The following is a 60,948-nucleotide window of genomic DNA, read 5'->3' on the forward strand; positions in this document are numbered from 1 at the left end:
TTGCTGGGGCCATAAGCCTAGTGCAGAAAAAGAAGTAATACTGTATGATTCGGCTCAGTCCAAGACTGTTAAAAGGGCTGTTGTAAGTTGTAACAATGGTTGACTCTATTCTACCCTGCTGCGGGAAGCATGTAAACGCTGTCGGGTTGGGTCGGGGCACGGCGGCAGAGAACAGTAGGGAAAACGCTAGAGATGTGCGGGGAAAAAACGAAATTGGGTGTCATCTGCTAGTTCTTCGCCTCGACGCCGGGTGTCGCCGTATTCTCCGCTCGTTCAGAGCTGGTTCAGCGCTCGTCTGGTCGGGTTCATGTAAACCCAGCAGGATCGAGTCCACTCAGCTCAACTCCTCAACTCTGCCCTCCCATTTCGCGTTAATGTGAAAAGGTTAAACGCTGTTGAGTCGAGTCGGGAATAGTGGGAGAGGAGAACAGCATGAAAAACGAGAGGGTCGCCTTGAGAATAAAAACTGGAATCTGATGCCATCTGCTAATTCGTCCTGACACGAAACACTGCCGTAATTGCCGCTGGCTAAAGTCGCTGAATAAACGTTACTGAGTGCATTTATGCTCGTCGGGTCGGGTTCATGTAAACCCAGTAGGCTTGAGTCCACTCAACTCCTCGACTTGAACCCCGTAGTCGAGTCCATTTAAACTGTGCTAGGGGGAGTGCCGCAACTCAGGGTCCAAATGCGGAAGCCCACTGTCGTTGCCAGCAGTGCTGTCCGAAGACAACTATAAGGAAAGCTCATCATTCCTATCCTTGGCTTTAAGCCTATTCTTTCTATATTTATTTGCCATATGGCAGGATCTCTTCTGTGGCCTTTTGGGTAAGCCTTCTGTTTGCCTCTGCATTCCCATTAACGGTTAACGAACATATACTCTAACATATACGTATAACGTAGTGAACGTATTGCGAAGTTCGGTGAACTTTCGTGCCATTCGGTTTCCCGCACAGAGCGTACGAACGAGGTAGATACATTGAGATGTGCACCTGTCCTCTGTCACGGCGACTACCAATGTGGTGGAACCACGGACGCACGACGGAGGCCCGATGGTAGCTATATTGTTGCCGGCGTCACCTGCCGCTGCAGAACACTCATTCCCATCTCGTCTTGCCTTCCTACCATAGCTGTCACTCCAGCGCGCAACTTTGTGCAGTGTTCGGCATTGAATGCCATATCGGAGACCAGTGGACATCTTCTTTTGTATGCATTCTCGTATTGCTACGTGCGCGTCTTTCCCTCTGCTCATGTGCATACAGCCTTTGTAGTGTGGCAGGTGTGTGTTGGCTGACCTGTGCGCGATGAAGCGCAATGGGCCATTGAGCTGCAGGTGATCAAAAGAAGGGCTTGGTCAAGTTGGAGTTTCCACATAGCGTTGGAGCCCTCAGTGACAGCTTTTTGCTTTTTTATAACTTCTTTATAACTTTTATAACGTCAGCTATTGTTCACGCGGCATAAGTTGGTCCTGCATGCTCGTGTGCGAAAATGAAAACAAGGGAAAGCAGAGGTTCGGAATGCAGTGCCGTCCTTCGTATGTTTGCTTGGGACCTCTCCTCTTCCAAGTGTTTGTTTAGTTAATATCCTTTCCCCGGTCATTGATTGGAGAGAAAAGTTGTCTTATTGTTTATTGGTTGCTGTCCCCGCCAAGGGCGGAGACAGATGGCTTAAAAGTAAGCGCTGTGGGTTAAACCGGGGCTGATTTCGTCCGACCAACGGGTCTATCATGTATACAGTGTCTCCTTGCTTGTGTCTTCTTGTTTTTTTATGTGTAAATAAATAGTTAATCTTTCTGTCGTGCCTTCAAGTAACGTGACTGTTGCGAGTCTGAATCCTTAATTTATCAAGAACATCGATATCTTCAAGTGTTTCCTCACCTGGCCACCTGAAGAGGAAACTCCACTGGCGCAATCGACAGGATCGCAACATCTTTCTACTCGAGGCATTGGATGGAAGGTGAGAAGAACAAATCGGTGGGCAAGCTACAGAGTAGTTCGTCCTAAAGGAAAAACGTGAAGCTGCGCCAAGAAATTGACGTCGAGAAGCTTCGTGATCACTGGTCGAGTTCGAGAGGACGTCAGAGGCTCAAGTCAGCGAGGAGCTGAAGGAGCCGGGCGACAAGCCATCGAGGGTTCAAGACAGCAAGCTGCTGAAAGGAACCAGGCGCCCACATCGAAGGGTTCAAAGCAAGAACCAGGCGACCAAATCGAGCAAGCACCAGAGCGGTGAGCTGCTGAGGAACCAGGAGTAGCTCGTTGGCATCTACCTTCCCGGGAGCCCGCTGTCATAACGCCGAGTGCGACAGCAGTGCGTTTGACGGAGCATCGAAAGAGGGAGGACACTTTTTGCTTTCTCCGAATTTGACATGTCTGTGTACTGGTTGTACGCTATAGGTAAATGCAATGTCTGATACAGAGATGGATGCCTCAGGGAATGGTCTACAGCCCAACGGGCAATCTGCGTTAGCAAAGCCAGTACCAGTGATAGAGCAGGAACTATGAAATGTGGCTCAGGTGTTGCTGGTAGAGAATTAGCATAAGGTTCAATTTTGTGAAATTGAGAAGTTAAAGCTCCGAATTGAGCTAGAAAAAATAAAACTGACTGAAATGCAACTTCAACCACTGGTGGATGCGCAACATGGACAGAGGTCAGGTTCAAAGCTGGGTGATTATGCAAAAGAATTGAAAGCGGTGCTGACGCCTATGCCAGAAAAGGATCCAATGGTGCCCGCATGGTTCAAAAGTACTGACTCAATGATGGAAACCCTGAAACGTCCGGAAGAAATTCGTGGGGCTATTTTACTGCCGTTCCTCACTGAGAAAATGAGGGCTTTTGTAGTCAGGGAGTCTGATGGAAGGGTGATGCCGTACAAGGAGGCCTAAGGAGAGAGTTTTAAAAGAGCTCAGAATGACTCCGAATGAGTACAAGCGGTTGTTAATGGCGGTACGCAAAGAGCAAGGTGACTCATGGCAGCAGGTTGCGACCAGGCTCGAGACAATGTTCACGTACTATGTGAATAGCAGAGACATCGAAAGCCTGGAAGGTTTGAGAGATTTGATGATAGCAGATCGTTTCAAACAAGTTTTGCCAGGCGAAGTCAGGACCTATGCCATGCAAAATGAGAACCAGAGCTGGCTCACGGCCGATGAGATGGCCGGATTAGCGGAAACGTTCGAGGAAAGTCGACAGGTAGGCAAACCGCGAGAGCGTTTTGAAGGTTCTAAACAACAACAGCAAGGTGGAAAGAAACGGGAAAAGCAACCAATAACTCAAAACCCTAATGCTGGTGGGGAAAATAGAAATGCAGGTGTGAAGTGCTTTTGCTGCAAGAAATATGGACACATACCGATCCACTGCACAAATGAACAGCAAAGACAAGACGCAACAGATTCCAAATAGGAAACAAGCAGGCTAGAAGCCCGAGCTGGTATGCTTGTCCTCGATAAACTTGGCTCTGAACGGGAGAGAAAGGAAAACCGAATCAAGTAGTTGAATCTGACTCTCACTTGGGTAAAGCTGCAAATCAGAGCTAGCCAGACAGAAGCTTGTATGGACTCAGGAGCAGAGATTACAGTATTGAGGGCAGCGATGGTACCTGCTTCGTGTCGAGATGACTGCTCTGGAAAAATAAAACTAAGGGGTGCTTTTTTGTACAGATAGTGGACACAGACTTAATGTATGTGCCTATGTCCTTAGTACCAAAAGGATAAACTGTTAATCAGCAGATGCCAATACTATGCGCTGTAACCGCAGAGCTAGCTGAAGGTGTAGGTGCGTTGCTCACACCCGAAACCACGGTGTAAGAAGTAGCTACTTCTTACACCGTAACAAGTGTAAGAAGTGTAAGAAGTGTAAGTACACCGTAAGTTTAAGAAGAAGCTACTTCTTACACCGTGCCCGAAGCTCATTCACTGCTTCAGAGTCGAGAAGCAGCAGGTGGCAGAGGCTGAAGATAGGGCCGTCCTTGAACAAGAGGTAAGCTCTACGCACGGGTTGGACAAGGACAAAACAGAGGCTACACTCAAGTTCGAGGAAGGTGATAATGCGAGCCGATAGTTCTCTTAGCTTTTGCTGTAGGCCAAGAACGAGCAGCGTCTGAAAATAGATTAAGGGCTCAAGATTTTAAGGTGGAGCAGCGAGACGATGTATCGTTATGAGAAGCGTGGAGACAGGCAGGAGAGGGTAGCCACGGGATGGTTGTGCATTGGGAGCTAATTTTGCTTGAATAAATGATTACTGCAAGTGTATACAAACAACTAGTGCTCCCAGAATCTCGAAGGCGTGAAGTGCTGGAACTGGCGCATAACAGACCAAGCGGTGGGCATTTCTCGGAAAAAAACCAAGCAAAGGATTAGAAGTGCATTCTTTTGGCCAACAGTGGTGACGGACGAGAAGAACCACTGCCACAGCTGTCACAGGTTCCAGATTTTTTCACGTGCAGCGGTTAGAGACCAGGTGCCGATAACACCGCTTACTAGTCCAGGGACACCTTTTCAGGTAATGTTCCTGGATTGCATAGGACCACTTGAGCCCGGGTCGGCAAGGGGACACAGCTATGCGCTAAGCATTGTTGATTTTTGAACGAGATGGGCAGAAGTTATACCGCTCAAAAATCTGACAGCCAAAGCTACGTGTCAAGCGTTGATAGAGGTTTTCACTAGATTTTGGACTCCTGAACTAATTTGCTGTGACAAGGGAACAAACTTTGTATCCAGATTAACTCAAGAATTTATGTAGAGGCTGGGAGTTCAGATGCGATTTTCTACTCCAGAACATCCTCAGAGTAACGGGATCGTGGAGAGATGGAACGGGACATTTAGGGCTATGCTTCGACATGTTGTACACGATCATCCGCGAGAATGGGACCGTCACATTCAATGCATGCTTTAGGCATACAGGGAGGTACCTCATGACATGACGGGCAGGTCACCATTTCAACTAATGTTTGTTCGCGCCCCACATGGACCACTCATTATCCTCCAGAAAACGTGGACTGGTGAGTGGACACAGCCGATGGAACTGAACGACCGGCCGCTCAGTACTTGCCTGAGTTTAGGCAACATATGAATGACGCCGCGGAAAAGGTTGACGGAAGGGCAGAAGCCATACAGAGGTCGTATACAGCCCAATACAACCTTAGGGCTAGACCAAACGAGTTCAGGGGAGTAAATTCCTCCTACTTGAAAGCGGTCAAGTCGGTAAGTTACAGCCGAAGTGGCGAGGACCAGCTGTTATAAAGGAGAGGAAGCGAAATAATAGCTATAATATTGAAACTGAAGAAGGAAGCAGATGGGTGCGTGCCAACAGGCTGCGGCCCTATGTAGCACGAACCCAGAATGTGGAGGTTGTTTTTAACTCAGACGGCGAGTTTTGTAAGTTGTATGAGACCCCACAGTGTCAAATGAAGAACCAATCTATACAGTTTGAGATCTCAGACGGATCGTTGACGCAGCGACAGAGACGTGAGTTATCCGACGTCATAACTGGTGCATCCGGAGTATTTTCCGAGCGCCCAGGTCTATGTAAAGTTGGCTGCCACAAAATAACACTGCTTCCAAACACCAAACAAGAAAATTGGCACCTTTGTAAGGTGCCTTTTGCTTTCAGAAAGGAAATACAGCCTCAGGTAGAGCAACTAAAGGAGTGGGATTTTGTCTATCCAGTTGACAGCGCATACGCGCATCCAGTAGTATGCGTAGCCAAAAAGGATGGGTCGGTGAGAATGTGCATTGATTTTCGGAAATTGAATGCCGTTACAGAACCAGACAGCTTCCCTATGGCTAATATGACCGAGATGCTCTATGATGTGTCAGGTTCAAGATACATATCGGTATTAAATATGACACGGGGATATTGGCAGATCGCTTTAGATGAACGGTCACAGCGCCTTACCGCGTTTGCCACACCTAAGAGCTTGTATGCACGGAAGGTAATGCCGTACGGGTTGCGAAATTAAGCAGCAACGTTTCAAAGGATTATGAATGAAATCCTAAAAGAGCATACTCCTTATTCAATGCCATACATTGACGATATAGCCATTTTCTCGTCAACAATGGGAGGAGCACATCAAACATCTGCAAGTGGTACTGGAGACTGAAAAGGGCAGGCTTAAGGGCGAACGCTGCTAAATGGAAGTTTGCACAAGAGAAAGTGAAGTACTTAGGCCATGTGGTAGGGTCTGGCAAGCATGCCCCCAACCCAGAGAGAGTAAGTGTAATCACTAAATTGAGAGCTCCCAAAACAAAGGAGTTGCGTAGTATATTGGGCCTGTTTCACTATTACCGTGATTGTGTACCGGAGTATTCAAAGGTAGTGCGCCCATTGACGGGCCTGACTAAAAGGCGAGTTCCCAACATCATTCCATAGAATCAAAAGGCAGAAGAGGCGTTTTGTGAAGTAAAAAGGGTATTGGGTGTTGTTGCCGGAGCTGGTCGCACCTGATCACAACCAGGAGTTTCTTTTGACAACTGACGCTTCGTTAGTTGCGATAGGAGCTTGCCTATCGCAGGCAGTTGAAGGGAAACAGAGGCGAATTGCATTTTTGAGCAAGACGTTTACGCTTGCTCAAACCAAATGGTGTGCAATTGGAAGGGAAGCCTTTGCGATCGTGTGGGTAGTGGGGAAACTGTATACTTGGTTGTTTGGGGTTAAAATGAAGGTCGCAACAGACCACAATCCGCTTACTTACCTGACCCGTTCAGCGCCCACTAGTGCGCGGTTGATGGGTTGGTCGATTGCACTGCAGAAGTATGACCTGGAAGTAGTGTATATCAATGGATCACTGAACAAGCACGTTGATGCACTCTCGCACCTAGAATGCAAAGAACAGTAGCATTAAAATATTTTTTTTTGTTTGCGTGTTTGTTCCTTTAGCAGCCACAAACGATAGATCTAAAATGGTAGATCTTTGTGTATTATTATGTACATTCATTGTGTGGTAGTGCCTGACTGGCTCCCTGCGGCAGTCACTGTGGGAAGTGAGGGGCATACGAGCTAGCCTGGCAGTTGGCATGCATGGAATGGACATGGCAGGTTATAGAATGTGCTGACTGGTGTCCTAACCTTGTGTGCTCTCAGGGATGCTAGAAAATGTGTGGCTGAACTGAAACCTCACACTGACAGCAAGTGGTGGTGGTTGCTTTATTATTTTTTTAAATAATCAAAAAGAAGAAAAAGAGTGTTGCCGGCCGCGGCAACTGCTATCTAAAAAACTGAAGCACTTGAACTGCGGCCGGCGGGAAGGAAAAGGGAATAGGGAGAGGATAGCAAGGGGAAGTAGAGAGGGGAGCGATAGGAAGAAAGGACAGGGGAGCTTTGTACATTATTTACAAAGTAAAGACAGTCAACGAGTTCGCATCGCTCGCGCGCAAGTGGCCGAGCACTGTCCACGAATGCCAGCGCGCGAGCGGCCCCTGCAATTGTTTAGAAAATATATACACATAGTCGCGCGCACGTAGCGTCCTGTCGCAGACAGATCGCGCGCGCGACGCAAAGCACCAGCTGCCGGGGTGGGGCGCCCGGCAGCATACGTCCAAGGTAGCACACACGGAGCGTTCAGGTCACGCACGCACTACCTGGCGAAGAGCAAGCGAGGCTTCAAGCCCGCCCGCTCGATGAACGCACAGAGGCTCACCATTGCCCTGTCACGGGTGCGCGCACTGCCTCGCGGCCACAGGAGCGTCTCGATGCTGTCCGGGATGATTCCGAGCGCCCTATAAGCCGCGAGCATCTCGCGACGTGGCTCTGCGGATGCGGTACAGCGAAGCAGCTTGTGCTCTAATGTCTCCACTGCACCGCAATCACCACACACGTCGCTCGACGATAGTCCGTGGCGCACCCGTCTTACCCCGGGCCACACGCAGCCGACGCGCACTCGGATGAGCATTGCACGCTGTAGGCGCGACAATGAGCGCGCGCCGACAGCAGGGATGCGCTCTCCTCGCGCGATGCGTGGGTCCGGGTGTTGCTGACGGAGGTGGTCATAGATTACCGCGCGCACGTCCTCCAGAGCGAGAAGTTCGTCGCTGGGAGGGAGTTGATGTGCGGCGGTGGCGAGTTCATCGGCTTGCTCATTGCCGTGTATGCCGCAATGGCCGGGCACCCACTGCGCGCGAATGCTGCACTTTCGTTCTGCGAGGTGCTCGAGGCGCTCGCGTATCGCGCACAGCAGCGGTGTGCCACGGCCGGGAGTCTGCAGGCGGCTGAGGGCGGCGCGGGAGTCACACAGCAGTGCACACCTGGGAGGTGGCGGAGCCATGGTGAGCAATAGGTCAAGGCCCAGGCGAAGGCCCAGTAGTTCCGCCGTGGTCGAAGAGCCCAGGTGTGTCACTCTTTGCTGGCGGTGCAACTGCAGGGCAGGGATGGTGGCCGCTGCGGCGAGCGAGCAGCTTTCTCTCGCCACGGAGCCGTCAGTGAAAACAAGCAGGTGGTCGCTTAGTTGCTCGTGTATGACGGCTCTGGCTAGCTGTTGCACCGCACAGAGTGGTGTGCTGCGTTTCCCCGCGATGCCGATGATCTCGCGCTGTACCTCCGTCGTGAGGGGCCAGGGGGAGCAGAGGCCGTAGGGGGGCGTGGCACGCGTCAGCTGGTCATACTCCTGCAGCGCCGCACCCATTCTAGAGCGTGGGAAATTCCGAAGGCGCTGCAGGAGTTCGCCGCCGTCTGGTGCGCGGTGAAGGCGGTCGATGTGGTGCAGCGCTCGCTGTGTGGCCTGTAGCTGCAGTGGCCACGCGCCTGCCTCGGCGAGTGTCGCTTCGCATTGAGAGTTACTCGGCAGGCCAAGGCAGGTTCGCAGCGCTTTGCGATGCTGCACCTCCAGTGCTCTCCACGATGGTTTGCGCACCGTCACGAGTGGCAGTGCGTAGAGAATCGCCCCCACGGCTGCTGCGTTGTAGAGGCGCAGCGCAGCCTTCTGGGAAATCCCCTGGCCCCGGGCGGTGAGCTTGTGCACGGCGGCGGTGGTCCTCTTCATCTGCTGGCATGCCCTGGTCGCCGCGGGACGGAAGGAAAGGCGCTGGTCGATATCTAGGCCCAGGTACCGCACGGAGCTTTTCCACGGCAGCGGCATCCCAGCCAACGTTAGCGGTGAAAGGCGGGAACCCCTGCGAGCGCCGCAGGCCATGGCCGCGGACTTGCCCGGGCAGAGCGCCAGACCGAGATCACGCAACCGGGCGTCTATCGCGCAAAGGGCCCCCTGAAGGCACTCTCTGACGCGGGGAGCCTAGCCCGGCGGCCCCAGGCACCACAGTGCGATGTCCGCGTACATGGAGATGTACACACGGTGCCGGTTGACTGCGGGCAGACAGCCCGGCACCGCCGACATCGCCACATTGAATAGAAACGGCGACAACACCGATCCTTGCGGAACGCCTAGATCCACCGGACGGGGTCGCGAGAGAGCCCCTCCTACACGCACGCGAATAGTGCGCGCGTTGAGGAAGCCCTGCACATAGCGCAACAAGCGCCCGTTCACGCCTGCCTCTTCCAGCCTCGCGAGGATCACCGCACGGCGGACGTTGTCAAACGCACTCGACACGTCGAGCAGCAACAGCAGTGCGACCTGCCGCGCCGCTACGGCGCGCTCGAGCGCAGAAACCACGTCTGCGATTGAGTCCGCCGTGCAGCGCATCCCTCGAAAGCCTGTCTGACACTCATCGAACAAGTCCGCCTCCGCGGCCCGCGTGTGTAACCGCTGGAGCGCCATATGCTCCATCACCTTACAGGCCGCCGACGTCAGCGCCACAGGGCGATATCCGCTGAGCTCCGTGGGTGAGCGACCTGGCTTCGGTAGCGGGCAGACGACCGCTGTGCGCCACTCCTCCGGTAGCTCCCCGCGTTCCCACACCAGGTTCAGTTGCCGCAGAAGGACTTGACGTTGCTCCGCGTCCAGGTTGCGTAGCATCTGGTAGGTCACCCCGTTGGGCCCGGGCGCTGAGCGGCGGGTGCAGCGGCGCAGGGCGTTATTCAGTTCCACCGCTGTGAAGAGCGCGTTGCACGGGCCGTCGTCCGGGGCGGAGGAAAGGACATTGGCATCGGGGCTCGGGCTCGGTGTAGTCGCTGCGATGGCAGCGGTGCTCGCGGGGCATTGCGGCGCAAACCGGTCAGCGAACTGCTCAGCTAGTTGTTGGGTTGTTTGGCCGCTTGAGATGGCGAGAGCGGCGAGGGGCTGAGGGTTCGCCTGAGGTGTAGTGATGCGCCGCAGGGTGGTGAAGAGCCGCCGGGAGCTGCGATCCTTCTCCATCGTATTGCACAGAGAAGCCCACTGCCGGCGGTAGAGCTTGTTAGCGTGCCGCCTTGCTGCCGCGTCCAGCCGATTGTAAACCGTCCAGTCTTCCGGTCTGTCCGTCTGTAGCGCCCTGCGTTCTGCGATGTCTTTCTTGTCACGCAGATCGAGCAGCTTCTTGTCGGGTGTTGGCTGACCAGCTCGCACTTCTGCGTGACGCGTGGCTGCGAGAGCGCTCCGGACGAGACTGGTGAAGAAATCGGCACCGGATGCAGCGGCGGCGTCTACCTCGCGGCGAAAGTGGCCCCAATCTACTATTGAGTAGGTACGCATGGGGCGCGCTTCTTTAGCAGTGGGCTCTATGGTGATGGAGAAGTGGTCCGAGCCCCAGAGAGATGGTGCACGATGCCAGGTCGCCTCGATGTCGCTGGACGCGAACGCTATGTCGATGCAGGAGCCGGACGAACCGCGTCGTCGGAAGGTGGGCTGGCCAGTGTTGAGGGCGGCGAGTCCCAGCTGTGTTGCCGTGCTGTGCAAGTCGTCACCGCGCCGATCATTGCGCGCACTTCCCCACGCACAATGATGAGCATTGAAGTCCCCAACGATTAGTTGGCGTGGGGCACAACACGTCGACAGTGCACGGAAACACAACACATTCCAGGCCACAGCTGGGCGCACATAAACACTTGCCACTGATGTGTCAACACCTCCGACGCGCACTGTCACTGCCACGCACTCCTGGGCGTTGCTCGTCGCCGCCGCCGTGTCGACCAGAGCGTGCTGAACGTCGCGCCGCACATACATAGAGGCCCGAGATTTCCCAGGTCGGTGGTTCGGGTCGCCGGTGGGGATTGCCGTACATGACACCTCCTCACAATTTGTTGGTGAATGGTAGCCAACGTATCCGGGCAGCCGCATTTGGGGCTCCCCTTCCCAGAGGCGGACGTACGTCTCCTGTAGCGCGATTACCTCTGGTTGCTCTGATGTTATGCGCGAGCGGAGCTCGGGATATCGCGCCGCGAGGGAACGCACGTTCCACTGCAGGACTGAGGGAATGCGTGGGGCTGCCCGGCGACTAGCCATGGTGTTGGCTGTTTAGTGTAGGAGGGCCTGTCGCTTCCTCGCAGATGCGGCGACCCTCAGAGCCCTCCGGTAGCAACACGCTGAGTGCGCGCAGCGCGGCCTGTAGGCGCGCAATTAGGGCATCACGCGCATCCGGAGGGCCGCCAACGGAGGTGGTGGAAACGGGCCTTGCGTGGGTAAGGGGCTGCTGCTGTTGCTGCTGCTGCGGCTGCTGCTGCGGCTGCCGGGACTGTCGCCTCTGGGACTGCAGCTGCTGGGACTGCTGCTGGGGCCGCCGTCGCTGCTGCTGCTGCAGCTGCCGCGGTTGCGGCTGTTTGCTGAGGCTCGCAACATGCGCGTAGCTGCGCTTGCTTCCTTGTTGTTGCAGGGCTGGCGAGACCGTTTCTTCCAGAACAACAGCGCGCACGGCCCGCCGCGAGAGAGGCACTTCTGACGTAGCCAATATAGTAGCGACATGCCTCTCTCGCTGCCAGTGAGGACATGCCGGGTCTGTGGCCGCATGCCGGCCGCCGCAGTTTGAGCAGCGTGGTTTCCTACTAGTGCACTCGTCGATGTCGTGTGGTCCACCGCAGCGGGTACAGCGCGCGGCAGCTCTGCAGGCCTCGGTGGCATGTCCCAGGCTGGAGCAGCGGCAACACTGCAGTGGCCGCGGGCGGCAGGGCCGGACGGGGAGACGCCGCCTGTATATCGATACATGTGACGGCGGCGTCGGCGCCGCAAACCGGAGAAGCAGCGTGCTTCCCGACAGCGACGTCGATGTCACAGCCACTGTCGTCTCTATAGCAGCAAGCAGCTGATCTGCCGAGCGACGCGCGTCAACGCCGAATACGAGTCCGGTGGACTGATTGCGAGGGGCTGGTTCCTTAGCGCGCACTGCCAGGCCCCGGATCACAGTTGTGGCAAGCAGCGAGCCAAAGGTGATCTCACATCCAACGTCCACCGCTACCACATTCCGGCGTGTGTTAACGCGAACCGCCAGCACACCCGGGCGTGGGCTCAGCTCCTCAGCAATCTCCCATCCCTGTTCCTTTGTGATGGCAGCGCCGCGGTCCTCCGGCCGGAACAGAACTGTCCAGTGCAGCCCCTCGTGAGATGGCACAGCAGCAGCAGCTTTCTGGAGGGCAGCCCTGCGTCTCCGTTGGGCTCGGGTTGAGACCTGGCTCCAGGGAATCAGGCCGGTGGCTTCCTGTGAGCACGCGGGTGCCATGGGGGGGGTGGCTCTCTTCGCTGTCAAGCGGGCGTACGAACGGACGGCCGTTCGTCTGGTCCCGCGTCGGGCTCAGGCTGGCTGCAGCATGCTCACGGGCGGTGTCCGTTGGCGCCTGCTGCTCATCCTCAGCCTGCGTCCTCGCCATCAGCTGATCATTCGTAGTGCTGGTTTCCCTTCCTTCGAGAGCGGAGGGAAGACGGCCGGCAGGTGTGAGAGGGGAGGCAGAAGGGGTGACGCATAGCGCTTCACGCTTAGCAGCAGATTCCTCCCCACTGCTGCCATTGTCCTCCTCTATCTCCCCTGAGTTGGTGGAACGACGCCTCTTGCGTCGTCTCATCCATGGCATTGTCCGCATTGTTGAGGGCCTCCTGAACAATAGCTGCCCCGGCTGCAGGAATGTGGTCCCCGCCGGCTGGTGGCTGCAGGCGCTGCGCCGAGCTGGCAATGGCGGCTTCCTCGTGCTCACCCGCTTGCGCCGCCATCCCTGCAACACGTGGTGGAAGGGCCATGGTTCGCAGAGTCTCCTTCGCCGTCTCTGGGGTTAGGGCAGCGCGCTGAGCTGCACGCTGCACGCATTCAATCCATCTCCCCAAAAGCGGGGACGCATCGAAAGACCTGTCTCGGCGGGCGCTGTGCGAGCGAAATCCACCTTGGTGTATTTTCGCCTGCTTTCGCGGCCCGCGGCGGCGGGTTTCTTGGGAGGGCTCCATGGCCGGGGCCCCCGGGAGGTGATTATCCCAGGTCCAGGCCAGGGGCGTGCGAGACGATCGGGCGCTAGGTGGAGGCCCAACACGAGGTGCCGAAGCGCGCGGCCAGTCCAGTCCGAAGTCGAGGGAGCATGAAAAAACACGTCCTGCTCCGTCGGAGGTCGGCGAGCTGACAGCAAGTGTCCATGTGAGATTATTGGTTTGGAGGTGTGAAGTTTGGTGAACTTTCGCGCCATTCGGTTTCCCATACAGAGCGTACGAACCGAGGTAGATACATTGGGATGTGCACCAATCACTGGTCACTGCGACTACCAATTTGGTGGAACCGCGGACGCACGACGGAGGCGCGATGGCAGCTATATTGTTACCGGCGTCACCTGCCGCTGCAGAGCACTGATTCCCTTCTCGTCTTGCCTTCCTACCATAGCTGTCACTCCAGCGCGCAACTTTGTGCAGGGTTCGGTGTTGAATGTCATATCGAGGACCAGTGGACGTTTTCTTTTGTATGCATTCTCGTATTGCTAAGTGCGCGTCTTTCCCTCTGCTCATGTGGTAGCAGGTGTGCGGTGGCTCACCAGTGCGCGATGAAGCGCAATGGGTCGTTGAGCTGCAGGTGCTCAAAAGAAGGGCTTGGTCAAGTTGGAGTTTCCACGTAGCGTTCGAGCCCTCAGCGACAGCTTTCTGCTTTTTTATAAAGAACTTCAGCTGTTGTTCACGCGGCATACGTTGGTCCTGCATGCTCGTGTGCGAAAAAGAAAGCAACAGAAAGCAGAGATTCGGAATATAGTGCCGTCAGTGCTGTTTGTTTGCTTGGGACCTCTCCTTTCCCCAGTGTTTGTTTAGTTAATACCCTTTCCCCCGTCTTTAGTTGCCGAGAAAAGTTGCCTTATTGCTTATTTGTTGCTGTCCCCGCAAAGGGCGGAGACAGATGTCTTAAAAGTAAGCGCTCTGGGTTAAACAAGGACTGATTTCGTTCGACCAACGGGTCAGTCATGTAAATAGTTTCTCCTTGCTTGTGTCTTCTTGTTTTATTTACGAGTAAATAAATAGTTAATCTTTCTGTCGTGCCATCAAGTAACGTGTTTGTTGCGAGTATGAATCTTTTTTTATGACGAACATCGATATCTTCAAGTGTTTCCTCACCTGGCAATTCGAAGGGGATAACTCAACTCGTATACTCGTTGCTCTCTGTCCCGCAGTCCTTCTACGGCTTTCCTTGTCTCTTCGGTTACTTTCTTCCCGTTCTCAGAACCCGCGCAACAGCGCCCGTGTAGCTGTCATTAGCATGTTATCTCCGCATTCGAGCGTGTCAATATTCTGGTTCACTGTAAGCGTGTCGTTCAGATTGCCGCCCGCCTCCTCTGCGGCATTCAACAGTATGGATGGATGGATGAAATACAGGAGCGTCCCCTTTGAAACGGGGTGGCAGCAATAGCTATCATGCTCCTTTTTTCCCCTATATCCTAATTATTGTTTTAGATTGGTTAACTATGCCATCATTCTATTTATTCAATTTTTGTTTCTACATTACTAACATTATGTCACTTTTCTGCATTTAAGCCACCAATCTTCCAGTCGTTTTTTGCTACTTTCCACCGCCGGTTTATTCACCTGGCCACTGGTACCTCTAAACCCTAGAGCTTCAGGAAGAGTGACTGCGCCTGCGTCGACTTGCGGATGGATACCATTATATTCGACTACAATATGGTCAATTGTTTCACTGGAGTTACAACATACAGCACATGCGTCATCTTCATTGTTAACTCTCTTTTTGTAGCTGAGTGTTCTAAGGCACCCTGATCTAGCTGCTAAAAGTAGGGCACTGCCTCTTGAGTTATCAAAGAAAGCTTCCTTCCTGATCTGCCTTTTCCACTTTCGGTATAGTTCCACACTGTGTTTCTTTTCCATCGAATTTATCCAATTTTTACCTTCTTTGTTTTTCACCTGTTGCTTAATGCTCTTTATTTCTTCGTCCTTGTGACCAGCATACTTACTGGTTAGTTTCCTAGTTCTTTTCCTCCATTTTGAGTCAACGCTTTTTAGGCATAGGTATTTTGAATACTTTAGCTGCCCATCTGTTACTGTCCAATTTCCTCAGGCGTTCCTCGCAAATTTTTTACTCTGAGCTTCCCGTGCTTCGAAAGGTGTCCAGCCCATATCTCTCTGTACCGCCTCATTTGTGGTTTTGTCATGGGTACCTAGTGCTAATCGTCTGACGGCTCGTTGATTTATTTCTTTAGCCGAGCGCCATCCCGTGCTTCTGCGGGCTTTTTCTTGCTTGTGTTGTTAAGAAACAGCGTGAAAGAGGCGCGAACCGTAGCTTAACAGGATATGCACCGCGCGCGGAAGCACGTGACGGCGCTCGGCCAAAGGAAAGCGCCGGAAAGGAGGCGGACGGTATTCTTCGTATGTTGGTGTTACTTTTAGTTTAATTGAGGGGTTGTATCCCCAGCATGTTGAGGTTAAAGTTTAAACCCCGATGCAGGTCTTTTGGCGTATTACTCAGAAAAGCGACTATTCCATAATCTAGCTTCTGTATGTCATTATAAAAACTCTGCTAAGACATACAAACAAAATTGTATCAGTTTGCAATTTTCTACCAAGCAATGCGCTCAGAAATGTTCTGTCTGCATTGGTCACATTATGTTCCATGCAGCGCGCATGGCTGTTATCAGCAGCAGTAACACAGAAATACCCCTGTGTTTGATTATAGGGAGGACATGAGTCGAAAGTCCTCTTAACTAGAATGTTCGGCAGGACAGGTGTGGCGCTCGACTACTGTTCCTAACGATGCGGGATCGAATCCCTGCCTCGGCGGCCGCTTTTCGATGGCGCCGAATATCAAAGGGGCCCGCGTGCTCTGCGGTGTCAGGGCACGTTAAAGAACCCCAAGTGGTCGAAATTTTCGGAGTCCTCCACTACGGCGTCTCTCATAACATCAGTCGCTTTGGGACGTTAAGCTTCACAAACCAATAAAAATTAGTGCCACACTTATGCTTTTGGTCGGAACACGGCACCGCTTTGACTGCCACGCTCGCGCGACGTTCCTCCCCAGGTGCAAAACAACGCGCGTGCGGCGCATATCGTCGTGTGTTTTGCTACGGCTCGCGCCTCTTTCGCACTGTTTTATTTATCTTATTTAAGTTGCTTGGTTCCAAACGCCATGTTGCTGCGCTTTCGGGTGCAGCCACGTGGACATGATGGCAAGCGGTTGTTACAATACCGTCCGCGAATCGAGATTCGGCGCGGAGGAAGGTTTCACGGCACCGAATCGGCCGGGCGGACTTCAACAGAACGCTATAGTCACGGCTCTGTGAGTTAAGTGAGCAATTGCTCATGTCTAACCCAATATGCCGCCACACGCTATGTGCAGATTTGCTCATTTTTTCGCCCTGCCAAGTGCTACATGCCGGCGCGTTATATATCTTTTTTACAGTTTTCTCGTTAGACATCGGTTCAGTATAAAGTCCTTGGTTTTAGCTACTCAGCCATGCTTTCTGAAGCGTCATCTTTATCGTGAATGTAAGCTAACTGCGGATTTTAAGTGTGTCGCTGCATTTAACGAAGTAGTGACGGCTCTTAGGCGGCCGGATAAAGCCATATATTTCATGCTTTGCTTTCGTTTGGTGTTCTAGTTCCCGAATTCGCACTCCACGCATGCAAGCGCCGATAGATCTGCAGCTGAAGTTGAAAACATATGGAAGACAACTGCTGCCAGGCTTCTCAAGTTTACAGGCAGCTCACAAGCCAGAAAAAGCAGCAAAGAAACCTTACGCTGAGTTCTGCTAAATTGTTCTCTTCTGCCGCCTAGTTCGAACTTTTTTTAAAGCATTCCGCGCGGTTTGGTTAAGAATGAGGGACGCACGGAGATGATGGCGAGTTGAACGTATGATGTAGTACACTGTCAGCTGTAACTATTTTAGCGAAAAATTCCTTTCGGCATTCTGTATTTATGCTTCAGCAGCGAGTAATATTTTAGCGCGAGCACATTGCGACAAAATCCAAGCTGAAATTCTTTGGTGAGACCCGGCGCCTCGCGTTTTGGTCAGGGATTATATATCAATTCTACTTTTTTACGTATAAGGGCTGAAAGGTATTCGCCGTCGGCATGGTGTACAAAGTTGGCTTCGCGTTTCGAGAAGAGAGAGAGGGGAAAATACAATAGAAAGGCAGGGAGGTTAACCAGGCGATGCCCAGTAGGCTACACTACATGTGGGGAGGTGAACAAAGAGAGAAAAAGAAAAGAAAGAGTCTCAGGGAAGGTGACTATAACATGTCTGGAGATATATAGTGAAAGCCTGGAACTCAACCCCGAGTCCCTAAAAAACATAAGTAGCGCCTTCATTGATTTCCTTTGTGATGAAGGAGTCACCCAGGGTCCCAGAATCTTTTCTTCAGTAAGAGCGCGAGAGTCCATGGAGGCGGAGTGTAGCAGCCAGGACAGCACGTTCACGCTCAAACTGAGGGCAGTCACAAAGTATGTGCGCAATCGTTTGAGCACATCCGAACTACTCACACGTTGGAGAGTCTCCCATGCCGATGCGATTGGAATAGGTGTTTGTAAACGCCACTCCTAGCCAGAGGCGACACAGCATTGTAGCATCCCGGCTAGGGAGGCCGAATGGTACCTGCAGTTGAAGTAACTGGTCAAAGTGGTGCGAGCTGGACGTGCACCCTCCAGGCGTAGACCATGATTGCCTAGTCACGTTTCAGACGATCAGTCGAAAGTGTCTTGCTGCATCTGCTCTTGTCAATGGTATCTCGACAATGTCGGTTGTATATATCGTGAGCCGATCGAGCAGCATCGTCAGCTAAGTTGTTGCAAACAATTCCACTATGGCCTAGTATTCACTGATATATTACTTCGTGACCCTATTTTAAAGCCTGGTGGTGCAAATAATGAACCTCCGCTACAAGTTGCTCATGGTAGCCATGGCTGAAGACTAATTGAAGACATTTTACTGCTGGTTTGGAATCACAGAACACAGCACATTATTGAGGAGCTTGTTCAGAGATATACTTGACAGCAGCACGAATTGCGGTCAGTTCTGCTCCAGGAGAGGTAATCTTATGCAAAATTAGTTGGTAAATGTTTGCTTGTCTCGCAGAAACTACGACGGCACATGCAGACCTGGTAGGGGTTACTGATCTCTGTATAGACGTGAATGCGGTCCGTTTTGCTCAGCGGCCGGTCTCGCTAGAGAGACAGAGAGAAAACTTTATATAATGCAAAAAAATAAAAGTAATAATGTAGAGCCCCCATAGTTGGTTCCTCATTCCAGGACTCCCGCGGCCTTTGCTGCCCGGCTGGCTCGTTCAATCAGCCAAAGCTGTCTTTCGACTCCGAACTGGATAGCGCAGCCTCCCTCTGCTCCGGCGGGACGTTGTGAATTATAGGCACTGCCTCTATTTTCTGGCAGGCCCATGTAATATGATAAACTGGCGGTTTCTCTCCAGGGACATGTGCCCCTGTATACGTTCGGATGTATCTTACTGTATAAAGGCAGGCATGGATAAGAATTTGTTTGTAGCTGCCGTCAAGACACCGACTGCTCCCTGTTTAGCAACTTGTGGGGTGTAGGATACCGCCTTCTGGTCCCCCGGTAGTGCACCAAAATGTCTGCGTAAGTACGAGTCACTGCCTCGGTCTCTTCGACCTCTGACCTCCCTCGGTTTGCATAACCTCGAGCTTTGAAATTGGCCTGGGTGTTCCCGGCAATGCCGACGTGCTACGAAGCCCAAAGTACGAGTTGTTTTGCGTCGCTTGTCCCACCGGCCTTCAAGATAGCGGCCGCTTTTTGCCAATCCTGCCGTTGGTGAATCCTCGGCAAGCGGCTTGCGAATCGGTCATAACTACCAGCGAACGCCCGGACCTATTGCCCTCAGCGACCGCTAGAGCAACAGTGGCCTCCTCGGCGTCAGACACGGTGCAGTTCCATAGCGAAGCGCTCATTTTCTCCTTTAGCTAGAAATCTACCACCGTCATCACCGCATATCTTTCGTTTGAGTGCATCGCCGCATATACGACGGTGTTCTTGTTCTGATAGGTCTTGGCTAAGGCTTCCGCACTGGCCCTACGCCTGCCCTGATGAACGATAGGATGCATATTCTTTTGAATTGGCGCTACTACAAACGTCGACCGGATCGCGTCCGGTATGTCTATCGTCCGGTCAATCTCCGGTATGAGGTCATGATAGCCCAGTCTTCGGAGGAGAGCTCGTTCCGCGGTAGTATGTTGTAGCCTCATCGCCTCATCTTTTGAGAGACAAGCTGCGCTTCCCGGTGCTCTTCGTATGTGTTTGTTAAGCCAAGGACCATTAAATTCGCGTTTACTGTTCTTATTTGCAGCCCCAGCGCTGTCTTGTACGCCTTCCTGAGGACCGCTTCCACTTGCTCTTTCTCCGATCTCGCGAAGACTCGGCCACCAATAGCCGGCAGACTGGCTTTGTCGGTGTCCTGGGCCTCAAAACCTGTCACACTGGGAAGACATCTGGTTTTCAGTCGTGTTGGTGTCGTCGTCGGCCTAGTGTGACAGCTTGGTCGGTCGCAGACACGGTGGGCCGATGAGTTGGCAGACGGTCGGTGTCGTTGTCCTGTCTGCGTCCGCGTTATGTCGTGCTATAGTGTAACGGCCCTTTACTGGACAGAAAGCTGTCAAGCTAACGTACTATATGTGGCAATGCCAACGACACACATTTCCATGTTATTCCACCCGCCCGTCATAATTGCAGGATACTTGCATGCATATGCATCAAATTAAGAACCGTCGACCATTAAGGAGGACGATCTTGTGTAGTATGCACCCTTGCACGAATGCGCGCGATTCTCTAGTTGAAGAAAATGTCCTGTGGGACGACCCGTCATGCGATCTTGTCACAAGCTAAAAAGTGAAATCAGCACTAACACGAATAACATATCAACATATTAACATATCAGATGAAATCCCAGATTCTTTCGGCGGAAGCGCGCCATCGAAATACATTCGTCCTACGTGGCTTAGGAAGGCCTTGTGTGCCTGGTGGTAAATAAAAACGAAATATGTCAATGCACTATGGGACTAGGAAATGATATGCAATGAGCATTCCAGGCGGCCCTTAATGTAGCAGAGACATCATATTCTAGTTTTTGTTGTGGGTTCTGTCTTCAAAACAATGTAGTACAAAACAAAACAAGACAGGCACGAGGATTGCCCGCAAAAGCGGTAAATGATTCAAAATCGAATTTCTCTTATGAATTTTCGGATACTATTTTGGAGCACCTAACGACGGCTCTGGCACGTGAGGGAAGTAAAAAATGGTCGCTTATTGGTTCATTTTAAATACCACCATCTCTTAGGCGACCCTGCGCCAAAAAGCTGGAATAAAAATGATTAAGCAGCTACCATATCGGAGATTGTAATATATATTTATTTTCAATAGCTTCGGCGCTACTGCGTAGAGATTTTAGAACTTGCATTTATTACAGAATAATTTCTTGAATAAAACACTTGAAATGGTCATGATTTCGGATCATGGCAGCAGCAGGGAGGTTATTCTACACTTCTTGTGTGTTTGTAATGGAAACTGAAGGCTTGCGAACGGGCTGAAGGTGGGTGCATGGTCTGTTCCTAGCTGAAGCGGCAGGATTGGCGATGTGCTGATGAAATAACAGAATTTTGAGGGGGTAGAATTTATGGAAGAGGGAGTGGCGAGCGACATGCAAGGTTGAGAAGGTTAGCTTTGTGCTTCGAGGTTGCTAACACGTACTAGATAGATATGTAGAATTTATGGAAGAGGGAGTGGCGAGCAATATACAAGGTTGAGAAGGTTAGCTTTCTGCTTCGAGGTTGCTAACACGTACTAGATAGATATCAGTAATCAGGAAAACAAAATGAATTGTGCAGCACGGTTGTGGACAGATTTTACAAGGTTAATGTGGTCAGCATCCCAGGGGTCCATGATAGCGCCATGCGTATTCCAGTTTAAGTTCAGCAGGGCTGCAGTACGCTAGTAATTTTACAGAAGCAGGTTGCAAACGAGGGTTAGAAAGTAGATAACCGCGAATGCGATTAGATCCGGTGACCTGATTCGTTGTGTCATCGGGGCATGAAATATTCGCAGATAATTAGGTTAACTCCCAAGTGTTTGTACGTAGTCATAGCGCTGATGTTAGAAACAAAGGGTGTATTTTCGGATCAGAAGGAATTGTCTGCAAGGGAAAGTAAGAAGAGCTGTGCTGTTTTTTTTTTTTTTTTTGCATTTAACGAGATGTACCATTTACCGCACCAAGTTTAGATGTTATCAATATTGGAATAGAGCGCACTAACATTAGTTATGTTGCTGATAAGGACACAGATGACGCAGCCGTCAGCGAATAAGCGCATATCTGAGATGTTAGTAGTCTGATCATTAATACAAATTAAGAATAGAGGAGGATAGCGAGAAGTATCTAGTGGTACGCCAGAAGTAACGAGAGACAAAGGGGAAGAACAGTTGTTAGCGTTGTGGTTTTTACGTGGGCATAGGCCAACAAATACTGCGGGTTCAAGCTTCGCCTGAGCCGAGGCCCCGATCAACTGTCACCACGCGCACACTCCAATACCGCAGCGCTCACTCGGCCTCCGCAGGGAGGAGAGCGCTTTGCTGCAATGACCTAGGCCTCCAAGTTCACAGAGGAGACGTTTACCGAAACGCCATCCTCCAGCGGTACGAGTCCCTAGAATACAGAAGCACTCACCAGTCACCGCGTTCCGGAAGCGCGCGAGAACCAAGGCTCCGCTGCGCTCACGAAGTGGCGAAAAATGCGCGCCGCAAGCACGCAGTGGCGTGCTCCAGTGTCTCTCGCGGTGACCAAAGGACTTCTTTAAGAGAGAGTGGGCAACTAGCGCAAGGTACTCCTGTCGAGAATTGTTAGATCCCGATCGTGAGGCTCGAGCAGCGCTCTCAGGTACGATCCGGAGCGGGCGATCTCCAATAGACACTACGCGGACAAGAACAGTAGCGTATACGCACCTTGGGAAGTCTCCGAGGGATCTCCCTCTAGCCCCGCTCCGACCATCGCGCGAGCGTGACAGTCAAAGCGGTGACATGTTCCCGCCGAAAGCTTAAGTGTGCCACTAATTTTTATTATGCTGCTGAACATTTCAGTCAATGCGATCTTCGATTCGTGTCCTCCACAAAATAAGACACATTTTTATCTTTTCGTTACTGACACTGATAATAACAGCTACGCGCGCAGCATTGAACATAATTTGACTGATGCAGCTAAGACCTCGAAGCGCACTGCTTGATCGAAAATTGCGAGATGAAACAATTTTGTTAGTCTGCCTTTGCAGGTTTTTTATAGTGACATCCAGAAGCTAGACTACGGAATAGCGCAGTTATATAAGAAGTTTTACAGTCCATTGATTCACTTAACCTTTGACTTCATATGTAGGGGTACAAACCAGTGTCCACAACGATATCACCCGTTTTGCGGAGGCAATGTGGCATATTCTTTTTATTTCCTTCTCCGGAAGCTGGAGAAAAGGAGCAATTGACTACTGTGCCGGAGTACCCGGGTTCGAACCCGACCTCGGCGGCTGCGTTTCGATGGAGGCGAAACGAAGAGGCGTCCGTGTGCTGTGCGATGTCAGCGCACGTTAAAGATCCCCAGGTGTTCGAAATTACTCCGTAGCCTTCCACTACGGCTCCTCTTTCTCTCTTTCCACTTTCACTCCCACCTTCCTCCCTTCCCTTACGGCGCAGTTGCGGTGTCCACAGAAAACAAGTGAAACAGTTACCGCGCCTTTCCCTTCCTATAAATCAATCAATCAGAGCTATCTGAGAGGTAAGATGCGACTGGGGTGGTGGTAAGTAAAATGTTGTTGTTGTTTTCCTCTAATTTGATGGCACATACCCACAGGGGCTCCAAGATTACCCCGGAAGGAGACTGCAGCCATGAAATTAGGAGACGCCTGCTTCTGGGAAAGGGAGCCATGGCTAGCCTTGACCGCCTAGTAAAGAGCACAGACATTATACTGCCAAGATCCATATAACTCGTGCTATGGTCTTTCCAGTTGTGATGTATGGATGCGAGAGTTGGACTCTGAAGAAGGCTGACCGCCGAAGAATTGACGCGTTTGAATTGTGGTGCTGGCGGAGACTATTGAGAGTTCCTTGGACTGCCAGAAGATCAAATCAGTCGATATTGTCGACCATAAACCCTGACTGCTCATTGGACGGTCAAATTCTAAGGTTAATACTCAGCTACTTTGGTCATCTGATGAGAAGAGAGGAGTCGCTGGAGAAATATTTGATGTTAGGAGAGGTTGAGGGTCGTCGGAGAAGGGGTAGGCAGCGAACGCGATGGTTAGATGGCATCCTCGAGGCACTGCAGATGAAGTTATGTGATGTTAGGAAGATAGTGAGAGACCGGAAAGCGTGGCGTATTATGGTCCATAGGGTCACGAAGAGTCGGACACGCCTGAACGACTGAACTGAATTGAACTGAACTGACCCACACAGGGGTTCGGCCAAGAATTGGGGTGCACAGATATTTTGAGATGTATAACTACATCGCAAAAAAAAAAAAAAAAAATAGAAATTATTGCTAGGGAATAGAGAAGGAAATATAAATATGAAAAACCAAAATAAAAAATGCTAAATGCTAACGCACGCTGTAGGAGAATACTATTTATATGTACAGATTAAAAATTCAAAGCATATTAGCAAGGTAGACGTTTTGTTTCTATTAAGAAGTTTTTGAATGGCGTTAAAAACAGACCTGTGGCTGTACCCAAGCATGGTGGCATCGAACGATAATAAAATTTGGCTGCTCAAATTAAGACCCAGCTGTTGTAACGGTTTCTCCGAATACCGTTTTCTCAACATGGTAAAACGGCGGCAATATAGCAAGAAATGATCTATCGTTTCCGGTTCCCCGCAGAATGCGAAGACGGGAGAAAGCGCCAAACCAGACATGTGCATATAGAAATTTAGGAGCAATTAAATTTACGAAAAAGTTCTTTCTCTTCTTTTCTTCAAATTTCACTCCTCCTGGACCTTTCACTATAATTTCTTCCTGTATCAGAGTGCGGCCACTCGTCACGACACCCGAAACCAGTCTTTCGCTTCGGCTCTCTTCAAAATTGCTCTCTCCCTCGATGTCCTCGCGTGATCCTCCCTTCCACTTTTGATCCCCCGCGGCTGTTTCTGGCTGGAGCAGGTGTCTTCACCACCCGGGATGGATGGATGGAATATAGGAGCGTCCCCTTTGAAACGGGGTGGTAGCAGTAGCTATCATGCTCATTTTTCTCCATTTATCTTAATTATTGATTTAGAATGGTTAACTAAACCATCATTCTATTTATGAAATTTTGCTCCTACATTACTAACATTATGTCACTTCTCTGCTTTTAAGCCACCAATCTTCCAGCCGTTTTTTGCTAGTTTCCACCGCCGGTTTATTCACCCGGCCACTGTTTTCTCTAAACCCCAGAGCTTCAGGAACAGTGATTGCGCCTGCATCAACTTCCGGATGGATACCATTGCATTCGAGTATAATATGGTCAACTGTTTCACTGGAGTTTCCACATACAGCACATGCATCATCTCCATTGTTAAACTTCTTTTTGTAGCTGCGTGTTCTAAGGCACCCTGATCTAGCTTCAAAAAGTAGGGCACTGCCTCTTGAGTCATCAAAGAAATCTTCCTTCCTGATCTGCATTTTCCACTTTCGGTATAATTCCACACTCTGTTTTTTTTTTTTTTTTTCCATCGAATTTATCCAATTTTTACCTTCTGTGTTTTTCACCTGTTGCTTAATGCTCTTTATTTCTCCGTCCTTGTGACTAATACTTACTAGTTAGTTTCCTAGTTCTTTTTCTTCATTCTGAGTCAACGCTTTTTAAGTACAGGTATTTAAATACTTTAGCTGCCCATCTGTTACTGTCCAATTTCCTCAGGCGTTCCTCATATAATATTTTACTCTGAGCTTCCCGTACTTCGAAAGATGCCCAGCCCATATCTCCCTGTACCGCCTCATTTGTAGTTTTGCCGTGGGCACCTAGTGCTAATCGTCCAACGGATCTCTAATTTGTTTCTAATGTCGACTGTACCTCTGATTTTAGGCACAAAACCGCATTTCCGAAAGTAATTCCGGGCACCATAATTCCTTTCCAAATACCCCTCAATACCTCATACCTATTGTATCCCCACAATGCCTTATGCTTCATTATCCCTGCATTCCTTCGCCCTTTGGCCTTAAGTGATTGCTCATGCGCTCTCCAATGTATGCCAATCCTTCGTTTACCCATACCCCCAAGTATTTATATTCTGCTACTCTAGGTATTTCAAGGCCTTGTATTTTAAGACCGTGATCAGTTGAGCCGTTGAAAATCATCAGACCCGACTTAACTGCGCTGAAACTGAAGCCTAGAGCGTCCCCTTCGTCTCCGCAATACTTAACTAGAGTTTGCAATTCTTCCAGACTCTCAGCTAGCAGCACAATATCGTCTGCATACATCAAACCGGGGAGGCGCTGCTCTACCGCCTTTCCACCTAATCTATATGACAGGTTAAAACCTAGGTTACTGTCTTGTATCCTCCGTTCCAGGTTTATCATATAAAGCATGAACAGCACCGGTGATAGAGGACAGCCTTGTTTTAATCCTTTGCATACTTTGACATCCTCCGTACTTCTTATCCCTTCCCACGTAATTTCTACTTTGTTATCCCGGTATATTTCCTGTAGGAACTCTATTATCTCATAACCGATACCTTCTTCTTTTAATATGTTCCACAGGAGTTCCCTGCTTACGTTGTCGTACGCCCCGTTTATGTCCAGGAAGGCCAAATACAAAGGTGTATTTTCCACTCTAGATACTTCGATGCATTGGGTAAGCCCGAACAGGCTATCATCTAAGCGCCTACCATTTCTAAAGCCGTTCTGAAGTTCTCCGAATATCTTGTTACTTTCAACCCATGCTTGCACCTTTAATTTCACCGCCTGCATGGCTAACCTGTACATTACAGATGTTATGGTAATCGGCCTGTAGGATTTTATGTGCATCCTTTCTCCTTTCCCTTTATAAATCAAATTCATTTTACTCTGCCGCCAGCTGTCCGGAATTTGCTTATTCGGTCAACCCAGTTGTTGACCGCCAGCGCCCGTCAAATTCTCAGAAATCGAATCGTTGGCCCGGCCGGGATGGCTGCGGGAGGATCGGATGTCTCCCCCTCCTTCGGAACGGTTCCGAAGGAGCGGGAGTGTGCTATGGCCGCTCCGTTTGCACGTACACACACAAACCCAAATGAAACTCTTTTCCTTCTTTTTGATTATTTAAAAAAAATAATAAATCAACCACTACCACCACACACGCACACATGTAGCCGTCTTTTCGACGGTTCGTTCTGCCCGCGGCCACCGTCCCTTTTAAATTGCTTAGACGTTAGCTCCCCACTCTCTCTCCCGACAGCACTAAAGGGTTTAACAGCACAAACAAAAACAAAACCTTTCATCAGCCCGTAAGAAAACTCAAATCGCCTCGTAAAAATAGCGGCGGAAGGAAGGGGGGGGGGGGGGGGGGGAGGTGTAGCGGGGAATTCATTTTTGCAGGGCACTGCACAATTGGTGAGGTTATATAAATGAATTTACATCAAGCTACATCTCCGTTCTAGTTCGTTCGGTTCTTATGCATATCGCTCAAATTGTCATTATATGTGGTTCCACATATTAAGCACGTTAAGGCGCCCCACCCCGGGCCGGCAGCTTGTGCAGTATACGTCGCGCGCGTGATTAGTCTGCGACAATTAGGACGCCACGTGCGCAGAACAATATATACATAAAGCCTGTTTTTACTAACTGCTGTGGCCGCTCGCAAGCAGTCTATTCTTTTTTCTTTTTTTTTTTTTCTTTTTAGAGTGACTGGACACTCGCGAAAGTGACGCGGTCTCGTCTACCTTTCGTATTTTTGCAAAGTGTACAAAACACTCCCAGTTCATTATTTGTATTTCATTTCGTCTACCTCCCTGTCCGTGCATGGGGGCACAAGAAGTGGGCGAATTTATCAATACTCCAATGTAACACTGGTGCATTACTATAGTTATGCAGTGGTGTAGCCTATTTAACTGCTATGCTTTCTGAAGAGGAAGGTTGTGTGAAGCGCAGGAATGCGTACGTTAGACCCATGTCGACGCGCATCAGTAGAACTGAGATTGAGGTACTACGCATGTTATTATATAAATTTTGCCGTCAGCTAGTTGTTCTAAACAAATGAGTAACATGATTTTATGTAAGTGTGTCTCAAAGCCTTTGGTGCGCTTTTTGCCATACACGCATGCGTCCAGCAGAAAACATTTGCAAAGCGAACAGCGGCAGCCTGAATACAGTTGTTGCCTGTAATCGCAAAACTGCAGTCAAAACTTACACCTAAACCACCTAAGCGCTCCTATCATTTTCTGTTGAAATCACTTCTGTGAAAGGCATTCACCGGAAAACGTATCTGACTTTGAAGTTATTGTAATCGCTGTGAACTGAAGCTTTCTCCGTAACGCCGCTCTAAAAAGAACACGTTTATTGATTTAGCACGCGCCTTAAGACCAATACAAAAAAAAAAAAAAAATCTAACACAACAATCGCCTGATGGCAATCCTCTTGAACACTGCACCGGCAGAGCTACTTCCATTCTCACTAACCACCAATGATCAAATTCCGCGTCGTACGGACACACGTTTCGCCATCAACAACAACTTCTTGCTGCCTAAACCAAACACTAATTATGGGAAACAATCATTCCGATTCTCTGCTACCACTCTTTGGAATTCATTGCCTTCAACTATCAAACAATCATTAACTATTTTTGCCTTTAAATCCGCTCTTCATCACACTTATCACACTCACATCATCACACTTATCGTAATTTTCAAGGTAATCTGTTCCAGTGTTATCCTTTATATCTTTTTATGAATTGTTTCCTATGTTTTCTTTATGTGATTAGGTGTTTATTCTTTGTTATTTCATCAATAGTGCCTGTACTAATTCATGTTTCATTCGCCCCAACCCACTGATGCGAAATATTGTATAATTTCTGCAACTGCTCAATATGTATTTCTTTTCAATAATCATTATAGGAGGTCCCGTTCCGCAGTCCTTGACTTTGGGACCTCCTTCTGTATTCATGTTTTGTTAACTTTTGAAATACAATAAACTTCAAACTTCAAACCTTCCTGCCCCCCCTCCCCCCCCCCCCCCTCCATTTTTTTTTTTTTTTTTTGTTCTTACCTTGTACATTTCCACCTCCGTTATTGCCTTGAATTCTGCGTCAGTGGAATATAAGAATTATTTTCATAATCATTCTGTCGCATTGTTATGATCCGCAGCTTCGACCGACTCATATATGGTTGTCTGGTGGTGCCTCAATCAATGATAAAATTGTATCAGATCCTGGCCCCTATTAGGTAGGGCTTTTGCCATTATATCAGTACATTAGGCTCATGCAAGCTCCCCCTCCTTTTCTCGCTATCGTCCCTTCTGTGACAACCTGGGACGCAACCGTCTTCTGCCAGAGAGGTACTTGTCCCTTACAGACAACGAACCATGCAGGATGATAGTAGCTTATTAAAATAATCGAAAAGAAATGAAAATTATGCTGCTGGCCGCCGCAGTAGCTGCTGGCGGGAAGAAAAGGAAAGGGAAAAATAGCAAGGCTCGAGACAAGCAGAGCTGGGAGAGAGAGCAAGAACACGTGTCGCTCGCGCACAAGTATGCAAGCACTCCTGTGCGAAAAAAAAAGAAAAAAAAAAAAAAAAACAACTGTGCGCGAGCGGCCACTCCGAACTGATCGGTCTCTGACCTCACCAAATATTTGACAAGCTAGTCGGCGCTGGTTCATCACCCACCATGACCGTGTTAATTTTCTATTCCTCCTTGACCCGTGCACAGTAGGAGGCCAGATAACTTTTCTGGTTGACCACTGACCTCCTGCCTGAATTAAAAAAAAAAAAAAATAAAAAAAAAAAACTGAATTCCTTGGTGCACGTGCATGCAAGCTCAAGACTTCCAACAATTGGCCAAATCCAAATAGCGGCCAAATCGGATCGCACAAAAGTTCCTTCCCAGTCCTCTTCAGCCCACAAGTGGGCATCGTGGTCGTTCACCTCTCCTTCTTCCCCACCTGTACTGCTGCGTGCACCCTCTTCCTTTAGGACAGGTTCTCCCTAAGCTCCCAGCGAGACGAGTACAAAGGGCTCTTCTGGCCACGTGCGAGGGATACGACCTCGCTGCTTTTCTGCGGAGGCGATTAGCCAGCGCAGCCTACACTGGTGTCATGTAGGTCACGGGCGCGATGCCAACCGAGTGGGGCGGCGGGCAACGAAAGGAAGGGTTCCCGTGCACTGCGCGGCTGTGTGCGGCGCCAACCAAGGCTACCGCATTTCTCTGCGCAAGAGCAGCACTGACACTGGCCCCAAGGACGCGCAATAGTGGCAACGGATCTCTTCAAATAAAAAAAAATAAAATAAAAAATGCGGCGGATATCAATACCCGAAGCGGCCACATCCAGTGGAATAAATGTCCATGATAATGAATTATATGTGCAGTTGCTTTCTTCTTATACCTCTGTCACGCGAACACTTCCCACCCTCGTTGTTTTCAACAAAGATTGAATCATCCGGTGCTACACGTCCGTTTCGAATGACCATTGAGAAGTTTCATTCGTGCGAATTACGTGACGTCGAGGGTGGCGACTCCGGAATGTGACCGCGTTCGACGTGCGTATAGCCATGAGCCTGTATATCGACGTCCGCTGTATCTTTACGAGAATCGAATGGATACGTCGGACGTACCTTTAGACACTTCGTAACCTGAATGCAGATCAAGTTCAATGAGGATCGATAGAGGTATTACTCGTGATAGAGGTATTACTGTCTGTATGTGCATTTGAGCTATATGCATGATCATATATGTATTTACCAAAATGCTTGCCCGAATTAAATTAGCCTACAATATTCCTCTCTTGCTTCAATCGAAAGAGCGCTGCTTAAATTGACGCGCTAAAAATTGGTTAATTTAATTGATCAGTCACTGTATATCCAGAACACAGAATCAACCGATCATCTCTGGTTGTTGATTAAAGCATTTCTACTGATAATGAGGCTATATATACGCTGTTAAGCCCAGCGGCCGGGTGTTCATAACATACACGTTTCGCGGGAACAAAAAGCGGAACCAGTTGCAGCCGTGCAGACGTCATGCATATATCGTATTTGCTAGGTGCGCAGAGAACATCTGTAAAGACGGTCATTATCGATGTTTAGCGAAACCTTTGCGATGCTATTTTCATTGTAGATTAATTGTCACCCGATTGTGCTTCACGTGCCGTTCAGAATATGTTTATCTTGGGACAATAACGAATTCCCTTTAGGGCAGCTGGCTTCATTTTACGTACGCTACCTTTGCACGACACGTGGCCGCTCACGTTCAGTGCTGGAAAATGATATGGCAAAAAAAAAAAAAAATGATATCGCCAGGTTGTAATTTATTTTGAATGAGGGTGCAGGAGTCGAGATAGGTTAAGCGGAAAATTGAATCGCACAAAGTTGCAGCTAGCTGCACATGCGACTTTCTTTCATTTGAACCTGCTTTCACTTTTCAAAAAAAGCTTCCTTGATTCTTCTTCAACACTAAACCTTTAGAGCTTTACTAGAACGACTACGAATTTGAGTGCCTAACAATGCGGAATTATTTGAGGCAATAACAATACTCCAAAAATACTCGTTTAAATTCCAATACGGCGGTTTTTTTTAACAAAAGCTGCTGCCATCTGTAGGCGAAAAATAAAGGCAAAAATATGTTTCTTTCTCACTTCGTGAGACGCCGCTGTAGTCGCAAAGAATGACGCTAGATCTGAAGAGGAACGTCATAGTTCCGCCAGCCAATGAGCAACTGCGTAGCAGACTGGCATTTAGCGGCGTAGCCATTAGCCGTCGGCCATACAACTCAGCTGACGGGAGCTGCTTGTGGTGTTGCTGCTTCACAGCGCGCACCTTTGTTGTGGTGGTGACAATGTTTGCGCGTCTATGCAAAACTTAGCGTCGAACCTCAACAACATTGGCAAGGGAGTCAAGCACGGCATCGGCGGACTCATGAATCTAGCGGCGGAAGGGGGCGAACACCGCCCGTACATTGTGTATGTGAATTTCAACCAGGACGGCACGTAAGTTTTGCGGAGTCTCTTTTTATCGCACGATTGCGCTGGGGGTGTCGAAGCGTTTTTCGGACTTGTGCAACAGCGCTAAAGACTGGCTGAAACGTGTTTATTTTTTTTTTTCTCTCTTCGCAAACGCCATCCCTCCTCGTTTGTTGCAGTTTAGGCGCTGGCAAGCTGTCGCTCGCTGGCACTCTGTCCTCCCTATTTGGAGTCCCCTCCCGACCGTAGTGATGGTGCTCGTCCGCTCGATGAAAGATGCTTTCTTGCTGTCTTCGCGGTGCTTCGTTCCTGGCGTTCGGTGTACCAAAACAAACACGGCCACACTCAAGGATCGATCTTTCACTGCAGGCGTTATCAGCCTAGTCTCCCCTCCTCTCTGGTTGCACAGCGCCAGTATGCAGCGCATTTTCCATAGCCGCACACTCTCGCTATTGTGAATCGTTCAGGGCGCGTTTGGCTTGTCGCCCGCTCCCCTGCCCTCGCTCGCATGGGCCCAGCTGAGTTCGCGGGCGAAGGGCAAGCCCAGCCTGAGGCAGTGCTCAAGGTAAGTAGGACAGAACGCCAAGAGCGAGAGCGGTCTTGTTTTTTTAATATCACTTCGCGTCCAAGTCCCGCTGGTCGTCTTGGTTGCACCTGCTCGCTCCAAGGTCCCGACTACCATTCGTGCTCGGTTGAGGCTGACGACGGAGCCCTTAGCCTTGAATGGGCAGTGCGCTGGTTGCCCGCGGCCGCCAGTTATTAATCTGTCATATGTCAGCGCCCCTGCGATTTGCGGGGTGATGTAAGAGGCGTCGTTATTTTACGTTTTGTTTTGTCTTGCTTCCCGCTGTATCGTCGTCGCGTCGTTCGTGGGGGAGCGCTTACGGTGTGTCGTTTCCCGTTCCGATGCGTCAGCGCGGAGCGGTCAGCTGTTATCGCGCTCCCCCTCTCGCCAGCCGTTGTGCACGACGTGTCTGTGCGTGTGCACGCGCGCGCACACTTGTTCGAAGAAAACCTGTAGTCGGGAATATCGCGTGACTTAACGCGTCGCTTTCGTAAACCCCCGCGCGCTAGAGCCGCTTGCGTTAGCGCCTAGCTCCTGTGGGGGCCATGGCTGCATGCAGGCACGTCCGAGCCGACCCTGAAGGCGGTCATAGAGTATATCCTGTAGCTAAGGCCTTTCGGGACGAAAGCGTCGTGCTTTCGAAACGTCGTCTCTCGGCGAGTCCTTGGCTCAAGCGAGCGCGGGAAGCCCTGTCACTGAGGAGCGGGCACACACACGCGGTTTCACGCAAACGCGGCCGCTTCGGGTTTTCTTTTGTCCTTGCGGAACCGTATACCCATTGTCTGTAAATGCCACGCCCCCTCAACCCCCACCCTCCCCGCCAACCTAAACGAACACACAACAAAAAAAAAAAAAAATCGCAGCTTGTCAAGTACGAGTTGTGCTGTCTGACATTGATTCGCGGGAATGGGAGATTCGTGCACGTGCTTTCTAACGTGCCAATAAATTTTTAGATTAAAATACGGGAATACTAATATGACAAAGAAAATTTCGATGTAAGCAGTACAACGTAGTCTAACCCTGCGCGCACGAGAATGCAGCCTTTTACTGGCATGTTAAGGAATGTGGAACAGCTAATGCAAGTGCTACATCTGGGCGAAGTAAAAGTAGAGAAATACACTAATGTATACAAATGAAATATTTCCTGAGCTAATAAACTTTTTCCTGGTTGTTTCATTCTATGCTCAGCCAGTTGCTTTCCACCAGCTTTTCACAAGATCTTATGACAGGTTTGAAAAGTGCTTATGTCATGGATGTGTGGTAAGGCCAGAGGTTCCGTCACCCACCTTAAATTTCCTTTATTAAGGCACAAGGAATGTCGCGTAAATGTTTTATATCCAACAAGTCTTTCAGATTATCATTCAGGAAACTGGAAGAGAATGACATTTTGCATGCACACATGTGTGGCAGCAAACTTTATCCATGTGGCTTACAATATAACCATTACTGGCAAAGTTTCTCATACTGAACAACTTACCTTCTATTTACTGATAAGCATCTTTCAGGTGCAATGCTGGGACTAGGCATTTCTATAAAACATATGCTCTTGCTACACTTCACATGTATTCACTACTCAAGTACCAGAGTGTAAATATGATCCCTGAATAGCCAAAAAGCTGCCAAATATTTATTCTGCATGGATAGTGAAGTGACATGTGCTTGGTATCAGTTGCTGTTTTGCCTCTGACTGCATGGTGAAGGTAATGCCCAGAAACTGGTTGAATATTGTTTAGTCGTGAATTCATTCCTAGGCTCAATGTGTGGATTGGTAAATAAAAATCAATTGGAAGTGGATTACTTTCTTTTTGCTAGTTTGCTAGAAGGGACTGGGGTGGTAGCTGCAGGTCAGTTGGCTGGACAGGCATGGTCAGTCTTAATTATTCTGAAAACTGCATTTGTCACATCGAAACCACTGCAGTCATGTTCTGTCCAAGTGAAATTGATTAACTGTTTGTTTATAATTGACAGCTATTTCAATGCATGCTGTCTTGCATGAGCTGCAGTGATTTTCATGCATGAACATAGGTATAATGAGCTCATTTAATTGTGAATGACATTACAGTGAATCTGATAAAATTTGTTCACATGCCATTGTGTGAGTGCTATTAAGACATCTGGAATTGAATGACCTTTTGTGCACATGCGGTATGGCTGTGAAGAGCAGGTTAAAGTTCAATGTCTGGAGGCAGTGTCTTAAAAACGTCGTTTGAATTGCAAAATGTGCCACTCCAAAAGCAGTGGAAGAATATACGTGCCACATTTGCCAAAGGAGGCAATGCGGTTCAATTTTGTGCCCAATGCAGGCATATTTAGGGTTGCTTGTCTCGCAAAATGAAGCACATTTTGCATTATGTGAAATAGTTGCTGCTTTTGAAATTCTTTTGTTCTGTGCGAGGCGAGGCAGTAGCAAAAGATGGTTCTCACTAATCTTGCTGTCATCACACGATGCATCAAATTCTTTAGGTTGATAGCATTTATCTTCTTTGCGTGTTTATGAAATGATACATAATTTCATATACTTATGCTGGTTGTGCGGTCTTTTTTCAAAACTTTTGATTTGGAGGTCCTAGTGTGCGCATACGATTAGTATCATTGGAGCAATTTAGAGTGCACGCATGCTCAGCAGCAAGATTTGCCATTAGTCATCTCTGCTTAGGAGGTAGTATTGAAGAAAAAAATGCAGAAATTACGGCTGATTTGCATACTTAATCAAATGCGAAGTAGATGTGTAGCACTGCTTAGGCGCGGAGGTAAGCACAGGCTGCTTCACAACGCGGCTAGCGACTTGGAGCCAAGGTCCAGGGAGCACTGCACATGCTCATCTGCTGTCCGTGAAAGCTTGTGCATTGCTGCCCAGTGACGGTCGCCACATGCGAAACTGATACGTTCCTCTCTCACTGAGTGAATCTGTGTGGCCGCTCTTAAATCGCGTGATGCGGGCGTCGCCACCTTCTTCCTCCTCTTCAAGTTCACGCAGAGAGCGGCTTCGGACAGATATCGGCGAAATCCATGATTGCTGCTAGTAGTGCTACGCACTAAAAGTTCCTGCAGTTGTAATGAAAATGGTTATTCACATTCTGCTGTCATAACTTTCGTGAGCTTTGCCGTGTGGCGTAGGCTTTCTTCAGCCTGAACATGTGGCCCCAATGAATGAGACACTGTTGCTTATTTCCAGGTCACTCTCAATTGGGACACAAACTGGGTACAAGTTCTTTGCCCTAGGAAACCTGGACAAGCTTGAACAAATATATGAAAATGGTGAGTGCTGGGCATTGTCTACTTGCTTCTTTTGTGTACGCAGTCACTTGGAGTCATGCTAGGTGAAAGGGCCTGAAGGTGATTTGTAGCAGCTGTCTGTTGCATTCCCGCTTGTGGTGTACATATTAGAAACTTTAAAATTAGCTTACACGGAGGCCAGCTCGACTGCTGAAAAAACGTTTGGTGTCCATTTTCTTTCGTGGTAGTGCAAATTCTCCGCCTTCTCTCTCTCCCTGCAGAGGGTGAGGGCACGTGCCTGGTGGAGCGGCTGTTCCTCTCGAGCCTGGTGTCCATCGTCAGCATCTCGTCGCAGCGCAAGCTTAAGGTGTGCCACTTCAAGAAGGCCTCAGAGATCTGCAACTACTCCTACTCCAACAGCATCCTGGCCGTGCGGCTCAACCGGGCGCGACTGGTTGTCTGCCTGGAGGAGAGCCTCTACATCCACAACATCCGTGACATGAAGGTGAGCGCGCGTTTGCTTCTGCATGTCAGCCTGTTTCGTGGCAGTGGTAATAAGATATCGATATCTCGCACTACCCGGGGTTTTTCTTTGTTTTATTTATATTTTGCTACCTGAAATACCCCATGCTAGTACCTGAGGGACATAATTGCCAGGGCAAGCTCCGGGATCTGGAAAGAATGGATGTAACATATTTGCAAACATTTCTTGTAATCGGCGAGAACTGAACATTGATGTCAGTATTGAATTCGGTATTTGCTGAGAGTAGTCTGTTCAGGATGCAAGACAATTATCAGATTTTGGTTTTTGGCTTGACTTTGCAAGGGCTTGAGGTTCATTTTTAAGTGTTTGAGAGTATTAGCTGTAATATCAATTTGGTGGGGAGCAACCACAAATATGCTTGTTGCTAGCATCCAGCAAGTGTGTAGTGCCATGTAAGAAGTTGGTGCTTCGCTATGATGGAGGGTGTAGAAAAGCTTCCACTGGTAGTGCATGTGTATCTTAAAGGCACAGAACACTAGAATTTAGGTCTCGAATTTTTTTCGGCTCAGTTGGAAAGATTGTCTAAAATGCTCGATTCCGTAACGGTTCTGGTAGGAAATGCTGTAGAAAGTTTTTAGGCAATTTTTCTATCAGTGCATGCATCCATTTTTATGTACAGTCAAAACTCGATTTAACGAAAATATCCCGATTCCCCCCTCAGCTGCCCACATAGTCCAATGCATTGAATAACTCGAAATAACGAAACTAATTTTGCTATACATCCCGATTTAACAAACTTTTTCCTGAAAATGATGATGAAAATGCCTATTTTTAGTCTAATTTGTAGTCAAGAATGTATTGACTGCGAGCCAACGGTGCCATCGCGCAGCAACTACATCCCGCTTTTGCCAAACTGTGCGGTGTGAAACGAAAGTTATATCGATTTTAATTCAGGAGGTTTCGCCAGTGGTAAAATGCCGGCACGTCGACCAGCTGTCGGCAGCGGTGCCACAATTATTGTTGCCCTTAATCTGCTGCAACAGTTTGCCGGAACACGTGAGGGAAGAGTGCACGAAAAATCTGGGCAGATGTTGCTTACTAGCTGCAATCGAGGAAAGATCAGCAACATCTTTGCTGAGAAACAACTTTAGTCCCCTGAGGCCCTTCTTGCCGAGGTAAAATTTTTATTGCTTCTTTTCATAGGCACTATCGGTGTGGGGGTGGTTGTGCGAGCCACAATTTCATTGCAGCAACGTAGCATATTGGACAAGTTGGCATTGTTTAAAGGTGACATAACAGTAGATTCCCTGGTCCTTCATTAATGTTGTGCTGTTACGTCCTTTCAAAGCAGATTTCATTTTCAGCCCATTTACGCTTCCCAAATATAACTCAGTAGTACTTCTTGAAGCTGTGACACTATATAATAGACTATCGTATTAAGGGAACGACAAATGCCTCCCTCGATTTAACAAAATATTTTGCGGCTCTCCTCAACTTCGTTAAATCGAGTTTTCTGTAGTCCGATGCTGAAAACCATGAGCAGCAACCGCGATGTTGACTGGTGGTCTACAAAAGAGATGTACCGAAAACAAATATAAATTTCACTCGCCAGACAGTAATCGTACATTTGGTTGTTTAGAGTAACGTCCTTTTCAGTTTCACATTTAATGCTTTTACAGCACAATAACGCACGCCTTGTCGATGCAATTTTAGTGAGCACTATCATAGTTTCATTCATAGAATTTCACACTGTGGCGCCATTTAGTGGCAAAACCTGAAAGCATGCCTCTCAGTGCGAAAGGAGGGGCAGCCTTTATTTAAGGACGCACTAGAGAGAGCGTAAAATATAATACATTATGACAGGCACTCCTAGAAAAAAAGAACAGTGTGCACTTACGAAAATCTACTATTTTGCTGGCATGTAGTCACGTGGTGTACTACATTGAAAGTAATAGGGTTTCTCCGCTAGATAGCGCCTCAGTTGTTTTTGTGAGATTTTCAGTGGCAAATTAAAATTGTAAAGCTTCTTTTCCTTGATATTGTAATGCTCGATGTATACTACATGTAGAGAGATCTTTTCATCTTCACCATGATCTCATGACATATTTGAACCAGTGGTCTGTCTCTTTAACAAGAATGTGCCACTCTGTTGCTTGCATGTGTAGCATTACCTTTTCGTCAATATCTGTGTGGGGAGGTGCTGGGAAGTAGTTCCTCACTGAAAATTTATTTGCTGTCTGAGGGTTTTTTGGCACATTTTATGGTGTTTTAAAAGTGGTATGGGCAGTGCACCTTTATATATATATATATATTTGTTTAATGAAAGGAAAGGTGCAGTATTGTTCATGCTTGTTGTGTGGACACCTGAACCTTGCTGTGAGGGAAGGGAGGAAGGTGGGAGTGAAAGCGGAAAAGTGAGAAAGTGGTTTTGCCCAAGTGTGGCATCTAGTGCTACTTGTAGATGGTGCACTCTTATTGTGGTTACTCCTGCTCCCAGCATGGTCCGTAATTTTGTTTCATTACTGCTTTGCCTCTGCTCTGTAACTGACTAACAGTGTTTACAGAAGGCTCTTTCCCATTGAATGCTTGCTTATTGCAGTGCACTGGGGTGGTAGTTTATGCATGGGGACTGCACTTGCGTTTTCGTTTGGTAGTTGGATCATTGTCGACAAACGAAAACTTTACGAAAACTTTGCTCTTGTCCTTTGCAAAGCTTCACCGTTTTTCCCTTCAAATATGTACTGGCTACCTCAACAGTAAATGTCTCTGCTTTATTCTTGATTCTGCTGCACAACTGTGGATTGTGCTAGAGATAAAGCGACAATTTACGTACTCTCAGCTTTATAACTTCCATTGAAAATGTTCCTTCAATCTGCCCCCAAAAGCTGTCTGTGGGAAGGAGCTTTTGATGGAACCTGACACTTTCACAAGTTGTTTGTGGCCAGTCACGCCAGGCACCTTGGCTGACTGACACACCTGGGCCGCAGCAAGCAGACTCAGTCCGTCTCACTCACACGGCTTGCTGCTGACCCGCTGCAAACGGAGGTTTGACCTCCAGCCGCGAAGGCCCGGTTGTCAAGAACTAACTCCCCCTAACCTAACTGTCCCTTGTGCTGAGAACTGTGCCATTCATGGCAGCGGGGGGCCTCTCTCCTGCAAACCTGGACAAGAATTGGATGCAGGTGCTGCACACGATCCGGGAGACCCCGCCCAACCAGAAGGGACTGTGCGCTCTGTCGCCTTCCAGCGACAACTGCTACCTCGCCTACCCGGGCTCGGACAAGATAGGGGAGGTGCAGATTTTCGATGCCCTCAACCTGGTGAGTGTTGGAGCTTGCATTTTTCACTGTTGGGTTTGAACCACTGGGCAGTTTCACTTTCACCTGCTGTTAACTATTACCACTTAGTCTATGAAATTGGCCTCAAAATATGGTGAGAAATTGCGGACGCCTTTTGCTCAGTCTGTGGTCAGACGTGCAACTACATTGGAGCATGATCCACATTTTTGTGAGCACTTCACTGCGGTGGCTCAGTGGTTGGGGCACTCGACTATTGAACCCAGGGCCGTGGGATTAAATTTGTGCCACAGCAACCATTTTTCGATGGAGGCAAAAAGCAACTGTTTTATGTACTTTGGGATTGCAGTGTATGTTAAAAATCCCCTAATGGTCGAAATATCCAGAGTCATTCGCTAAGGCGTCTCTCGTAGCCAGAGTTTCTTTGGCATGCCAAACACTACAAACCATGCGAGCTCTTCTCGTGCATGTCTTTGACGTAGTTTGTTTCTTTATATGTCATTAGGGGATTCGTACTAGGCCAAAATAAACGTCCCTTGTTCAAAAAGCGGCAGAGCTCAGACAGATCATGCAGTTGAGGACAGCCTCTTGACATTTATATACTCATTGTGCCTTAATTTTTCTGCTGCAGCTTGTGTGTTAGTGTTGCTCTGTCTGCTGTAATGCGGTTTTGTGATTTTTGAGCTGTGTGGTGAGAGCAGGTATAACTGCATGAAACTTGTTCTTAACGGGGGAGCTTTGTGTTTAGCATGGCGTGCTTTGGTGAGCGATTTTGAAAACACACTACTTCATCTGCACCTCTAGATAGCCTGTATAATGTGAAGTTTGTTTGCAGTACTATATGCGTAGCAAGAAAGTGTGATCAGCAAAAAAATAGCAGTCTCATTGTTTCAACTGATGAGACTTCAGCCTCCAATTTGTTTTTTTCAGCAAGCCAAGGTGATGATCCCGGCTCATGACAGCCCCTTGGCTGCCTTAGCGTTCAATGCCTCGGGAACATTGATTGCGACAGCTTCGGAGAAGGTCAGTTGAAATTTCATACCGTGCAGCCTCAAAAACCTTGTCTCATCTGAGAATACCGCATGCTGACTGTTCCAGGGCACGGTCATTCGGGTGTTCTGCGTTGCAGATGGGCAGAAGCTGTACGAGTTTCGGAGAGGCATGAAGCGGTAAGTCAGTGCCATTTTAGCATATTCTAGCTAGAATTCTCTCCCTTCAGAATGTGCCAACTTTGGAGCCAAGGACTTGCGGGCAAACACTGGTTCCAACGTGAGGTGCAAAATTCGTTGCATGAAGGAACGTAGGCGGAAAGAACGTGCACAGTTAGTGCATTGCTAATATGCTTTCTGTCCTTGTCCTTCTGCGCTATGGATTGAAGGTTCCAAATGCAGTGATATGCATGGGTATCCGTTCTTGCGCAATGGTTCCAAGTGTGGCTAGTTGTCATTGTATGTGCTACATTGCTTCTGCGCTTTTATACGAGGTACAACTTCTCTGCAGCAGGTGCTAGAGGTCCCGAGGTGCTACAGCGGTGCTCCAATGATGCTGGCACATTATCTTGCCTCTTTGTGGCCACTTTATAGCAGCCGTTCTGTGTACTCATTGGCTATGTCTAAGGAAGTACCTTGCGTGTTTTGACACACGGTTTCAGAATGCATTGCGCCACGGTGCTTCCTGGTTCCACGCTTGCACCATTAGGAAACTGTTGGACAGCATGCTGACCCACTTGCGTTCTTGTGGGCTCTGCCGCTACATTAGTGGCATTTCACATTGGAATCTCGTTGACACAATTCTCACAGAAATAGTAAATAAAGCATATTATTCGAAAATTGATTGTCCAATATAGGACCGAATATCTCGAATTAAACATCCTTTGCGCAAAACTTACTTTAATTACTGTGCTTTGAAAAACCTGTCATTTTGAGCATTTTCTTCTGCAATGTCCATAAGCTAGCTTTTCTGTATCCTAAAGATGAATCAGTCGCAGTTTCATATATAATTCTGTATCCTCAACAAAGCTGCTAAGAGTATCCAAGACTGGGCGCTCTGTCAACTTCGCCAACAGGGTTATCCCTGCAGGAGATCTTTTCGGTTATAGGTGCCCAACATCTTTGCACTCTGCAGAGTTCAGCCAATTTCTGCGGGCATCACTGTGTTTATGGCATCAAAGACATTATACACACGTTACTGCCTGCTTCACCCCTGATAAAATTATGAGGGCTGTGTAAGGCTATCTCAGGCATTTTGTGTAGTGCGTCATGATCTCCAGCCTCTATTTCCATCGTTCAAAGTGCGTGCGAGTGTTTCATTCTGGCCATGAAGCCATTTTCTGTCTTGATTTGCTGTTCTCTCCTTTCAAAATCAGGTTTGCTTGGAACTTCAAAAAACTGATTTGTCGGAATTGGGACACAATGAGGCATATCCTCAAAGTAACTCTAAATGATGAAATTGACGAAAAGAAAACACCATCAGTCGCCCTCTAAAAGCAACGGCTTGTGCAGGTGTGCCAGCATCTGGTCGCTGGCGTTCAGCGCCGATTCGCTGTTTCTGTGTGCGTCGAGCAACACGGAGACGGTGCACATCTTCAAGCTGGAGGACCCCAAGGAGGCGAACAAGGTGGCCGAAGAGCCCGGCACCTGGATGGGCTACTTGGGCAAGGCCCTGATGCAGAGTGCCTCCTACCTGCCCACACAGGTCACCGACGTGTTCAACCAGGGGCGCTCCTTCGCCGCGGTCCACCTGCCCTTCGCGGGCGTGCGCACAGTCTGTTGCCTCAGCACGTGAGTCACACAGCACCCACGAATCTTCGGACCGAATTCTGGTCGAGGCACACAAATTTGGCAGGTGCAAGTTTTTCAAGTTCAATCCTTGGCTCGACTAGCAGTTGCATTTATATTTTGGTGGGTAAAGGTGCACGGTGTACATAGTTTTGAGTGCATGCTAAACAATTCTTATGGGTTTGAAATTTGTTCCAAGCCGGTTGTTTCTCCTTGTTTCCGACGATGGGTTGTTCTCTGCGAGTGTTCTTCACTTCCTCCAGGGCTTTGTTGCCTCCACCAACTAATTTGAAAATCCGGATGATTCAAATTGCTTATTCAGTCTCGGCTAATGGTTATGCAAGGCTGTGCCATAAGATGCTGACAAATTTGAACGCTGCACACCATCCACTGCTTGGTTCATGCGGTAGGCCATGTCCAGGTATGACTGGCATGTTAAGAGATCGTTGAAATAATCATACTCGGAACCTGTGTTTCATGCTGCATAGTCACTTGGACCCCTTTTGACTTGTCTGTGGACACAGGCAGGAGGACAAGCGTACATCCACAAGCATCTTGTTTCACTTTTCTGAGCTTCATGACAGCCCACAGTGACGGCAGCTCGACCAGCCAGCATCAGCCAACCAACTTTATCCAGCAGGTCCAGATGCACATTGTTAATGTTCTCATCCTCTTAAAGGGCCGCTGTCCAGGGAAGGCCCTTTTAAGCAAAGGAGCCCAGTGTTTCGATCAGGTACCGGAGATAGTCTGTGCAAAATGCTACAGTGACACGCGCGCCGCAAAGCATCGAAAATACAATTCAAAGCTCTCTCATGCTCTCCTCCGGGAAGCCAGCTTCCCCGTTTCCTGCGCTGGCCTGACGGGCCACAGCAATGACGTACGTACCGCGAACGATGTCCATTGGTCCGCCTCGCTGACGCGCTCGCTGAGAGCCACGCCCCACCTCCCGCAAAATGCGGAGGAGGAAGGGGAATTTGTATTGCGGAGGCTAGACGGACCTCAGGCAGGAGAGTGAAAAACCTTTGCGAGGGAGCGGAAGGAGAGAGGCATGACAGAATCGGGTGATTGCGGTGGCTATAACTGCGTTATTAGTTACTCTTTTCAAAAACATTTTGCGGCCTTGCGTTCTAGGGGCGAAGTCTCACAGTCACCGGGGAAGAAAATATTTTTGACCGGAGGGTGGACAGTGGGCCTTTAAGGGGGGAGGCTACCTTTGAATACCAACTTTGTTGTTTCTTGAGATAATTGAATAAAATTTTCAGGGTAGACTCGTGGCACAGCCATTTGAATAACTGCAAAGTTTCATGGAGCTGCGCACATTGGTACTCAAGTTAGAGAAGTATATCAATGGTTCACATGGGTTCCTTGTTCCATGCCTGGTGAACTTGCAAAATGTGTTGGCACTATGAAATTCATTATGAAGGTTCCTAAATAGTTACCACAGGGCAAGACAGAGCCCTTTTTTTTTAATTTCCCTGCCGGAAATTTTAGCAGTGCATTGAGGTTAGCGCCACTAATTGGACTTCCATTAGCCTAATTTTGATTGTTTATTATAAATTCCAGACTCAATAACTTGAAAAAAAATGAGCTTGTCTTGCCCTCGGAAATTTATTCAGGCACACAATAAAAAAAAACCAGGTGGGAATCCGATTAGTGGTTCCAGAAATACTGCGGGAATAAGCAACCATACCATGAAAAAAATTCATTCTGAGAAAACGGCCCTTGAAGTTTAAAACAGCATTTTCAAGTCTAAAGTTTGTTTTTCACTGCAGCACGTTGTGCCTCCACCTCCCTGATTCCCTCGGAAAGTGCATTTTCATGCGAACAGCGGACGACGCTGACGACGCGTTATCGTTTGCGATGACAGACGCGATACGGGAGGCTGAGATCGCCGAGGTTGATATGGTCAGTACAGCAGGCACCCTTCAAACGCCGGCTCCTTACGTTGACGCGAAAGATACGCAGTTGGAAGTGGCAGCGCAGTCGGTCTAGTAGTGATGTAGCAGAAGCAGCACTAATAGAAGTGTCTCTGCGCCCGTTGGCAACGCTTTTTGCTAACTTCGCGATTCGGACTGCATTCGCAGAACGACGACGTATGCAGTGTTTTGAACTTCTTAGCGCGCATCGTAGCCGACCGTGCAATAATCCACAAAGTGCACATAACTGTTCAAAACACGCCACCAGAATTCATAACGAGCGATGATCACGGCGATCTCAATGGTGAAACGTGAAGCGATTCAGCGAGCGCACAAAGAACGCCAGCTCAGTAGGCAGCCGGAGCAGACGACGCGCCGGGGAGGGGCCACCGCGTCAGCATGCGCAGCAGTCAATAGCAGTTGCGCGATCCCCCGCGTTCTCGCGGAGCGCGCACTTTGTCCGATCACAGCCCGAATTCGAGACGCGGGAAGCTCAACAATCCCTGTGAGGCCCCCAATCACAAGCGAGCCATGCTTCTGCTACGCCGCGGATGTCGCCGGCGAAGGCAATATGGAAAAGGGCAAGCATTCACAAACAAAACAAGACCAAGATGGCGGCACTCGGTTCAGCAGCAGAGAAATGGAGCGTGCGCCAAGTTTGGGTACTTTTGCCTTTCGCTCGCAACTCTGGGGCTGCCGCGCCCAGTTGTATATTTAATTTAAAGCAGTTCCACGACGAATTAGGCGTTTATAATTATAGGAAAGGCAGTTTATAACATGTACAGCCGAGATATGCACTTTTTGAAAAGCAGACTTTTTCGCGATTTTTCGACTTTCAAAGCCCGTGTCCCCCCTTAAGCTCCCTTCCCCCCACCCCTCTCTCACACCTCGACGCAATTTTCCTTGCTTGCATCAGTTATTCTCCTTGTGTGTGAAAACTGCCTGCTTGTCACGGGCTATTTTCTCTGACAGCCAAAGCCTCCTCACATGTGATAGTGCCGCTTATGATGATCGGGATGTGGTAATGATGCTATACTGTGGCACACCGTAAAAAATGTGGGATGCCCTTACAACCTCGGAGAATTTCTCTTTTGATGTTGTCACTTTATGCACATAATAAAGCATTGATTGGAGTGCGATGAACAGTCGTGCCGAGCTGTTCTCTGCTAAAAATCCATCTGTTCTTCACATGTGCTTTTATTCATTTTGGCGTTCATCTCGGGCACTCTTCTCCCTGCATTCTATGCACCCCCCCCTCATTGCATATCCAAAGCAACGAAGCATAGACTCCTGCAGCTTTGCACCTTCGTTTGTGACCCTAACCATGCCCTTTAGATGGGCGTTGCATACTTGACCCTTCCTGGTCGCTCCACACATCCACATCTGAATCGCTTCCATGCTCGTGACACTTATTCTTGTTCAGCTTGCAGTCTTAAAGCAGTCTGAAATGCGGTAACAGAAGTAACCGCGCTAATCCACTACAAAAGGTGACAAGCGCGTGGTCAAGGGGACAATGCAATTGTGAGCCCACGAGCAAAAAGCGTGAAGTTTTGACTTTGGATGGATTTGGATTTGGCTTCCCTGTTACCTGTATTGCCAACATAACACCGTAAAACTGCAGAAACCAGAACAGAGTGGTGGCAGATTCAATATGGCTGCATCCCGGCGCTGCTTTAGTCCAAGTTGCAGCATTTGATTATAACGCGAGGGTGGACTTTGAGAAACATGAAAAAAAATAACTCTTGTTACATTTGAGTAAATACGGTACTTGGCTATGGTGCTACAAATAGAGCAGAACAGTTTAACATAATTTTTCGATGGGGCAGTCTTGTTTTCTCAATGGTAGATGGCATCTTTTAGTGCTGGCATCGGGGACTGAATTCTGTGGTCATCGTAACTGCTGCACTACACAGGTATTGTGCGTTGGCAGTAAAGGTTATGACGGTGACAGGGAAGCATAGGTTTTATTAAAGCTTATGGGGTTTAATCTTGAAATAACGCTCCGAAGGGAGTTAGACGCGGAAATCACCTAGCCCTAGTATGCCAGCCCTAACAGTCAAAGGTGTGAACCACAGTGGGAGTAGTCTCCACTGCAGCAGGTTCAGACCAGAGGGGACAAACACAAGTTGCGTACTCAGACTTTATTCTGCCCGAGTACACGGCAAAATACAGCACTCAAATTGAAAAACAATCGCTGCAGCGAGCGTTTGGGAGCGTGATAAAAACCACTGAAAGGGGAAAAGCACACGTGAAAAGGGTGAGAGGAGTGTTCTGCTCATTTGGCGTGGCTTTGCGCTTGCGGCCCACAGCGGTAAGTGCAAACAATAAACAGATTTCGGTGACAGTGGCGGTCTCCCCGGCAGAAAGTCTAAACCACACATGTGCATGATTACCCACCGAAAGACGAGATAATCATGAGACGCGTTAGTCTTGGACTGTGGAGAGGTCTTCCGGGTAGGCCGGGAGGAAAGAGATGGCGGCGGTGCTGCTGGAGACTGGGAGGCACTGGGGAGTAGCTGGTGTGCCCTGCTCTCACCATCCTCCTTCGTATGTATGGCCGCTATAGTGGCTGTATGTGTATCCTCACAAGCTACAGCTAAGATTACTACGCTGGCTTTAAAAGTGGTGTTGCCAAAGCCTGCGATATGTATTGCAAATGCCAGCAGCTACTCAGGATCTCAGCTTAACGACTGAGCACATCCAGAGCAGACCTGTGCTAACTTATTTCTCTATTGCAATGTAACCTTCTGCTTGCCCTTGTGCTTTGCAGACAATGCGCAGTAGATTCTGGTTGTATTGAAACCAGATGTATCGAATTATTGCTTATGGACCTTTTCACGACCCTCAGGGAAACCAGTTAGGCTGTGCTGGGCAGTCGTTAACTCTTTCCTTGCCCCTTGGAAATCCTATGCAAACATGAAGTGTGGCATTATGGAATGTGTTCATTGAACTCCCGTAAAAGCAACATCTGACTCACTGAATGGAGCACTGCGCCCCTGCAGCTGTTGCTCCAATGGTGCTCCTGCGGTGACCTTTCTCGCGCGGAACATTAAGGTGGCATAAACCTGTGTGACATGAGCGTGGAATACAGTTGGCAACAGCCTTCAATCTTGTGGTGCCATTTGCCATGCTAGCTTCTCTCCTTACTGCCAAGGGCCTCGCAAAAATCAATTGCACTTCAGTCTTAATGAAATGTTGCATTTTTGTTGCAATTACGATTAGGCCTCTCATACTGGACTCTGGCTGTAGTTACAAAGCGCTGTCCATGGCAGTTTCTATGCTAAGCAAACTAGGCCTAACTACACACAATAAGCCACCCATACATCCAGTTCAATGTGCGTGTTGATATTTTCGGCATGTTGTGGGCGTGCCAAGCTTCAGTTGCTGAAATGTAAGAGTTAACGTCCACAGCAGAATCCTGGTAGTTGCCAGTAGTGGTTACAAAGTGTGGCGTGTCTCTAGTGGACTGAGAGTTTCACAGTGGAAAGAATTTTGATCATTCTATAGAGATATATGCAAGGAATCGGTATGCCTGCATCCTCATGATGGGCATCTTTTGGGGTTTGTTATTCATCGAAGTACAGAATTTAAAGAACACGAACCTACAGGCAGCATGATATAAATATAAAATTGAATATATTACGGCCATTTTTTTAACCTACACCAGTTACACTAGCGTAGTAAATCCCTATACTCAAGTTTTTCTACGTTAGTGTAGCTGGTGTAGGTTAGAAAAGTGGCCCTTCTAGGTCAGTGACGTTTGGTTCGCCTTCACTTTATGCTGGAGAATGTCAGCATCTCGGTTGCGGTTGTGTTTGCAGGGTCCAGAAGATACCGAGGGTACTGCTGGCTACCGAGGACGGCTACCTGTACGTCTACAACCTGGACCCCGTCGAGGGCGGCGACTGCACCCTTTACAAGCAGCACAGGTTACCCATAGATCCTCCACCTAGGCCCAATTGGTGGTTTTTTAAGTATTGGTCGTGATGTCTTGCACATTTCGAGGCAAGTGTAGCTGTTGTGGGAGTACAATAGGGTTGTTATGGATCGAGTGGGCCAATTTGAAGACAGTTGTCCTCTGTCTAAAACTTGTTCTGCCCACTCTCCCTCTCCCCCTCCATCCGTCCTGCAGTTTCATCTGTCCGTGTTTTATGTGGGTTATAGTTTGTAAAGTTAACTGTCCTGTGCCTTTCACAATTGATGACTTCCTCCTTTAGGACAGCTTGCAAGCTATCAACCACCCTCCTATTTTTATTTCTGCCCATAGTATTTGCTCATGTTTTTTATGCTTTTAAGTTTTTACATGCTGTTTTCTCAATGCTCAGCTTTTCGTTAGTTTTTCGTGTGCCTGCTATGATGTGACTGTTTTGGCAAGTTTTTCGTTTGCATGCTGTGATGTGAGTGTTTTGCCAAAAAGCTTTTGCAGAGGGCAGTGAGAAAGTGATCACTGGAGGCAGTCTATGTTGCAAAGCAATGAGGGCTGGCTCAGATGTAGGAAAAGTGACCTGTCCTGTAAGGGTTTGCAGTTTGTGCTTGTCATAGTGAAAAATTGTATTTCTGGATCCTGTAATTTTTGCAGGAATTATTTACACGAAACTGTGATACCTGCGCAACTTTTGCGTGAATATTTTAGGGCATTACAGTCGTACTCGGATATATATCGAACCCGGATAATTCTAATTTTGGTTATATCGAACTCGCGGAATATCCCCTTCAAGATCCCATGGAAAAGTATAGGAAAACTGCGTCGTATATCGAACTCCAGTTTCGCCAGTCGTTTGATATATCAAACTGCAGCACGCACTAGAAGCTGCGCCTTCCCCAAAGACAATCTCATCACCTCGGCCGCGTGACGTTTTCAAGTTGCGCATGGAAGGAACGAGAGGCAACACTTCGGCGACGGGTGGTCTAGAGCAGCGCCGCGCCCTTCCCTCAAAGGCGCACGCATCTGCGGTGATCGTTTGCCACGCGCTAGGTTCCCTCTCATTTCTTCACGCACATGGCTTGCAAACATCACGTGCTGGCGCGCAGCAAACGATCGCCGCAGATGCACGCGCCTGTGGGAAAGGGCGCTGCACTGCCATAGACCAGCCGTCGCCAAGTTGTTTTCTCTCATTCCTTCCATGTGTGGCTTGAAAATGTCTCTCATCGAACGGCCGGGGGTGATGCGATCATATTTGGAGAAAGCGCACCTTCCAGTGCGTGGTGGGGAGTTCGATGTGCGACGCAGCTTTCCTAAAATTTTACATAAGATTTTCAACGGGATATTCCGTGAGTTCGACATAACCAAGATTGGAATTATCCAAGTTCAACTATATCTGCGACTGGTACAAATTTGGTGTTTCTTTTAAGGCATAATCATGATGGGTACAAACAACTCTGTGACAATTGTACAAATTTTCTGATCTCAAGGATTTTATGTGATGTGTTGTGCTGCATGCATGCATGCTACTGTGATAATGCCGAGAACTTTACATCAGTCTCATTGTTTCTCTTTAATGATTTCACGTATCTATTGCTGCCATATTTTGTGCAGTGTAACAAATTTCAGGGTAAAGTACAAAGTGAAGGGTCGTGCATTTACACACTGACCTTCGCAAATTTTTTTCAAAAATTTAGGTGTTCTGGAAGTGCCTTTTTCATATTTACGCACTGTTTTTACTGAGCATGCAACTGGAAGCTCTGAAAGAAATCTGTACAAGGCAATAAAGCATTTACAACATGACGTTGAAGTCTTCAAGCAAAAAGATCATTTGACACTTCCCGTCCATGAGTGGAAACCATTTGCTGCGCACACATTTTTCTAGTGGTTACATTTTTTATGTTAATCTGGGGTCGTTTTTTTATATAGCAGGCATTCAAAAGAGCTTTAAGGGTTATAGCAATTTAATGGTAAAAACATTTAATGGTTATAACTTGGCCTGGCCGGTTGGGTGTTGTTGGCTAGTTTGACCAGAGGGTTGGTGGTAATGGAGTGCATGTCTGTGGTCCGTAGGCTGGACGGTCGAGAGGCCACGACGGCTCCGCCGCAGTCTGGCGACGCGGGTTCAGACAAAGCAACTGCAGCGCTCGGAACAACGCAACCGACTCCCGCTGCACGCAAGCCCGACTTGCAGGGTAAACAGTGTGACATTCTCTTCACTCTGCCCACCCCATCCACATGTTACTGTCATCAACCACTTTCCATCAGTGCTGTATATGTAACAATAGCCTGTTGCAGTGTAGGATTAATTGGAGAGTATTATTTGTGTAGGTATTTGCATGTTTTCCTCATTAGCTGGAAAAGAAAAACTTTACATACAACTATCACATTTTCTGAAAACCTCCTCTACAGCTGATGGTGACACTGCACTTGGCACTGGAGATTGGGGGGTCTGCGTGTAGTGCTGCTTTGAAAGTGAATCGAATACAAATGGTCTGACTGCAAACTGAAAAAAAAATCTACAGAGTTAAATACAAAACAAATATTCACCTAATTGTTGCTACTTCTGCAGTTTGTCCTACGAAATGTAATACTGTTGGGGGAAACGGTGATTAGATAGCTGCTGTGCATGGCTCAATATTGAGCCACTCTTTTTCTAAAGGTGCAGCAGTGATCTCTGCTAGGGGCATGCAACATAAAATTGTAACTGTTGGGAGGGGGATGGTCTTTGAAAAAGTCAAAAAAGATTTGGGATGCCAAATTCGAACTTAGTATTTTAAAACCAGAGTGAAATCTTGATATGATCCTGCTTAAAGGTCTCTCAGCAGCACCCTATAGATATAGAGGCAGTGGATTTTCGTACAGCTAAGAGATCGTATTTTAACGTGGGTTTGGATAATACGATTGCGAAAATGTATGAAAAAAAATTGAGTGGTTTCAAATCTTTCTTCAAGAAGCAGCGAAAAAGTTCTAGCAAGAAGGGGGGGGGGGGGGGGGTAAGGAGGGGCAATAGTCGCCGTAATAATGGCAAAGTTCGTGTCCAATGTTTCAGCACTATTTAATTGCTTAATGAAGCCCCCTCCTTCTCTTGTCAGCAATCGAGATTTTTTTTTTTTCGCAGTTTGCAATGCTGATCATTTCAACGTGTCAACACTGTGAACGCCATTAATAGCAGAGTGCCAAGTTTTAGACACTGTTTGCAGCTTTGTAAAGGGTGTTTTGAAACTGACTCGGCTCGGCGAGTTTCGGAAAAGCTTGCTTCAGGACAATGGATTATTCATGACAGGTTGTTGAAAGCGCTGTAATAAAAGTTCTGTGCCGTGTGTTTCATTCATGACCTTTTGGGTCCCGTTTTGGATAATACGCTTAATTTTCTATTCTAGTGAGAATCGTATCAATGAGCTTCCACTGTATTTGGAAGTTAGATATTTTATTTGTTTCAAATAATTCGAATCGTGGACTAGTATTTGACTCTGTTCAGCAAACCAGATTGGCGGATACTTGTTTGATATCTGAAGAATATTAACATTCGCACTTTCGTTGAGAATGCATCTGTGAAAATGCAGAATAATGAATTCATTGCAAACTTTCTAAATCATGAAAAAAAGAACGCCCATTTTACACAGCTTGTCCTTTATCCGTCTAATGGCAATGGCTACCTAGCTGGCTAGGTAGGCTCTCATTTTTGGGGGCTTTTGTGTCTATCAAAACAAGTTCTAAATCTGCTACTGCCAGACGGCTGCATACTGAGGCTTAAAGGTATCTAGTCATTATCCAAACCGAAAATTGGGATCTCGTATTCTATGGCTTCTAGTTTGAGAAGTGGGAACATTATCATGTATTGCTTGTGGCATGGTTATCAATGTTATAGTTTTAACGATTAGTACTAAAAGAGATTTTTGTACTTAGACATTTTCACGACCCTCAGAGAAACCAGTTCGACTCTGCGGTTGTAACTGCTTACTGTGCTGAGAGTGCAGCCCAATGAGCAACATGGCAGCGCCCTTTGCCCCCTTTGTGAAATTGTGTATAGTTTACACAGTTTTATGCGCTGACTTCGAGAAGGCTTGGATAAGCTTGTGCAGCCAAGTGCACTGCTGTGGTAGAGTTGAACACCATCAAACATGCGTTGCCTGTCAGAATACTGTGTAGGATGGTATTCTAGGTGCATTACCATTTTTTCATTAATTGCGTTTCAATGGTGGGGAGAGGGGGGTTGGGGTTGCTTGTCACTAGCAACTAGCATATAGGAGGCATTCGAAGTGCCTGTAGTTGTGTACTATTAATTAAGCTAGTAATTAAGCATTCAGGAATGGTATCTTTTATATCTGGCTGCTAGGTTACAGTGGTAGCTGTAAACAATTACCGTAGCAAACAATTGGCATTATATTTGGCAGTCTTTTTGCATCTCTGTTCTTGCACTGTTGTGAGCCTTGGCTTGGTGGAGGGCATTGTGAGAGGTGCACTTCAGGAGAGCAGCTGTTCTGTAGTCTGTTTGGTGTTCTCATTTGGTGTGTGTCCAGGTGGTGGGTTATTTTTCCATGTGTGTTAGTCACTTGGTTGTTGGTTATCGTGCATAGCCCTAGTTGGCATGAAAAGACTGGAAAAAGTATTTGACGGATCAAAAAATAGTGTAAAAGCAAGAGTAAGAGCTTCTAAGGCATGACACAGGCGATGTCCAATATCTAGAGCTCAAAATCTCAAAGGTCGAGCAGCAAATGGAGGAATTATCAATTCTCTTGGCACGCTTCTTTTGGTGGCGTCATTTGGGAGAGGGTCATTGGTATGCAATGCAGCAGCTTTAATTTACGTTTTACTGTGTTATGGGGATTGTTCAAAACGTGAATTTCATCTTTCTTAGTGGTGCCTTGTAGATATTGCACTAGGCACGGATAAGTAAAGCCACATGTGAACATAGTGGTTAAGGATCAAAGGAAATGTGAGGTAGCATTTGTATGAGAGGAGCCTTGGTGTTTTGCGTGGCCTGTCAGAATACTGTGTAGGATGGTATTCTAGGTGCTTTACCATTTTTTCAATAATTGCATTTCAATGGTGGGGAGGGGGGGGGGGGGGTTGTTTCAGTCACTAGCAACTAGTAGCTATGCTTGACTAGGATGTGAAGTTTTTTTTCCACTTCACAAGTTGTTTTGTTACTTATGATATGCTTGCTGCAGAAAATTCCTAAAATACAGCTCTGTATGTTCAGTGCAAGTTTTGCAGTCTATAATTGCAATTTGTCTTTCAGGATTTTCTTTTAATTTCCTGAGGTACTGAGAAAAGATACTGAGAGAGCGAAAAACTAGAAACTTTGGCTTGTGCAGCCAGGTGCATTGCTGTGGTAGAGTTGAACATCATCAAACATGCGTGTGCGCACTGTGAACCACTTAATTGTGGGTGATATAATTGATTTCCTTATATGAAGTAATGGAAATGACTGACAATTCTCAGCTCATTTTAGCCATGTGCAGTGGCTGCCTGCTGTAGGGTAATATTTCTACGATAGAAGCAGTGCGGGTGCAGTTGGGCTCAAATGCTGAAGTTTCAATATGGGCAGCATTGGTATTCAGACTATAAACTTTATTATGGGAACTTTTGGTGATCCTATGGAAACTATCAACAGTATACTAACTATAAACTTTATTATGGGAACTTTTGGTGATCCTATGGAAACTATCAACAGTATACTAACTTTGTTATTGAGATCCTATGGAAACTTTATCAACTGTACACAGAATTTATTAATAGTATACAAACTTCATTTTTGGCAATATAGAAACTTCATCAGCGAAGCTACAGAAAGATAGTGAAACGCTAGACACTTTGATGGTGAGATGTTGGCTTTGACATTGTGTGGCATTGTTGTTTCTAGTGTTGCAGACCCAGCTAACGAGGTCCTAAAGTTAGCGACCTCAATAAAGGGGTGGAGGATTGGTGGGGTTGTTTAGCATTTTCTCTTTCTTGGCGCTGTGGCCGCCACAGTGTGCATATTCTGCTGTTGTTTCTCTCTCTCTCTGTGCAAAAAGGGGACACGTCCTAATGGCCAGCCCCCCGTGTGTGTGTTGTGTCTCTGGCGCGCAGGGTTGTCGAGCTACGCTGCTGTAGTGCGAGGTTATCAGGACCATACTCCGGCAGGTCTGTAGGCTTTCCCCCCTTTTGCTGCTGCTGCTGCTCTGGCCACTGCCCTAGCTTGGCTGCTGGCTTGGCAGCTTGCTTGCTGCTTTTGATGGTGCTTATGCTGGCTGCACATTTGCTTGCCTGTTCGGCTTGCTCACATTTCCCTCCATTTTCCCCTTCACTTGCCCTGTCCGCATGACATTTTTGTTTTTCCTTCAATTTTTCTGCCTCTACTTCACTCACTTCTTTCCTTTTTCACATGCTAAACCATCTTTCGGGGATTTGTTTCAATTATAGACACTTTTTAATTGCAGTTAAATGGGCTGTGAGTATTTCTTGAACAAAACTGCATCATTCATAGGCCGGACAGTAATGAACTGTTTGTCAAGTTAACCTTGCTCAGTCAGGTGCAACAAGCTTCTGAGCAGAAGTGATTTCAGATTTTGTGTGGAGCTTGGAAAACTTCTGAACTATTGTACATTGCTCATGGCTGGCCATTAACTACGCTCTGCACACCCGTGTGGTTCATAGTTGTACTCGGTTGCTCAAGAGCCTTTGTGTTCTCCCACTGTGACTTGCTCATCTAGAGCAAAAATGGCAATCGAAAACTTTGTTGGCACCACCGAAATATTGCCTATCCTGAATTGGTAATTGGCTGCTACTGTGGCAGAGTTCACATATTCATGCGATTCACTTGATTCATTTACCAACTGCTCTCACTCCACTTGTTTGATGGTGGTCACCTTTTTTAGTCAGGTTCATCCTCTGCGCATATCCAGGTTATTCTGCCCAGAGCTCTTTAATATTACCAGTTTTGAAACTTCTGAAAAAAAACGGCAGTTTTGATTGGTCAAAATTCGGGTGCATACGAATAGTGGCGCCGCCCGCGGTCGGTACAGTAAAGTTTAAGTTGTAAATTTTTACTGCTAATAAAATCTGTCATAATACTAGTAGGAATAATTGAGTGGTAAAGCAAAAATTAAATGAAGTGATTTTCAGAAGACAACGACCGACGGCAATAGCTGACAGCTTTTATTGCCCAGTTCTAGATGGCGCCACACTTCTTAAGCACCCGAAAAATGCATGCTGAAGCTAGGCACCTTTTGAAGCAGAGCTTTCCAACTGGTGTGATCAAAAAGCTCTGGTTCTGCCTGCTTCGTCTTCTCTCTCTAGCTCCTGTGCACGCAGGGTAGGTCGTTACTGTTTGTTGACACTTTTTTTTCTCTCTCTCTCTCTCTCTGCCTGTTCTCTTTCACATCAGCCTTAGTTGGGACAGTCACGCAGCACATTGGTCGCAGACTAGGTGGGACCTTAGGTAGCTATCTCAGGCATGCTCGTCACGTGATACATTATTCTATTTCGCAAGCACCTTGTCCAGCGGGACCCACTGACTGGCAGTTTTTGCAGGGCACGAGCACTGAGGATGCAAACTGTTCCCCTTTAGCCGTTTTTGGCAAACTGGGGACATTCCCGTGCCTGTCCAGAGAAAAAAAGAGATTTGAAAGGCATTTGCGTTAATGTGCGCCAATTTGCATAACCTAGGATGTGCGTGCACCCTCTGTCAAATGTACAGAACACAGAGGGGTTTGGTGGAGGTGTCGGTGGAAACAACTTCTCTCACCCTCGAGAGGCTTTGCAAAGCTGAGAAGTCAGCAGAGCGCTACAACGCAGAAGGAAACCTGGTGTCCTCTGCATTTTTTGACAAGGGCTGGGTGTTCGCACTCCCCATTATGAGCAGACAGTTGTAACCCCAGGGCACTGGTCATCTGTCATCTTTGGGTAAAATGGCAGGCTGCAAGGCAAATAGTAAAACCAATAGAAACAGGAATTGGTGATTTCTTTTTGCTTCTAAATTCTCTGCTTGAATGCTCATTGAGTACAGGGAACTAAATCTGTCATCACTGCCGTGCATTGTAGTTCGTATAGCGGAGGCATTATTTTCATACCATTGAGCTGTTGCTGCTCTGTCTGCTGCTAGCCTGGGAGTCACTAGCTTGCAGTGACTCTGCTATTGCTTTCATTGTTTATGTTGGTGAAACGCTTTTTTCACTCGTATTGTTTTCAAAGGCACAATTGCGGAAAGGTGAAATGCTTTAATTTTAAAAAACAAACCCTGCAAATGCTTGCAGAGAAATTATACTAATTTGCTTTCTTTTTTGAATAATATGTCAGATGTAAACGTACATGTTATGCAAGACATCAGCGTCACCCTTACGAAAAGAAAGGCAAAGCACTATTCTGCTGAGGTTAAAGATGCCACGGCTTGCATATTCTAACTCAGAAGTTCCACTAGCTTACTAGTTTTATTCGCAGCATTGTAAGATACACTTTTATCCCTCCTGTTTTTTGTGTGCAATGCTAGTGCAGCACTTCCAGTGTCTAGCTGTGCAATGCTTATGAGTAATTGGTGTTGAATTTGTAAACGTACGTGTGGCAAGTGGCATCAATTGCAGCCCAGTAGCATTTTCCACGAAAGCGTCATTTTCTGGTGCTGTTGACACACAGGCCACTTTCAAAGGGAACGTTGAAATCTTTTCAGCCTGTTTCTACTTGCCTAATATGGCTGCTTTGAGGAATGAGTCGTTTAATCGCTGTAACCAGATGAGATGTGTAAGAATCAGATGTATGTTAAGCTTCGTAAACCTTAGCAAGTTCAGAGGTCAAACTGCTCATAAGCCGGTGATGCAACACTGAATAAATGTGGCTAGTGCTAAGACTTGCTTGATGAGACAGTTTTGCAGGACCTGTATGAAAATGTCTTATGGGGCGCGGTGCACTAATCTGCTGTGAGCTGGTCCCTATGGCGGCACCTGCTTGTGTCTTGTGCACACAAATGCTTGCGCCGCGCCTCGATTTGTTTGGGTCGTCTATTGTCCCCGCTTGTGCCTACGCAACCCTGTCTCCCCCCCCACTGCCGGAAAGTTGGCCTGTTGCCTCGCCCCCGTTAACAGCAGCACAGCAAGCTGGCCCCAGGGTGTGACGGCAGAGATTCCGAGGCCTTGGCCCCCGCATGGAACCTTCTGCCTCCCCCAGGGGGCGACACCCAATGGCCCCTCCCCCCCGTGGCCAGCGTCTTTGCGGCGGATGTTGCAGCAGTGCCTAACCCGACAGCGCGCCACTGCCTTGGCTTGTGGGAACAAAACATGGGAGAGGAAAAAAAAAAGCCTGTGGGGGCACTGAGCAACTGCCCTGTATTCCTGCTTCACATCTGGCACCGAGCGGTCAGGTTATGCAGAGGTTCTTTTTTGAGGGCAGAACATAGGGATGAAAGCTAGTTCCGTGCAAGGTGCTTGCTCGAAGTGTTCGTGGACAGAGCAGGAAAGTCGTTGCGTAAATGCGTGGTGAAATGTACCACACTTCCGTAGTCCTTCAGTAAATACCATCATAGCCCATCCCTCTTTTCCTGCAGCTTCATTAACAATGTGGCACTGTGCTGGTGGAAAAAGCCACTAGTAATTGCCAAGCAGCAAAATTTTCCCCATGCACGTCTGCCATAGGCGAGTTTGGAGACCAGATAGCCAGAAAGGTCCCCAAATTGGCATACAGCTTGAAATCTGAAGTTTTTCTGCATTTGAGAGACAATTAAACAAGCGACAAAATGCAGCATAAATGCCTACTTACACAGAGACCTCGCAGGTACGATAGTATAGCTGTGACTCTGCTTAGATACTGTTTTGATCAGTCAACTCAGGCAACACGAACTGTCGGACCAATATTGTGCCAATATAGTATACCCGGTTTGGGCTGCACAGCCAGTGAAGTAGCGTCCAGGCATGTCAGAGTTGCTCGCAGACAGGGCAGTTGCTCTTGGGGGGGGCCCCAGAGTTGGTGGCAGCTGTGCAAGTGGCAGTGTCGTAACGTCCTTTGGTTCCTGTTACTTTCTTTCTTCTTCTTCTTCCCCTTGGGTGCTGAGCACAGATGCTGCTGGATTGGTTGCATTATCTCCTCCTGCACCCAACAACGCATTGCGTCTCACCGACGACTCGGAGTTTCCGCCTGTGTCGCAGAAGAGCGACTGAGGCATCCGTCCTTCCCCTCCTTGTGCACCAAGGTGCGTGGTGCTGGACATTGGTCAAAGTGGACCTCTTCTTTTTCTTTTTTCACATTTTAGAACGCCTGTGCACTAATTTTTGAGAAGCTTTATCAATGTCGGCTTAGTATTTTTGTCACGGGCATCAGCAGTTACACTACCACTTAGTTACTGTATTTTTTTTTCTTTTTCCCCCGCAAGCGAGAGTTAAGGAAACTCTTTCTGAATACACTTGATGCTTTGAGGGGGTGGTCTGTGAAATGCACTGATGAAGAATGCGCAATTATTATACTAAGGTTTGCTAAGACAGTGTGTGCTCTAGCGTAAATGCTGAAGAGTGAGGGCTAGATTGGTGTTTGACCTGTTCGAACACCAGAAATCTGAGTGAACTGTTGGTGTCTCAATCAGTGGTTTGTTGCCACTTAAGTGGATGCAAGAGCTTCATAATTGGTGCACTGCGATATATAAGTAATAATTATCTAATCTTTTGGTGTTGTGAAGCCCTCATATAATGCCATCTCTGACTGTGCCTGAGTGGAAGCATTGATGTGCTCTTGTGTCTTCTAGATAATAGTGTGAGGCTTCATCTCTGACACCTAGTTGTGCATAATGGGTAATAGTGGCAACGTGGAGAGAGGGACGTCCACCCCTTCTACATTTTGAGCAGATGGGGATAAGAGAAGGAAGACGAGAAGGTAGGAGTAGATGGATGGCGGGTGGGTGGGTGAGTATGGAGAGCAGGTTATGACATGTCTCACTAAGATGGCTAGATTAGATCAAGCCATCACCCGGCACATTCTCAGCGCATCAGCGACCCAACTCTATTTATAATGCTCATTGTGCAACATCAGTCGTACTAATTTTGTGTACTGTTTTGTTTCTATAGACAGCCATAGTGTTGAGTGCAGAAAATTGGCATTTTACTTGACCATTAAACCCGCCGGGGTGGCGCAGTGGTTACGACGCTCGACCACTGTTCCCAAAGACGCGGGATCGAATCCCGGCCTCGGCGGCAGCTTTTCGATGGGGGCGAAAAGCAAGGCGTCCGTGTGCTGTGCGATGTCAGCGCACGTTAAAGAACCCCAGGTGGTCGAAATTTCCGGAGTCCTCCACTACGGCGTCTCTCATAGCCTGAGTTGCTTTGGGACGTTAAACCCCACAAACCAAACCAACCAACTTGACCATTAATGATCATGGTGGAGCTTTAGAATGCCATGGTGCATTGTAGCTGAGTGCGATGCAGATTAGCTGATGATAGTGATCTGGTTGCTGTGCAGATTAGCTCATAGTGGTGCCAATCTATTTGTGATGATTGGTGCTAATTGCTTTAATGCTGATTTATACAAATCTCTGAACACTTGACATTCGTGACAGAGCTTCTTGCACAAACATGGATTTGGACATGTCTCGCGCTCACCCTTCACTCTTGCATGCACTTGGGACTCCCTGGCTCAAGTCCTGCATGTGGATGTGGACATTTGCGTGTGCCAGCAACTTGCTTCTAGCTGTTTTGTCTTTGTGCAGCTCCTAGCAGCAGCATGCTTGCACCGGCTTTGCTTTCACTGCATTGTCTCGTTAATCCTGCGCAAGAACTGTCTTGCCTCTATTTGGTGTTTTGTGCTCATGTACACTCTAAATTAGAAGTGTGGTAGCAAGTAATTGCAGCTATTGTAACAGTTCTAATCCACGTCTGAATTTCCTCTGCTTTTGAAATAGGATCAAGGTAAGATTGATTCGTGGTGCAGCTTTTTAACTACTATCATGTGAATAAATGTACGTTGATGCAGCTTTCCAATTAATGTGTAAACTGTGGCAGCCTTGCACGACTGTAAGAGAGAATTGGCGGGTTCTTAAACGACATACTGTAGCTACTGTAGCTCTCTTATTGCCTTGCAGCTGGATAACATATCGCTGGTCATCTTCGTTTGAATATAGCAGTTTCTTCACTTGGCCATTGCTTGTTAGAGTGTGCTTGGTTCATAATGAGGGTTGGTTTTTTGGTTGTTTTTTTTAATTCAGGGCGGTGGGGGTAACAATTGAGCACTATTTTTCAACTTGATAATAGGGCAGAAACTGTTTTTCTTCACAACAACATTCCGAATTTTTCAATTTTTTCGGGTTAAATTTACAAGCTGCTCTCGACATGACAGCTACCATTAGTTAAGCACCACAATGTCAACGCAGCATCTGAGTGGTGCACTATTATCCCGTGCGAGTTGTTTATGACTTGAACACCTGTATTAGTGAGGCATGCTTTCAGCAGCTACTGGTCAAACTCCCTACGAAGCGAGTCTACATCATCAGCCACGGAAATTAGGAGAGGTTGGCAGTCACGCGAATTGAGCCAGAGTAGTTCTGCGGGCAAAGTTTTGGCATGAGTGCTTGCATTTTGGGGCGACATAAACCAATCCGCAGGTTATTTGAAATCTCGTGTACTGGCTTTTGATGGCCTTTTTCTCTTTTTGCATTCTTAGAACATGCAGATCCAACGGTTGACAAGTGAAGGCGGAGCAAACAACCTGGTGGCACCAAAAGAACCAACTCAACCACTGGGCACAGCGCTTGACGCGCCCACGCCAGTGCTGCAGCTTTTCTTGTTCCGCTTCTGTCTCGACGGCAACGTGACGGGGAACGTTTTCTTACCACCGTGCAACTGTCACTTTTCGTGGTCTCCCCAGCGGCACGGATGCTGGCGTTTAGCTGAAGTCTACCTGCTAATCCCTCCTGGAAACCAACGAGGAGGAAAGCATTGTTGGGACTGATGCACCCTTTCTTTGTTTTGACTGCGATAGGACGATGGCGTCGTTTCTTTAATTGTTCAGAGTATTTTTTAATTTTATTTCTTCGCTCCGGCTGACAGGGGATCAAGTTGTGCTGGGAGTATTGTTTCTTTTTGTTTTTTTTTTGTGAGGTGTCAGTATGTCCTGTATACATGTGTGCATGTGCGTGTGCATGGGAAAGGCCGAGGTCTGACGCAGCATTTGGCAGTGCGTGTGTCTGCCCTCTAGCCGCAATTCGAGGAGTGCTGCATGTGTCAAGGGTGAAAAGAAAACTAGCCAAAAAAAAAATAATAGGCGGAACTCGGCACGTCTTACCCTGTGCAAAGAATTTGTAACATTGTATAAGTATGCGTATGTATGTATGTATGTGCAAAAACCGGTCTTGAGATTTGCACTCCCGAGCTGCTATTGCTTGATTCAGAAGGCTGTACATACGACGGGCCAGCACCTTTTTGTATATTGTTAACCCTCTAAGTACATCTT

General features: G+C 47.9%; 1 protein-coding gene across 5 annotated transcripts; it reads left to right on the plus strand.

Annotated features, from left to right (window-relative positions):
• Nucleotides 1-31,130: 31,130 nt before the first annotated feature.
• Atg18a (Autophagy-related 18a) lies at nucleotides 31,131-60,323 on the plus strand. Of its 5 annotated transcripts, none has more exons than XM_084604145.1 (12): nucleotides 31,131-31,392; nucleotides 35,106-35,188; nucleotides 35,428-35,651; nucleotides 38,801-38,950; nucleotides 39,857-39,949; nucleotides 40,025-40,095; nucleotides 41,428-41,706; nucleotides 47,441-47,548; nucleotides 49,615-49,736; nucleotides 53,620-53,673; nucleotides 57,574-57,706; nucleotides 60,160-60,299. In XM_084604145.1, the coding sequence occupies exons 1-11, from the start codon at nucleotides 31,256-31,258 to the stop codon at nucleotides 57,672-57,674; spliced, it is 1,422 nt and encodes a 473-aa protein (XP_084460271.1). In that variant the 5' UTR covers nucleotides 31,131-31,255; the 3' UTR covers nucleotides 57,675-57,706; nucleotides 60,160-60,299. The 5 variants fall into 5 exon arrangements, with proteins under 5 accessions (XP_084460271.1, XP_084460274.1, XP_084460273.1 ...); XM_084604146.1 differs by having other exon boundaries at nucleotides 31,133-31,392; nucleotides 38,813-38,950; XM_084604148.1 differs by lacking the exon at nucleotides 57,574-57,706 and having other exon boundaries at nucleotides 60,160-60,323.
• The last annotated feature ends 625 nt before the right edge of the window (nucleotides 60,324-60,948 follow it).

The sequence above is a fragment of the Amblyomma maculatum genome, chromosome 5 (assembly GCF_055883805.1).
Source record: "Amblyomma maculatum isolate TAMU_Amacu chromosome 5, ASM5588380v1, whole genome shotgun sequence".
Classification (NCBI taxonomy): domain Eukaryota; kingdom Metazoa; phylum Arthropoda; class Arachnida; order Ixodida; family Ixodidae; genus Amblyomma; species Amblyomma maculatum.

Coding starts and splice junctions, on each gene's coding strand:
- Atg18a (XM_084604145.1), top strand. CDS start 31,256: ATGCAAAACTTAGCGTCGAACCTCAACAACATTGGCAAGGGAGTCAAG. Junction 35,652..38,800: donor ACAACATCCGTGACATGAAG/GTGAGCGCGCGT, acceptor AACCTGGACAAG/AATTGGATGCAGGTGCTGCA. Junction 49,737..53,619: donor ACGCAAGCCCGACTTGCAGG/GTAAACAGTGTG, acceptor TCTGGCGCGCAG/GGTTGTCGAGCTACGCTGCT.